General features: G+C 40.2%; 2 protein-coding genes across 2 annotated transcripts; one reads left to right on the forward strand and one right to left on the reverse strand.

Annotated features, from left to right (window-relative positions):
- Positions 1-12,104: 12,104 nt before the first annotated feature.
- Positions 12,105-20,532, reverse strand: cisd2 (CDGSH iron sulfur domain 2). The gene is made up of 3 exons (XM_017709464.2): positions 20,337-20,532; positions 17,315-17,529; positions 12,105-15,929 (listed from the first exon to the last, which is right to left on the reverse strand). Exons 1-3 carry the CDS (start codon positions 20,437-20,439, stop codon positions 15,840-15,842), a joined length of 408 nt encoding a protein of 135 aa, XP_017564953.1. The 5' UTR covers positions 20,440-20,532; the 3' UTR covers positions 12,105-15,839.
- Positions 20,533-21,347: 815 nt separating this feature from the next.
- suclg1 (succinate-CoA ligase GDP/ADP-forming subunit alph) lies at positions 21,348-51,353 on the forward strand. Its single transcript, XM_017709466.2, has 9 exons — positions 21,348-21,476; positions 24,101-24,201; positions 28,926-29,042; positions 30,155-30,367; positions 32,212-32,269; positions 34,337-34,420; positions 34,520-34,671; positions 44,009-44,197; positions 50,978-51,353. The coding sequence occupies exons 1-9, from the start codon at positions 21,443-21,445 to the stop codon at positions 51,002-51,004; spliced, it is 975 nt and encodes a 324-aa protein (XP_017564955.1). The 5' UTR covers positions 21,348-21,442; the 3' UTR covers positions 51,005-51,353.
- The last annotated feature ends 11,070 nt before the right edge of the window (positions 51,354-62,423 follow it).

Below are 62,423 nucleotides of genomic sequence, written 5' to 3' on the forward strand. Positions count from 1 at the left end.
GCAGAGGGCAGAGAAGCAGAGTCATGCAGAGTGTTTTAGTGTGAAATGGTGCACTAAAGTATAGAATGTATTGACACAGATTTCTTTACTATGGCGGTGATAGAAGGCAGAGATCTGTCTCACAAAGCAGGACCTCTTGGTTAGCCAACTAACATTAATCTTAGTTGGATTTTCTCTCTCACAGTCATGTATTACTTTTTTCTGGGCTACATCACCATGGCAAATGGAAACGTGCATCATGAGATAGACCCCTAGGGTCACGACGTCTGCTATTTTGCCTTATAACCATGAATGGATTTAAAAATTCGTTTTTGGCCAAAGTCGAATTGCAAAACTTTCATTAAATGTCTCAGGCATCAGGCAACATATTCATAACTATTTCATGTTCTAGTGTTTTGTGTGAGAGCTTTTAGAGCTCTGCAATTTCCCCCTGGGATCAATAAAGGAATCTGAATCTGAAGAGGCATCAAGCGCTGATGTCTGGTTTCTATCACCACCACTGCAAATCAGTGAGTTTCTCCAGAATGTCAAACCACTCTGAATGACTTGGTTTTATGTGTTAATGATTTAATTATGCAATAATTAAAAATGTGGAATTCCCTGTTAATAGATTAGCAGCCTGTCATTAGCCTTGTAATGAAATAACTGATAAATACAAGATTTACTGAGTGATTAGAGCCAAGCTTTTCCAATAGTATTTAGAGAGTAATATTGTTTACGAAGTATGTGTCTTTCTTATTTAATAGCTGCTGTGGTGTTGATTTTTATTACTATTTATTTGACTCATTGTGGGCAATCAGAGGCTCATTTGAAAGTGACAAATTGCTTTCATGTATACATGTTTGATTCCTGGAATGTTTAGGATGCTAAAAGTTGGATTCGTCTGTTGAGCTCAACATTCTGAGCGTGTTAAAATCACCAGGAAAACAGATTTTACATGTGAAAGTGACGGTTCACTCACCATCATTACAGTCATCACTATACTGAAAAATGACTGCATGTCATTAATATATCAATTCATATCCTTAAACTGATTGTTTCGGGAAGTATTTAAAGAGAGAAATAGAACACTTGGAGTAAAAGGTGCAAAATTAAGATGTTTAATGAAGCAAAACATCTGGATCCCTGAACAGACTCATAATAAAAGGGGCCTTTTTGTATTGAACAGCTTTTCTCAGGTCACTCGTGAGCAGTACATTATGAGTGTTATTTATTTGACCCATATTTATATGAACTATTGGGTCATTCCATGTTAAATCAGTGAGGCCTAACACTACATCATAGATCATGCAGCCAGTGCATAAGAGAGTCTAAACTGACATCAGTGCTGCTCTTTGCATCAGTCTTTGCACATTTTTGATTTCAGATGTTTCACGGTACTGGCTCATATTATTAGCAGTTTTTTTATTCAAGGTCCAGTTCCAGCTTTTTTCAACCAAGTCTAGATTATGGTTGATTACCCCAGACAGTGGTTGTATGTCTGCACTTAGAAATGAATTGAAAGTCTGTTCATTCGAAACGCATGTACAGTAGTCTGTGTCTGTTTACATACAGAAACTTGTAGAGACACGTTTTCTTTTACTGTTTTACCAATATACATAATATAATCATGTTAAAATGCTCATAAAGCATGATTGAAGAAAACATGATATAGTTTTAATCCTCTCCAAAACCGGTTTAACATGGAATGGGCAGCGTATGTTTTTTTCATTGTTGCTTTTTGTTTTTATGGACTGTGTTTTTGAATGTATGTGTTTTCTGTAGATCTGTAGTTGCATGGAAAGCCAGTGTACAGATATACAACCCTGTTCAAATGACATTTTGTTGCTTTTCTAAGTAAAAATTAGTAAAGACATCCTCAAATCAAACTGAAATGACGTTTCTATTTATTTGCTGAACTTAACATGTTGGTGGAATAAAGACCATAAAATAGAAGATGTGCCATAACTTAACTACCATAACTATTCGGTATAAACAGTAGTTATGCATTAAAATCTGCAGATGTGTGGAACAAAAATAACGATCAAAAAACGATCAAAATGTTGATGGTGATCATTTATTATTGTCCGATGGAAATTAGTCAAGTTCTGGTGTTTCTACAACAAAATGTCATGCATTTGAATCTACTGTGTGTGTATTTGTACTTTATTTATACAGAATGATCACATATGTATTAAAGAGAGCAGAGCCATCTGAACAGCTCTAATACAAAATGCTGCTAGGACCTCACCAATTTAGTGTTCTGCTGAAAAACTCAATATTAAGGTTAGTCAGGTTAATGGGTATCAGTGAAGGTGTTGCCAGTAAACAAGCATATATATATAAATGGCTTATTTTATATTGTATACATATTCTCCTCTGATAGGAGAATAATGAGAAGGCCTTGTTTCTGAGGATCTGGATGGTTTCAGTTTTAAAGTTACAGTGTTAAAGATCAGTTGTTTCCAACCTTTTGCAGTTCACAGCCCACAAAACCAACCACAAAAAGTTTCTGAGGCCCACAAGATTTATCTGACTTATCATTTAAAATGCAAACACGTCAATGTAGTCTATTGATTTCTGGTTGACAGTACAATCATATAACATAATGAACACCAAAAATAACTGAAACATTTTGGTTTGTTGCTATTTATCGATGATGGATGAATTCTGTATTTTGACATTGATTTTTGCACAGTACTGTATATAGTAAACATAAAGGAGGTGTTTCCAATAAAGTGGTGAATAAGTGTATAGTATAGTGTTAATGATGAGCCAACAAGTTTGTTTAGATTGTATTCAGTGAATAATGGTTTATGAAGGTTGGATTATAAAAGCACTGAACAGGTAAAACTATCTACACAGCATGAAGATACAGCCTAAAATTAGGGCTTTCCCAATTTTCCCAACTTTTGCCAGCAATGCAGAATTTTTTGCGAACGTCCAGACACACCCAGCGTTATAAAACACTGCTTAAGGCCGCCTCTGATACATTTGAGCCAGTAGCGCGGTCACCATGGCAAAGTTCTGTCGCTGCATTGCTCTTTTGGTGGCTATGAGACACGGAGCAGCATTTTTTAAAACTTAGAAGGACCTCCGATATCCATGGCTGTCAGGTGAAGCCTGTAAGATTCCCACATCACAATGCTGGTTGGAAAACTAGTCCCATCTCTGAAAGAATTAACTGTACAGATGTACAGCTTAACTTCAAACACATCTGATCAAGGAATTCATGAATGTTTGTTATAAAAGACCATACAATACAATATTCAGCTGCTGCCAATTGACCTTTGTCGTGAGTTTGTGAGTTTTCTGTTCTCCACTCAGTTTTCTCTTAAAGAAATTCCTTTTAGACCCAGAGGTCCTTATATGGGCATAGGAGCCTGGCCAAGTGACACGGCTTCTTCAGTGGTCTATAAAGTTGATTGCATTGATGGATAAATTATTTCTCTTTTGACACAATGTATTGATTATTAACAGTTTAGGGGCATGTATGCTGGGATGAAACTGTGTTTTCATTCATTTTAAACGTATTAAAAGTGGAGGCTTAGTAATACAGAAATCAGAAGACAAGAGGAAATGTAGCCTAAACCACTTCGAACCAATGCATGTTCTGAAGCCTCATGTAAAAGACCCCTCATATATGCTTAAACGTGCCGTTAGCTCATGGAACTTTAGCCCTTAGTGGATAAAAGGTTATATTTAGGAATGTGCTGCCTTTCTGCGGACCTATTCGTTATGCAGCCCTGATTTCGCCGTTCTCAGAATAAAAAAACTCATTCTTTATGGTCGCCATTCAGAATGCCAACAGTAAGTTAAACAACCCAAACAGCAAAATTTGCCAGGCCCGCATGTGGGCCATATCCTTGTGTTCATTCTGGCCCAGTACACTGCTTGGTCCTCGGCCCAGGTCTGGCTAACATCTGCCTGGTAGTCAACCAACAATATACAAAGCCAGAATCAGCGCAGAACTGTCTGCTATGTGGGAAGTTAATTTGAGTGGTCTTGTTACCTATATATATATATATATATATATATATATATATATATATATATATATATATATATATATATATATATATATATATATACTGTACATGTTATGAACCATTCATGATAGATTTATTACACACTGTAATGTGTTTTGGGTTTCATGTAATAAGTACTTGTTACTTTTCCTCAGCTATTTTCTTTTATCCTATCAGAACATGCCGTGCAGTCCAGCATGGGTGTGGGAAACAAACACAGCAGTACAAACAGAAGGCTTTGGCTCCGCTGATATAACCTGATAATACCCTTTCTGATAGCATCCTGTTGTAGGACTTAATCAACATGTGTACTGTACACTGTGTGGTCCTTATCTCCCCTGCTTTGTTCCCTGAAGAGCTGTTTCAGTTTAATGGCCGAGTTTGTTTTTTGTTGACATCTCGTATTGTTTCTGTGTAGCATCACCTCTCGGTCAACCAAACGCTCCAGGTGTTGGTCCGGAGGCCCGACAGCCCGAGCACCACCGTAACTGAGGAGACAGTGTTCATTCCGCGAGCGGTGCACTCAGTGGACGCCTGCACAAACACTGACCCGCCACACAAATGCTGTGGGTGGCTGCGCAGGCAGTGCCCCTGCCCGCCCCGGGGCCTCCTTGCCTACATCATCACCAAAGGTGAGCCTGGAGCACATTCATGGAAGCCTGGGGGTGGTTTAGCCCTAAGAAATCTAGTTATTGTTGGCATTAAACTGTATTTTAAATGCAATAATGTATAATACATGTGTGTGTGTGTGTGTGTGTGTGTGTGCGTGTGTTGATTCTGCCTGGCACAGGGATGAAGCATATCAGTGAGCAAAGCTTGATGCTGTTTTTTCAAATAACTGTTCTTCTTGCAGAGTCCAGACCAGGATTAAGTATAGATAAACAACATGGGAAGATCAGACTGTACAGTATGATAGGAGTTTAGGTTTCTGAACAATTACATTCATGCTGCTTAAGGGATTCCTGTCTTCATTTTTCAGTTTCTTCTGTTATTTCACTGCAGGCTGTTCTCATGTCTTACTTGCGAATTCTATGGTCCATATAAAGGTTTTGTAAAACCTCAGGCTGCTGCCAGAATTCTTGTTAAAGCTGCTGTTTGAGCCGTATTCCTCACATTCAGAAATAACATTTTTTAATGGGTGATATCAAAGTTTCATTTACATTGGATTTGCTTTTTGTACAATCATAACTGCCGTAATCTGTGGGAAAAGTGTAAGAAGTAGCCCAGAGTTTGTTTATGTTCTCACTGCTGTGTTTGTGTGTCCTCAGGCATGCTGCTGGCAGGGGTCCTCCTCAGAAACATCCCTGTGGTGACCGAGTCTACACTGACTTCAGATGGTCGGCCTCCCTGGAACTGCACATATTTTTATGTGATTCATTCTGCTACTCCACCTGTAAAGTGCCAGTGCACCAACCTTTATGATGCGTTTGGGTGGTCCACATCATTTCTGAGTTTACTACAAAGAAGCTGCCCTTATATAAAGTATGTGACCCATCACCAGCCAGTTCATTCTCACACCACATGGAGGACCAGCCTTCATCCCAGCAGGTACATGATTCATTTATCAAGGTACAAGCAATGTAAGTGTACCCTCGAAGGTAGAACAGTGGTTTGAAGGTCCAGTGGTGTACCTTACATGAGCTTTTCCTTGTGGAAAGTCCTGGAGACGAGACGGGGGGTGTGGAGTCAGCACAGCTTAGAAAACATGACTTCAATGGATTATAGCACAGTTATATTCCCTGACTAAAGCTACTGGCATGTACCCCTGAGGGTACCACCACAGTGACAAGAGGGGTACTGCCCCAGTGACGCTGTCGTACCTTTTTTTCTGTATACAAGCCTTAATTCCAGAACAGCCAGGGCAGTATAATAAATAAATACAAATACAAACATAGAGCAGTTATTTATATACCCCACTTAACACTCTGGGATCAACTGGAACCAGACTTTCTCATCCAGCATCAATGAAATAATGAAAAATAAGAGGTAATTAACAAAAACCCCGCCCCTAGAGCTGCAATGCCTGTATAAAGTATTATAGTAGTTTCTGCTTTTTAAATTTATGACCTGTGACAGTTCAGTCAGTCAGTATAGGCCTGCATAACCAAAACTGTTGGACCACACAGTTAAAAATCTAAAATCTAAATCTAAAATGATATCAACCACATTAACAGCCAGATAAATCAGTATTAATATTGCCCCATAAAATTGGCATTTTCACATTAGTCTATTGGCCCTGTTGTATTGACCTGGTAATGTGACCAGTTGTTTATGAGCTCCTGAGCTCAGATCATCGAGTTTATGCATTGATAAAGCTCTGAATGCATTTTCGTTCGGTGTGTTTGCCAAGCCAGTTTGTGATTGTCGCATGCAGTCCTTTTAGATGCAAATATCAGATGCAAATCTGGTTGCTACCTCAGTGACTGCGATGCTCATTTAAGCTAGTCTGTCTGCTGTTATGTTACAGCATGAAACATCCTGCTTTGCACAACTCTGCATGCTCTCAGTACTGTGCTCTGTTTTGTATATATTGTACTGTATTGTCTGCACTGTGTTTATTGTATTGTCTCACGCTGGTGTTCCTGTGTTGCAGTTATGATCCTGGAGGACTGTCGTCTCATTTCACTGTGTATTTGTAAACAGCGGAAATGACAAAACCTATATTTGCTTATGTGTTTCAAGAAGCTGAAAGCTGAGAGTGTGTGTGTGTGTGTGTGTGTGTGGGGCCCTGCTTTATAAAGGTGTCCACTGAGGCACTGGTCTCTTTATGGGCCTGCCCTGGATTTGGGGCTTCAAACTGGGGTTAATATTATTCTGACAGAACAAAAACCTTATTATTTGAGCTTATCTTATGTGGTTAGTATAGTGTAGTGGGTAATACCTCTGCCTCAATAAGAGACCTTGGGCAAGACTCCTAACAATACCTTCGCCTACCTGTATATACTGATAAAGTCGCTTTGGATAAGAGTGTCTGCCAAATGCCATAAATGTAAGTCTTATAATGCTACTTTTAGCCTCATTATTAGGACCTTAGATAACCAGATATGCAAGATTATCAGGTAGGAGCCACATTACCATTCAGGTGTTTCAGTTGTTGAACGTTTGCTTCATTATTTTGCACTTTTGCTTAATAAAGAAACAGTCACACTTTGCTATGGTTAATCAGACTCATTGTCTAATTTTTTTTCCCCTGGTTCTCTGTTCCAGGTTTGTTCTAGGAGCTGTGTCTCCTGCAGTGGTAGTTCCTTCCATGCTGCTGCTACAGAAGGACGGTTATGGTTTAGAGCTGAGGGTTCCCACACTGTTGATGGCAGCGGGCAGCTTTGATGATATCCTGGCCATTACGGGCTTTACCACCTGTCTGGGCTTAGCTTTTGCTACACGTACAGTGTTTTACTTCAAAAGGGTAAGGAGAAGAACAGTAATGAACAGTAATGAGTGAAACTGCTTTCTGTTTAAAAGAGAAATTCCACAGATTTTTCAACATTTCTCCAAAGCTCAGCTGTTGAGAAACAGTAATTCAGAGCAGTACGATATGAAATGGTGCACTGATGGGATCCAGGTGCTGGAATCACACATTTTTACTCAGAAAAAAACTAGCGGGGGGATCTCAAGACATATAAGAAATTCATAAGATTGTTGTCTTTTAAAGGGTTATTTATTTTAATAAGAAAATAAAATGGCTTAATTGTTTTTATAAGCTTTTATATGTAAGCTGTGGATTATCTAAAACACTGTTTACCCTGTAAGTTCTCACAAACTAAGATGAGTGTAAGAGATAAATCTTCTTAAAATGCTCTTATAAATGTTTTTTTAGACTTTTTTTGAAGAATAATAATTTATTTTGACTTTTTTTGACCTGAGTATGTACCAAACAAAAAGGAGCCATTTAAGAACATCTAATTCTTAAGAGACTTTTGTGAATTCAGCCTCTGGGGTCATGATGGCTACAGCAATCTAGCCATTTTAATTACTATTAAAACCTATGCATGTGTCTCTCCACCTTAAACAGATTTTTAGAAGTAGAGTTCTATGAAACAAGATCCATTAGAAAGTGATGTTTAAACAAGATTTTAAAGTTATTTACTAATATATATTGCACATAGTTTGGTTAAAAGGCCCTGCCTTCTGTCAAAATGTCCTTTTATTGCCCCCTGTAGGCTGCACCTGGTTTAACATCCTTCATGGAGGTTTGGAGGTCATAGGCGGGACGGCTGCTGGTTTGGATTTTGGTTAAGTTCCTTGTTGTTTTCCCAGTAAACATCAGGTGATGGCTTAAATTTTTTTGGGCTTCAGGAATCGATGTTTAAAAAAATGTTTAAAGAATGTTTAAAAAAAAAAAGAATTTATTTTTCAGTGTCCAGAATTTTGCTTCTGACCCCAGAATAATGCCTGTAGTACATCACCAGCTGATACTCTCTCTGCAGGCCGTGATTGGCTTGACCGCTCTGGACATGGCCGGCTCTAAGCAGGAAGAGCAGATTCAGCAATATGGAATAGACGTGCCGACTGTATCTGTCGTCTCCATCTTTATAACAGCCCCTATTGGAGCTCTGCTCATCGGCCTGTGAGGACTGCTTGCTGCAGTGACCAAAGAATCCTGAGTGGGGTGAGAGGCTTCCTCTTGGACACACTAACACATACATGGACATTTTTGATTGGTCGTCTACATTCCCATTCACTGAGGCACATTTGTGTAGTCTAGAAATCAAACTGAGACGGCCTGTCAGTCCTGCATGTTCAGTTAATAAGTCTAAATGGAGCCCTTGTTAAAGTGTGAAAGCTGAAGCTGTGGATCAACAGTGTATTCATGCTAATATTACCTCTGTACAGTCTTTTGAAGTTGACCATGGCTGATTGGATTTGCATGACTGGAGGACAGTGTTTGTTTATTGTACTGTCTCTCACTGAAACAATGAATGGCTCTTTTTTCGTTTTTCAGACTTTGAACTTGTAGACTTTTTGTAAATGATTGTTTGCAAAAAAAAAAAAAAAAGATTGATGTGCATCTTAGCCCGTCACAATCGATTCCTCCGTCATAAAAAGGAAAGACTCCAACAAAACTTACTGTAACAAACCTGCAGTGAGAATTCCCCTGGCAGTAAATTATACAAAATTACTAGTGCAAGAGAGGTGCAAAGGCCTTACTGTAGAATCTACTGGCTCTTCTCTGGGTTACTGATCTTAGAATGGCTTCTAACGGTAAGTTATATATTACTGCAGTCGTGAGGGGTGGGGACCCAGTTTTTAGATACTTCATGATTTTCTCTTGAACCGTTCTGAATTGATTCACAAAGCATCACAATCTGATTTAGATATAGGGCCATATGCCGCTTAATAAACGATTGAATGCTACAGATTCACAGCAAAGGTAAAAAAAAAAGAAGTGCTGAGCGTTTCCTCAGAGTGCGACATTCCATCTGAGAGAAATCCTCAGCGTTTTTCCTACAGCTTCAGTGTCCTGATGGTTCAGATGAACTAAAATGATCAAATGTGAAACTTCATGGTTTCCCAGGCATTAATAGCTAAAGGCTCTGCTATAACAATGGCAAACACCTCATATTGAGTGTCAGAGAGTGCAGTCTGAGGCTTCTGGAACCTTCTCCAATGGTGCTAACAGGCCATGGAAGTGACCAACCAAATCAACAGCCTCCAAAGCTCCTGTTGGTTCTGCAGGGGCTTTCCAGACGTTTCCCTGATGGACACTGTTTTGTAAGATGTCATCCACTTGGTGTGGGGAAATCACGGTGTATTTATAGATGCACTGTAATAGTTTACTCACTGTCCTTCAACCCTACACCTACACAGCAGGCTGGTTTTGAATACTCTATCAACAGAGGCTTTTGAGGAAATGTCATGAGTGCAGCTCAGGCAAATGTTTAGACACACCTGAGTGAATGAAGTTTGTCATCAATAGGATTTTGATCTAAAAGCATGACATTTTATATGGTAAATATAAAGTTATGTGTGAAGAGTAAATAAGATGCTACTTTGAAGAATTTAAAATATGCCTTTGATTGACAGTTTTTTGGTCACTGCATAAAAACGAGGAAATTATGTGTAAGTGTGTCCGAACCAGGCCCCCAGCTTTTGTCTTCCAGTGTGTGCTACCAGAGGACCATGTGAGAGAAGCTCTCTGTTCACTTCCATTCATTCCAGGCTGTTTTCAGTCCAAAAATAAAGGCACATCTGAGCCTTTACACCTGAACACTTTGCACAATTTCTGCTTATTTGCCAAGTGCAAAAAAACCCATAAAATATCAAATGTGCCATAACTTTTATACATAGCAGAAGAACAAAATACCTACAAAATATCTATTTTGTGTATCTTTGCGCTACCAATAAAGAATAATTACACACACGTTGCAGAAGGCGGTTCAAGGGTATTGGCCAAAGCACTGCCAATATATAGAAAAGGCTTTATTTTATGATGTAATGCCTTTACACCTCTCCTGTTAGGAGAATGAGAAAAATGCCTCATTTGTGAGGATCTGCATGATTTCATTTTTATAGTTACAATGTTTAGAGGGGTTCCCAACCAGCTCACAGTCCACAAAATCAACCACGAAAGCTTCTGCAGCCCACAAGATTGAACTAACCCGATCATTTAAAATGCAAATAAAACACAATAATGTAGCTTATCTAATTCTGATTGACAGGACGATAGTGAACACCAAAATATCTGAAACATTTCTGTTTATAGACAGTTTTTTTTTTGGAAACATATATGCCCATTTCGAATTTGATGGCAGCAACACATTGAAAAGAAAACTGGAACAGGGTCAACAAAAGGCTGGTAAAGTTTCGTAATGTTAATAAATAAATAAATAAATAAATAAATAAATAAAACCCTGGTGGTACTGGCAACAGGCCAGTAACTTGAACAAACAGTATTTGCTGGCTGTGATCTTTGGCCCTTCAGGCAGCACTGCATTAAAAGCATATGATTCTGTAGTGGAAATCACTGCAGGGGCTCAGAAACACTTCTGAAAGCCACCATCTGTGAACACAGTTGGTCGCTGCATCCACAAATACGAGTTAAAACTCTAAAGAAGAAACCCCATATAAACAGGATCTAAAAATGCAGCCTTCTCTGGGCCAGAGCTCATTTAAAATGAACTGAGAGGAAAAGTGGAAAAGTGTCCTGTGGTCCAACAAATCAACATCTGAACTTCTTTTTGGAAAATCATGCGCTAAAGACTGCTTGTTATCAGTGTACAGTTTAAAAGCCAGTATTCATGAGGGTATAGGAGTGCATTAGTACACATGACATGGGTGACATGTTTTGGGAACGTATGCTGCCATCCAGACGCCGTCTTTTTCAGGGAATTCAAAATGGGCATATTTAAAAAAAAAAAAATTTCTCAGCATCAACATTTGATATGTTGTCTTTGTACTATGATCCTTCATAAATATGGTTTTTATGATTTGCATAGCTTTGCATTCTATTGCATTCTGCTCTTTCGCATAAAATACACCCTCAAATTTCAGGTTAAAACGATGCCCATATCTGTCCAATGCTGGTTATATTTTAAACAATTATATCCTGCTACTGATAGGATTAAGACTGTCATTGTGCATCCTTAGAACTCCTTTAAGTCGATTTCAGTATCAGTGACAGTTTTAATATGGGTCGAGCCCTGAACACTACTAGGCAACTACAGATTCAGAACTGTACTGGAAGATTGAGCCCAGACGGAACTCTCTAGCACAGAGGATGAAATCTGTAGGATTGTAGTGGTGTAAATCTTTATAGAAGCACCACGTTCTTTATGCAGTAGAGAGAAAGAGCCGCATTTGGTTGAAGAGCGAGGGATAAAATCCCCCGTCTCATTTGAAAGCATATCTCAGTGCCGCAAAGCTTATATCATGCAATGCAAATTACAGTAAAATAAGAGAGCCCGACATAGAAGCCCACATTCCAAATAACACCAGTGAGCTTTCATACGGTCTTATTTAGTACACTTATTTATTTATTTTGTGGGGCCAGTCTGGTGCAGTTTAACTGTCTAGTTCTCAGTTCTCTCCATGGTTCCAGAGCACAGGCCTTTAATATGTGCATTTCTCTTTTTCTACAGACGTGAATTCGAAACAGAGTTTGTGTTTTTACAGTGCTTTATTTTACAAGTAAAAATATTAGGCACATTGCATGTACAGTTACACATGTGACTTCTCTGTCCATGTGAAAATAAAAAGAACCCAGGAACATTATATTATACATACAGTACTGCGCAGAGGTCAGAGTTAAAATGACCATTAAGTACAAATGATCATGTTTCTATAAGGAGCAAAATGATCCCATTATCATCAGATAAATAGCACTTAAAGTTTGCATCTTTGAGAGAGTGGAGAAAATCAAGCTGCTTCAGATCTAAAAAAAAAAAAACCTCCACAGGTGTTTCTGTCCATCCCTCCACTGTGAGAAGACGACTCAACACTGAGTCTGAAACAGTGTGCAGCTGTCAAGAAGCCCTTACTGAAGAAAGAAGAAAAAAAAAAGAATAACATTCAAAACGAAGCTGCTGTCATTCTCAGAACAATAGACTGACCACCCCAGGGTCCACACCGTAGCGTCATTTATGTGGTTGGGATCACTTGGAATGTAAAAAGCAACCAACGTCTAAGACTGAACTTTGGAGGTGTGGAAGAATATCCCAGAAGATTTCTATGAAAAACTGTCAAGCGAGTCTCCCAAACAGAAAAGAAGCTGTAATAAAGGCAAAGAGTGGACACAGAAAACTAAATACTAAAAAAATGAAAAGGTCACTGACTTTTGCACAGTACTGTACATAGAGGAAATATAAAGTTGGTGTTTCTAATAAAGTGGCCTGTTAGTAAAAGTACAAGGTAGGTATTTGGCTATTAAGCGTATAGTTATAGTTATTATGATCATAGCAAATCAATACTGAGCCGACCAGTTTGTTTGGATTGTATTCAGTGAGTAATAGTTTATTTTAAACCTACAAAATCCACACAGCTTTGAGATACGCTCTGGAAAACTAATCCAGATTTAGAGTCATTTGTACAGATTTCTTCAATAATGAACATTACATGTTTAAAACAGTTGTATGAGAATAAAACAAACTGAAGTATCGGCTGTTAGCCCTTCAACAGCAAAGGTATTCAAGGTAGAGGACAGTGACCCAGCATCCACCCGATTAATAATTTAACTCATGCTTCATTACCGCTCTGACAGCTGGATAAACACAGACAAGAAAGAAAAGATCATTAAGAAAAGATGATCCCAATGATGTACAACAGGAATAGTTTCTATAGATTGCGTAAGCAACAGCCTAGCCTAATCTTTCATAATCATCAGCTCTAACATGCAGCCAGCAGATACTGATAGATTAAATGAACACTTCAGCATTTTTCAAGCTAATCTCTATTTACCACATCTGTATCACACAGTTACTCAGCACTGACTGTAACTTTCGTGCATTTCACGGTTTTTAGAAAGAACAGAAAACTCGCTGACTTGAAATTCAGTTATAATAGAGGTCAATGGGCAGTTGCTGCATTCCGCGAAAAGTTGGGAAACATGACAACAACATAGATTTGAAGCTGTAACCAACAAAAAGCAGCTCCGGTCAGTATCCCTAATACTGTGCTTACATTGTGACAGTAGGCCACTGAGTTGGAAGCTCTATATGGTACAGAAAAACATCTACAGGCTTTATATTTCAATTTTAAATCTTTCTACAGTTTCTTGGAATTTTTAATCCTAATTCTTGTAAGTCGCTCGTCCACATGTGTTCCTCATTACTACTTATCATTTTTTGTTTTAGAAAACATAACTTTTTACTGTTGAACGGTGGCACAAGTGAAAAGAAAAGTGTCAGTGGCTGTCAATATGTTATGGTAAAGAGATAAAGTCGTAAAACACTGTATTTTGCTATATATCGCTGCTGTCGGAACAAAACCTCGTATCGCCATGTTTGTCGATTTTCAGTTTTTGACATAATTTGAAAATGCATGCTGGCTTTTATATTGTGTGTAAATTTCATGAAGGATGGACCAAAATAAACAAAGTCTTATTCTATAGACTTACATTGACTAATATTACCGACAGCAGCGATAAAGTGTTTTACATTATATGTATTTATTATATGTATTATTACTACATTTTATCTTTAAATAGTTCTGTTTTGGAAACAAAATTTGATCAATTATAAAATGTTATTTAAAATCAACGCTTACATGCAAAGATCAAAGATTTTTGCCAGTCCAAATTGATCACATTCCGATTACAGATTCAGACTGAGGTGTTTATATGCACTCTGTTCAACAATCTGATGAAAAATCTTCCTCTATATGCTCACTACAAGTAATCTGATCCAAACTGATGCGCATGCGTGGAGTAGCGTTTAAACGTTACCATGACAGCGAACATCGTGAGGTCCAGTCAGAGTGAGATGAGCAGCAGTGAGCAGTGCTTGTTTCTTTCATTACTTTAGAAATATGTCAGACTCAGAAAAATGTCCTTCACATGTCCTCATTAAAGAAGGCCGAGAGGAAGACGTCGTGTTCTGAGACACATAAGCTGGACGTCCGTCCCACCTCCGTCTTTTAAAACTTTAGCCAGAGCCGGATTATGAGTTCATACGCACAACATACTTCCACTTTCAGACTGGAATTCAGACGTTTACATGGCTATTATTCTACTATTTAACGTATTATTTACAGGATTACCCACCTCGTTCAATCGGGTACAAATTGTATTCTGAATGGCCTCAGTTGGAGTTGGTGTTTACATGGACGTTTTCTTTTCTGATTGAGCTATTAGATTATTAACTAATAATTAGGCTGGATGTAAACGTGGCTAATCATCACTGTATGTATATCCAAAAAAAAAAAAAAAAAAAAGGAGAAAACATCAGGTTTTAGTCATTTCAGGTTTTTGAAGTTTGGTCCAGTATTAGTCATATAAATGTAAAAGAAGTGAAATAAACTGGATTATTTGTATTAATAAAGATGTAAATAAAACTGAATTTTTTATTCACCTTAAAAGCCAGCACTGCTAAAGTCTCCACTGATAATGATCCTTATTCGCTGGTATTGCTGTCACCATGGCAATGTTTCCATGGCTGCATACCACCATCAGTCGTGTACTGCCGTGCAGCACGGAACGACATTTTTTCCAATACCAATATGCAATATGCTTTTCAAAGCGGCTTTAATTTTATCCCGCATGCTACTTGTATCATCCCCGGAACAGCATTAGTATCGAGCCTTGATGAACTATAAAGATTTACAGCTTAAAATACTTTGTATTGAAGGATTAATGAAAGTCTTCCACATAAACGATTGCTTATGGAATGCAAAAGGTCACTTTTATTGTGAGTTAGTTTCAGGTAATTGAGTTTTCTGTTCCTTTCTGCGTACAGGAAAAAGCCTCAAATTTATCATCTGTGGTAATCAAGGGTGCGTTACAGATGCATTAGATAAACATTACTTTTACAAAATGCTGGAGTATTTCTTTAGCTAAGAAGACTCATGGCACTGTCTTTAGTTTGTTACTGTAGTTTGTGGTCCAGTCAAATTGCACACTTAAGGCACACTGCATAAACCACTTTAGAGTATAAAAAAGTGAACGGATCAGTACGAGGCAAACCTACAAAGCCAAAATAACATCTCGTTTGGATTCTCTAGAAGATCAGGCCCATTCTTCACAGCATATGAATATACAGCAATGTGGTGTCAATCAACAGTACGACACATTAGGTTAAAGGTGTATTTTTTATAGGGAGTAAATGAAACTAGTGGCTTTTTTTCTGAAAGGAAGCCAGAGCACCTGTTCTGCTCTCCTCCCTGGCTGATGAAAAACATGGATTATAGAATCTTCTTCTTCAGTATGAGCGGCCCCACGTTGTCCCCGGTCAATTCGTTGTGCTTTATGTGTGATTTATCACAAACAGGAAACTGCAACAGGAAAAATGACGTTAGGGGTTGACAATGATACTGTGACATTATACACTTTATTCAGCAAACTACAAACCCCCCTCTGCGGCTCAGAGTCAGCCGTTTTTATGCTGTACTGAAAAGAGGAAGCCAAAGCCTCAGGGGGCATGCGAAGATATGCAAAACACATCACCGTTTCAAAAGGCTACTTCCATTCAAATCTAACTTCCTCCTTTAGAAGGACGCAAACTAACATTTTCCCGGGATGTCAACATAAAATGGGAAAGTTGTAAATCTTTCGTTAAATGAGTGTTAAATGAGTCGCTGATATTTGCCAGGCTCTGGGCGATTGAGTTTCACTTTTTGTATCCAGGTTGTCTGGAATTTGTCCAACATTTAAACTAGAGTAAAATAGCAGAGACTAGTATGAGCGCGTTTGCATGTACTGCTTATCATGTGCAAAACGTTATCGGTGACTGTGGGGGACTTAACAAAAATCATAGGAAGTCTCAGGCTAATTCCTGCAATTTCCTTCGTGACTAGTAAAGTTTCTGCAACACACCAAATACCGGGTGCAAAGGAAGCTATAAAGATGAATAGCATGCAACAATGCATTCATAAGGAATTATAAACACGGTTATAACTATGCAGTACACTATATAACCATGTTTCTTTAACGTGTCTTTGAAAGCTTTATATATATATATATATATATATATATATATATATATATATATATATATATATATATACACACACACACACACACACACACACACACACACACATACATATATACACCAACACCCACGACTATTAATAGAAAGTGCTGTCTAACCACCACTTTTACTTTGTTTCCTCACTAGTCCCAGCATTACCCACCAGAAATCTTTGCTTTGTAAGTAGACTTTGTTTATCCTACTATGAACATTACGATGATGCTCATTTCTGCAAGCCATAATAGTTTCTACAATTCAAATAGTGAGAGTTTATTATGGGTGAGAGAACTAATAACACTGCAAATCGTGTAAAGGAAATGATTCTTATTGTGGCCTCAGAAATACTCAACAGCAATGTAGTGCTCAGTGTAATCTGAGAAGGGGGTCTTCTGAAAGGGGCCTCTTATGTCTTATTCAGCATTATAAAAGTACAATATTTCAGACTTTATTTTGGCACAGTGGAGCTCTGCCTGATCTATTCAGACAGACCAACGTGCCAGAAGCCAATATCTCAGCCATGAGTTAACATGCTAGGCATAATAATATATGCTGTATTATTACACTCCTGGTATGTACTCTACCAATCAGCGTAATACAAAATGGGGCTATCATTTATCTATCCATCTACACAGGCTTAGACGAGACATATTTATGTCCCACATGCCATGTTTTTTTCCTGCTCCTCACCGTTTTAGAACGCCAACACCTGCAGTAGCAGACGTTTGTGCTTCGTAGGTCTTCTATGTCAATCTCATTGACCACTTTGGGGTTTTCTTTTTGGATCTTTAGGTTGATGAGACAGTCTCTCTGCTTCTTCTTCTTGGGCAGGAAGGGCCGGATGGTCAGGTAGCCCAGCAGGGCCAATATTCCCAACAAAGGCAGGAGACGGAGCCACTCTGAAACTGAACATACACAAAAAAGTTGTTTGCCTCCAAGGTTTCTCATGGGCTTCTGCGAATGATACGACACAAACAACAATGTAGCACAACTGCTTTACCCTGTCTTACCTGTGAGTACTGTCTTTGGCCTCCCCTCCAGAGTAGTTATAATAAGTGTCCATAATTGTCATAGTAAAACAGACCAGCATATTATTAGAGTTTAAAGCTACTGTTTCCTATCACTATAGGAATAAAGTTCCATGCTGCAAGTATGAAATGAAGTCAATGAACTTCAACACTGTAATATGACAATACTACTACCACATTTAACAGAGCTTGCATGTAGCAATATTCCTATTACAGCTCCTTAATGGCCAAAAGAAAAACATTTGTATGGCAAAACATATGAGGTTTAGAACATTTTTGTTCGACAAAGGACGTGATAGCAGCATTTTTGGAAAATGCCATTCATTTTTCCCATAGAGACAATCAGCTCGGGCCCAGAGTTCCCAATAAGGGCTGATTCCAGATGGACTTCAGAGACCTACAGTGGTAATTCCAACCAGGGACGCATGAAGACATCGGTATCGGCAGATATTTGCTTTAAAAATGATCATGTTTAAATGAGTTGGATATCTCAAACTGATAAGACGTATTTGTTGTACTCCAAAAGAGGAAAGCGTTTAGGCCACACTGGGCTATTTCACTGATTGCACTTCATTCATTTCACTGTGTTTGAAACCCAACATAAACACTCATGCTAAGCCAGATAAATGTAGTCCCAATTGCTACATTTTATGCCAATAACGTTCCACAAAGTGGCCGAACCAAATTCAGATGAGGTTCCCAGAAACACGGCCTGATTAAGACTGAAGTTATTACACAGCTTAAGAGAGCAGTTCAGTGCAGAATTACACACTTTCTCCTTAAACAGACTCGATCACGTCTGTGTACGTTAGCCAACAAGAACAAGCTAATAACCAGTTAGCACTGCAGAAACTGCATGCCTAAATAACCGCAACGTTGCTTAAACTGCATGAACGTGTTGAGGAACCTCAAATAAAGTCGCACTTGTGTTCACTGTGTGGTTTCTCACACTGTATGACATTCTAGATACTTAAAAGAAACGGACAAATGTACTTAGCGTAGCTATAAGCAGCTACAGCCATCTTTTATCTAGGTCACATTATGCCAATTACAGATCATTTTGCCAAAAGTACAGATAACAGGAGGTTCGTGAGGATAGAAATGATATGTTTTATTTTTTGTCAAACTATTCCTTCCAAAACCTGCAACAACTGGCCAAAGTAACTTGTATTAGTTAGCATCAACTCAGGGCCATGGAAAAGCTAATAGTGAAGTGTCCATTGGTACCAGACTGTACCAAGTGGTGCAGAAAGAGCAGCTTCAGGTTAATTCTCACGGCAATAATGTGATTTAATCGGCAAAAAGTAGGCCGTATGCTTAATTAAACAATCCCAGGCCAATTACATGCTAACTTGAAAGAGTTATGGCCACAGAGTTTGATCCCAGACGAATCCCATGAATGTAATGGAGTGTGAATCGTCTTTTAAGCCACATTAAATCTGCACTAAAGATTCCTGCGCTGGTGATTGATGATGTGACACGGCTGTGGGTTGAAACAGAGGTAAAGGAGCCTGAATGTGAGCCACTTCAAAGCAGTGAAAGGGCAGAATGCAGAAGAATGAATGCAGCTTTACATTCCCTGCTACAATTACACCTATACAGTAGCACTCTTCTGCTTCTCCTCCATAAAGCACATGCTGCATGGATGACCTGAGGGTGGGGTGCAACCTGCATTCTGTAACCTCTCCCTGCTCTGTATTGTGGGCTTTCTCACATGTATTAGGTATGCTAACCTCACAGCCAGCAGGACAGCAGCAGTCACGAGATGTGCTCTGCCAAGTCTTTAAGGGGAATTCCACCAAATTTTCAAAAACTCAGCAGCTTGCACATGAGAAGTAACTGAAGTCGGATTGTTTTGATGAGAAATACAGCATTTTTGAGAAACGTGCAAAGCTAGAATTGTGCATCATAGCATCCCTGACCCCTGGTTCCTTTCACTGAGATTATAAAGAAGTTGTTAAGTCTCTCTAGAATAAGCCACTTTTCTTCAAAACACTGTCTTACTTCTCAGTTAACTTTTTAAGCTGGAAAAAATACTTGGGGTAACTGCCCTTTACGTATTTAAATACACGGGCAGGTGTTAAACTAGAAGCTGTGTCTTGCTTTGTCTCCTCTTCTGCGGGTGCTGCAGGAAGCTCTAACCCAATAAGAGGTTAATACTAGTGCACAACCATGTAAGCAAGCATGAACTCCCAAAAATACAGAGCAGGGCAAAATGATACACACTGATTAAAAGTGCTTAATTGAGCAGATGAGCGTTACACCGTGTGGTTACACCGTGCTTCATAGAATAGATGGAGTGTAGAGATGTTTGAGGGTAACGTAGGTTTATAGTATTTGCTACTGCATAAGTGACTTATTTACTGGACCTGTGCAAATCTGATGGTCTGTACTGTTTACAGCATATCTGATTGGGTACAACAGAGCTGGAAATCTGACACTATTATTTCTTGTCCTTGTCTGAAAAAACTCCTTGTGGAGAGAGTGAGAGAGAGAGAGAGAGAGTGAAACACTCTTTCTTCTATTCCAACCTCCCTTATTTTCCACTATATTAGACACAGCCCTGAAACTTCTGCTCCACTCTCTGAAACAGAGAGATGGTAAAGCAGCAGAAGCAGCAGCAGCAGCAGCAGCAGCAGCAGAAGCGCAGAGCAGCCTGATGAACACACTTCCACACTTTTTACCTGTAAGTCTCGTAAATCCTCCGATCGTTTCTGGCAGCGGGAGCTTCTTGAGGTAGGCTGGCAGTTGCACTTTGATAATTCTCGAAATAGTTTCCAGCACCATCTTGAATGACTTTGCGGGCGCTTTTTCATTCGCACTAAGCGAGATGTTTCCTCATGCCGAACTACGTCAGGAGTGAAGTTTTCTACGTAGCTTCTGTTTGAGGTCTACGGCGGGACTGGCGTACAAAGCAATGGTGAATTCGCGCAAGAGAACAAGGCGGTTCGAAAACACCGTCAGCCAATCAGCTTCCGCACAGTTGGTGGATTCCGATTGGCTCATTTCGACGACAAGCCCCACCCACTATGGAGAGTGGTAGTGTGTCTTTAAAACAACGGTTTTAACGGATTAATAATTAATAATAATTGTACCTTTTTCCTAATGGCATAAATAAAATAACTAAGCAAATAAAACAATAAATAAAGTTGACATTGACAATTTTATCAGGACACAATAAATAGAATTTTTGAATTTTGTGGGAATACAAAGAGTTGCCGGCATTTTAGCCATGTCAGCCAGATACTAATATAAAGTGTTCATTCTACAGTTTCTATATGTCCCATAGCAGATCTACACAGCATCTTTTCAGATGTCTTTAGGATTCAGGGGGACTGATGCATCAACTGCACAGGGCTCAAATACACTTTATTTCTTTTTTATTAATTATTATTATTATTATTGCTATTATTATTATTGGTGTTGTTTTTATTATTGGTGTTGTTTTTATTATTATTATTGTTATTTTTGTTGTCACGAGACGGATTTTTTTTTCCAATGTAAATCGAACTGCGGGTTAATGAAACTACATTACCCAGCATTCCTTGCATTTTCATCCCCCATGAAAGATCGCCTGTTTGACGGCTTACTTTGTATTATTTACAGCTCATATTAACGCTTTAAAGCCCAGTTAACAAAATAAGTGATTTTATTGTGATATTTGTCCCAGATAAATTATTAAAAATCCGTTCCATGTACTTTAGCGCGGTAACGTGCCTCAGTAGCAGGCAGATATCAGAGCGCCGCGGCCGGTGACGTTTCTGCCCGTGTCATTGGTGAATGACCGAAGATGGCGAGCAGCAGACTTTTCGCCAAGCTGCTCTGTAAGTTGATTTTTTATTAAGCGCACGTTTTCTTGTCCTTGTTTAGGAGAGCTCTGCAGGGCTGTTAGGGCGAGGCCGTGCAGCAGAAGCTGAGTCTGGCTCTGACGGACAGCTGCTACGCTGTATCGCAGCACTGAGAGCAGGGAGGCCAGCGCGAGCTCCTGAACTCTGAGCTCAGCTGTCAGGGAGACTTTAGCCTTTACTCTGCTGAGGATCTCAGCTCTTTACTCTGCTGAGGGTCTCAGCTCTTTACTCTGCTGAGGATCTCAGCTCTTTACTCTGCTGAGGGTCTCAGCTGAGGGTCTCAGCTCTTTACTCTGCTGAGGATCTCAGCTCTTTACTCTGCTGAGGATCTCAGCTCTTTACTCTGCTGAGGGTCTCAGCTCTTTACTCTACTGAGGATCTCAGCTCTTTACTCTGCTCAGGATCTCAGCTCTTTACTCTGCTGAGGATCTCAGCTCTTTACTCTGCTGAGGATCTCAGCTCTTTACTCTGCTGAGGATCTCAGCTCTTTACTCTGCTGAGGGTCTCAGCTCTTTACTCTGCTGAGGATTTCAGCTCTTTACTCTGCTGAGGGTTTCAGCTCTTTACTCTGCTGAGGATCTCAGCTCTTTACTCTGCTGAGGATTTCAGCTCTTTACTCTGCTGAGGGTCTCAGCTCTTTACTCTGCTGAGGGTCTCAGCTCTTTACTCTGCTGAGGATCTCAGCTCTTTACTCTGCCCAGGACTTCACTCCGTTTTCTTCATAATTATGTCCATAACAGTGAAAAGCTTTTCCATGCTTATTTTAAGGGCAGTTAGCTGAGGTGGGCAGTTTCTACTCAGTTCTGTTTGCTTGATTAGATCCTTGTTCTTCAGCACATTTTTTTTCTGAAACTTAAATTTCTTGACTATTTCCAAATGCTGAAACATGTACTGAAGTGTATCCTCTAGCTTGTGTGGTTAGTATCCTCGTCTGCTGTTGGTGTTGCTCTTGAATTGCTTGGCTGTTGCTCACACCTCTCACTTTGGAGCTTCAGCCTTTTATTTTACTCCAACGTGAGCCTGAAAAAGAAGAGAAGAGTGGAGTCTAACTCAAAGGGCAGCTCAGTGGAGTTTCACCACATTCCAGGATAGTTCAGTGCTTGCAAAGTCAACAGTGTAGTTTGGAGTGGTTTGATGTGAAATGGCAGTAACATACATGTACCTTTCAACCCAGCATGCACTTTATATACATATATGTATATCCCTGATGTTGGAAGAAAACCTCAAATCTCCATTTGTGTCATTTTTCAGTTTTTGACATAATTTGAACACACCCGGTGTCCTTTACACTGTGTGTACATTTCATGAAGAATGGACCAAAAGAAATGTCCCAAAATGACTTGGAAAGACGTCTGGTTCCATTGACTTACATTAAAAGTGAAGTATGTCTTTTCCTTCTCCTGTAAAGTTACCATTTTGGAGATCCAAGGTTTTGTTCCGACAACAACGATATGTGTATGTGTGTGTACATGAATGAAAATATGCATATATTACATGAAAATGTGAAAATAGGCATATATATATATCTATTTTTAAATTATACATGACACTCTTAGTTCCTGATAACTACTCCAGTGTTGTGCAACATTGGACTATGCTTTGGTCAATGCTGGAAGGTCCACTAAACTGAACTCTGTCATATTGACTAACTTCCCTTTTGCCTTTTTCCCATGCCTGTGAAGGGGAATTGTGCTGCCTTTGATGGCCTAACTGTAGTTTTTACTGAGCTTTTATTTAAAGGTGCGTTCTGGCATAACACTATCATTTAATCTGATATTTGCCATATTGTGTAATATTTTGTAGTGTAGCATTGGATCCCTCAGCTTCGTCTCTTTGACAGAATTCCCAATTTTGTCCTTTTTGTGGTTTCATCCATTGTTTTCTTACTACAATACCCAGCATGCATTGCACAAAATACATCATACATCTAGTAGGAACCCCCACTACAATAAAGAAATTCTGACTACCAGTGAAGCCACTGTTGTAGAAGCTAATAAACACTATCCGAGCACTAGTGTGTTAGTTGTCTGCTCGTATCCTTTGCATTAGCCAGCTAGCAGTAAAAAACATTAATTATAGCCCGTCCTGAAGTCTGTGCCTCGTAGACGTTTTTCAGAAATTCCTTCTACCTTCAAGATGCATCATTAGGAAAGAGATTTTCCTGGTCTGGAAATCAGAAAATCTCCCTGTAGATAGGTCTTAAAGTCACAGTAACTCATGCAGCCTGTTTAATTCCGAGCGTGGAAAATGGTCACGGTTGATATGTTTTTGATTAATAAACCGCACGAATGCCGTTTTAGAATAGAAGAACGTGTAAGCGTGAGCTCATGTTCGCTGAAAACCCGTGTCATGTGTATTGAATGTGCTTTGTGAGAGTTGTGATGTGTGGTGTTCACTCTGTGAACACATGTTGGTGCTGTTACTCCATGCATGGCTTGGCCTTTTGGTTTCTCGCTCACATTCTGACTTCACTTCACTTCAGTGATATTCAAAAAGAGACCCCTTTTACAAAAGCCTCAACCCACATATGAAAAATGGTCTGATATGAGCTTTAAACTTGGGTTCTAATTCTAACCCCCCCCAATCTCATGTGTTTCCAGTGCAGCAGGCTGGGGTCCGACACTGTTATACCGGATCAAGGAAGAATCTCTACATCAGCAAGGACACTAAGGTTATTTGCCAAGGCTTCACAGGAAAACAGGTTGGTGGTCCACGCATCATTGTTTCCGTTTCCATTTCCATTTATGCCATTTAGCTGACGCTCTTATCCAGAGCGACTTACAGTTTTGATCATTGTTACACAGGTAGGCAGAGGTGGTGTTGGGAGTCTTGCCCAAGGTCTCTCATTGCTATAGTGTAGGGTGCTTGTCTAGGCAGGGGATTGAACCCCAGTCTACAGCATAGAAGGCAGAGGTGTTACCCACTACACCAACCAACCACAATTGTTCACATCGTCTACCTGCTTCTGCTGTGTTTGTCAGGCTGATTTTCAGTTGTGTTATGTTTGGTAGGCATGTGTTGTTAGTAGAGACCACTTATTCAGTTAAGTGCTTTGGCAAGTCAGAGGTCACAGACTTGGTCAGGGAATATGTTTTCCCTTTGCTGTAACTTGAAGCTTGTACGTTGAAGCTTAATCGCTGTGGGGTAATAGAACATAATGAAGCGCAGTAAAGGATGTGGTTGTAGTTTGGCCACAAAATGTTAATTTTGTAATGTAATCTTCAACTTGAAGCTGTGTTCTTTGATGTGCGACACCTGACACTACGGTCTGAGGGTGTTCTGAAACAGTGGCCTTGGTGGTGCTGCTGTGGGGAACAGCTGACCATGAGTTTTTACAAACATAAATTGTAAAAAATTGTGCAGCATTCAACCTGCCGTAAGTTAAAAAATGACAAATTATTATTTGCAGAAAATAAGTAAGCGCACTGATCTAAGATCAGGTTTCATCAGTTCATGTAAGTCTGTTCAGTGTAAACAAACTCCAGATCAGCATTCCTGCTGTGAGGAGTCTGATAAATATGGGCCATTGATTGTTCTAGCAAAATGCTAACTAGTTATGTTTTTCAGTGCAACTCATCCATCGTGATGGTTAAAGGGTCTTTCAGAAGGAAAGATTCTGAGGCCCTTCTGCAGCGAAGCAAAGTGGTACTGTATCTCATTCTGAGAAAACTCTTCTCAGTAGGAGCTTTGAAACTATTTCACACCATCAGTTGGAGACTAAGCATAGCAAACATGTATCTGAGCCTGTCGATCTGAGCCAGAACTCAGTTTGCAGCTTTCTTCTTTTTAGCCCAGTAACTGTCTGTCTGCAGAGCCGCGGAGCAGCAGGTTCAAGCCGGTGGCATTCAGCGCTTGAGCTTTGGGCTTATTAACATTTCAGTTGTTTTACTTGAGTTCCCAAAAAAATTGTGATACATTTTAATTGGATTGCCATTATATTTTAAGCTTCAGGCTAAAATAAACTTTGGTTTAAACGCGTATAGAGATTTACGGGGTAAATATTATATGAACTACAGCTGATGTGGCCTGGGTAAGCTAGTGGGTTATGTAAACATATATCTTATTTCCATCCATTTTCCAAGCTGCTTCTCCGTCAGGGTCGTGGGGGGGTGCTGGAGCTTATCCCAGCAGTCGTCGGGCGGAAGGCAGGGACACCCTGTACAGGTCGCCAGGGCAGACACAGACAGTCACTCACACCCAGGGGCAATTTAGCATATCCAATTGGCCTGACTGCATGTCTTTGGACTGTGGGAGGAAGAACCCAGAGGAAACCCACGCAGACACAGGGAGAACATGCAAACTCCACACAGAGAGGACCCTGGTCGCCCGACTGGGGCATCGAACCCAGGCCCCCCTTGCTGTGAGGCGACCGCGCTACCTACCACTATATAATATAGTGGGCTTTTTTAGACATAATACCTGCCTGCAGCACCAAGGGTGTTTGACCAGAGCAGCTCAACAGTCTCATCTACGTTAAATACAGTACGGTGCAATAATTGTACTCCTAAGTGACCATAGCCTTATTTCAAACGTGCCACTTGCTAGTGCAAGTTGTCCGTTCTAACTTGATCCCAACCCTTAATGAGATGAATAAATAAATATTATTGTACATGTTGGATGTCATGTGTGATGATGTGTCTTAAAATGGTCCTTTATTGTCCTTTACTTTTTATTTATTTATTGTGTGTGTTCTTTGTCATTTGTCTGTCTTTTCCATGTGACTTGCAGTGCATAGCTTGTTGAACATTACCGCACTGTTCCACATGACGTCCAAAACAAACTAACAACTTTAGCTTCTCTCTCTGTTTTGTTTGGGTGTAAATGAGATGATATCTTGTTAGTTCAGGCATGTGTGTTTGTGAGATTTGTGGCTGTGGTTCAAATTAGGGTTCCAGATAAAAGTGGAAGAGTGCTGTAATTTATGGCCGTCACTAAACTAGGGGCCATATGGCAAAAATATATCTAAATCCTTTTTTTTAATTCCCAATATTCACAATAAGCCATGATATTTATATTCTGACATCTAAAACCAGGCAAAAAAACCACCAGCAGTCCCAAACTTAAAAAATACTACTATATTCAACTTTTCACATCCTTCGCTGCCCTGAATCCAATTAAAGAAAACGAATGATCTTTCTGTGTAATCAAACATGCAGGTGGTCAGTATTCAAGTAGTACCTTTAGTACCAAAATGCTAGAAATGCACACTGTGATATTATAAGATATTTTACAATATGTAAAATACATTCAGTAAATGTCAACACTAAACTAATTCCATTACTGATCAGTCTTTATCTTTCTTTTAGGCACTTTTAGACACATTTAGACACTGCAATTGCTATTATTATTAGTCTTTTTGACAGTAAAACTCTAGATAACATTGGAGACTATATTCAAACAAACACACATGCAGTAAAAAGTAACAATAATTTCTTGTTTTTAGAAAAGTAGCTGATATATTGTAAGCTAGGTTGAAGAACAAAGTCCCCAGCCATCGCATAGATTTGTTAAATTCCATTAGCAGCACTCCTGACTTAATCTTCCATACCATTTATTGGAGGATAAGTACGAATAATGCCGGTCTTACTTGAGGAGAGGTTTGGAAATGGCTAAAACCACATTGGTATGCATGAAATGGTAAATTTTTGCATTAACCCAAATTTGTATTTATCGTAATGTTAGTAATTTTCTGACCAAATTCACACTCAGATAAACTGTCTTTTTCTGATGCATATATGTCTCACAGTAGTTGAAGAGAATGGGGGTAGAATGGTGCACATTGTGCTTGCAAGCAGAATAGAGGGAGGAACGTCCTCCCACCAAACGTAGCACAGCAGTGGGTTATTTGTTTTTGACTTTTTATCTTTTTATACCTTTTTTTTTAAAGTCTGTTTCTACTGTTTGGCCTTCTTTGAAACCTCTGTTTACTCAGAAAATCGTCAAAATGTTGTTTAGATACTAAATTCCTAATATGATCCACAGTGACTGCCCTAGAGATGATCTTATTGTGTGCAGTGCTTGTGTTTGGATGTCAGCTTATCTCCATTGCAGTCCTATTGGGTCCAGATAAAAATGAAGGCGCACGGTAATTGAGTTCTGGCCACGGTGTCCAAACCGGCTCTCGTCTCTCACCCCTTTCTGATGCATGTCCTCTCTTTCTCTCCAGCCCTTCGCTGGCTCGTCCAAACGACTCCTTAACATAATAAAGGGTTATTAGATGAAGTTCTAATGAGCACTCATAATAATTAGAAGGAAGATGAGAAACGACTGGAATGTCATTGACTTTGCTCGGCGCCTTGATAAGCAAGCCATACTTCAAATTCACGGCGGCATCATTAACGGGGGGCAGCGTGCGGGAAAAACGGCCGAGTTAGCAGCTCGCCTCGCGCTAAATGAGGGAGGAAGAGAAAGTGATGATAGAAAAGTTGGCACGGTTGCGAAGGTAGGAAGTGGATGAGTGGAAAATGTCTAGGTTTTTTTTTTTTTTTTTGCCCTTGTGAAGATGTAATTGCAGCTGTAATTTTAAAAGCAATGGACATCAATTCAGGCAGTGTAGACAACCCACTGTAGGCTTATCCATAATGTTTCTACACTTTCTGTAATGATTAACACAGACATAGCGGAGAAGCCTAGTTAAAGATAACACCTGCTTATATCTCCATATAGCTACATAGTCCGCTCAAAGCCCTAATCTTGTCCACCCACATTTATGAGAAGTTCAGATTTGGTTTTGGATGTGTCTGATGTGGTGTCACGTAGTAGATGGAGCGTTAGTGATCATGTGAAGCAGTAGTGTTTTCTCTGCAGAAGATTTGATAGGGGATCAGGTTGAATCAGGTAGTCTTTGAGAGAATTTGTTTGGTAACGTGAGGAAACAAGCCCTCCAGGCTACAGTGCCCCCCTTATTTTCTCTCCTCATCAAATGATGGGCCCTAGTCTCAGCATATTGTCCTGATAGAAGAATTTCAGCTGACTGCTGTTCCAGTTTGTGTCTCTAAATTCATGCATTGAAATGGCTTTACAGTAAATGAGCATTATTACATTGTTCTTAAGAGGGGGGGGGGGCATTTCCCCCCAGTTTTCCCATTAGATCGCCGGCCCTCAAGGATCATCTTTTGAGGCTCAAAGAATTCAGAGTTTCTCAAAGTAAAACTGAATCGTACCAAATGAAACTAATCAAACAGAATCACGATGAAAACTTGAGATTTCATGAGTCGTTTCTGAAAGCTTAGAGCTCCGAGATTTCTGAGTACTGGGTCTTGAGGCCTCTTTAACATGGCTGTAGTAATGTGATTGAAAGCTGGCGGGTGGTGGTCTTGCTGTGTAAAACGATCTGTCAGGGTCACTCTGCTGACCTTTTGTGTGCATGTTCCCCTCCTTCTGTTAGCACCGACTTGAATGTCTCTCGCTCCCTTTCTTCCACAGGGCACCTTCCACAGTCAGCAGGCTCTGGATTATGGCTCTAGGTTAGTTGGAGGAGTTTCACCCGGCAAAGGGGGGAAAACCCACCTGGGCTTGCCAGTCTTCAACACAGTGAAGGAGGTAATGAGAATGAAAGAGCTGTGACAGCACACTGGTTGCTACATTTCGGGCGGAGTGTACACCACCTGTCAAACGTTTTGGGACATGCATGTCTTCTTTGCGATGACTTGTTAGAGGCTTAGCAGTAAAACAGCAGAACACTATCACACCTGTAAATATTTGTCTTTAAAGAAGTGGCACTGCTGTCTTGGGATCAGTGTCAGATATCGCCTGCTTTATCCACTTGATTTGATGTCGGTACTCATCAGCACTTTGAGCTGGTTAAAAGTTTGAACATGTCAGATTATCATTAAGACAGAACCTGCTTTTCATACCAAGGGAGACGCTTTGATGAACTAGCTGAGAGCTAAGAAAAATAGACTCAAAAGATTTAGCACACGGCTCTTTTATGCAAAAAAGTTTGCTCAAGAGTTCCCGCAGCTTGAGATGCACTCAAGCTTTAACCTAAATACATACTCCTCTCCTCCAGCACCAAAACAGCTTGAGATGCACTCAAGCTTTAACCTAAATACATACTCCTCTCCTCCAGCACCAAAACTGAAGCAGTTTTAAACTGCATTTTTTTACTCTTATTGTGCTGATAAGAGGAAGTCTTCTGTGTAACTGTGTTGCCTCTCTTTAATGACTAAATAAAGTTTACATAGATGACATTTCAGCATAACTATTATCTGTTTGAATAATGGCACAGAAACTAAGTTGCTCTGTCTGTCGTTATAAACTAGTTTAGCAATTGGGCCACATTTAACAAAAGTATTTAGCCATATGAGGGAGCTTTTGGCATTAGGAACCAAAGTTAAATAAAGCAGTCAGGAGCTTTATTTGAGCTGTGTCTTAGCACGCAGGCAGTACAGTAGATTAGGCTGTTAAGTTGAGCTTCGGCTCCACCCTCTGTTAAGTGATGGGAGTCAAGGCCCTCTCTTCTCCGTAAGCATGACCAGTGAAGGGCCAACATAAAGTGGAAGCGTTCAAAAGAAGTGAAGTCGTCTCCAAACCTTTCGCAGGAGATGTTACTAATCATTAGTAACAGCGTGGCTCACATTAATCCATGAATCGTCTCTAAACGTCTGAAGTTTTTCTCATGTTTAACTTCACTCTTCATTGCTGGGTTTCAGGCTAAAGAGGGCACAGGAGCGGACGCCAGTGTGATCTATGTGCCTCCTCCGTTTGCAGCAGCGGCCATCATAGAAGCCATCGATGCGGAGATTCCGCTGGCGGTGTGTATCACAGAAGGAATTCCCCAGCAGGACATGGTGCGTGTCAAACACAGGCTGCTCCGCCAGAACGTCACTCGCCTCATCGGACCCAACTGCCCTGGCGTCATTAATGTAAGATCTGCAGCTCTACTTGCTGGACAGATGACTGTAAAATGTTTAATTATTTAAAGAATTAAATGAAATAATATAATTAATTAATTGATTGATTGATTATTTGGATTATTTTTCCCTTTAAATTTAAAATATTCATTCACGTCTGCTGGTAACGGTTCTATCTATACAGTGTCCAGTTTTATGAATAAGTATCAAACAGTGTCAGGAACCATATGAGCAAGTCTGTTTGGGATTGATGCACAATTTAGTGAGTTTATCACATTTGCTACCAGCTAATTAACTATGGCTGAAAGATGAATTGTTTTTATGTCAAAATCCCAATTTAACATGCTGCATGTTTTTAACTTGTGGCCTACATGAGTAAAAAACATCTCCAGTTTTATGTGGGGAAATTTAACCTAATAGCTCAGAGTTTGTGAAATGCCTGTAGATTGGAAGTTGGAGCAATCAGATCCAACCAAACCTCCATGTGTTGCGACATCACAACCTTGTCTCTCACTGCATTCAGGGATCAAAACTCAAGCCAGAAAAGTTGGATATTCTGATCCCAAAAAAATATCAGGCCCGAACCTTAATTTATTTCTCACAGTTTAAATCACAGTAGCTCAGAAAAATCACTGTTGGATATTTTCTATGAAATTTCATTGGCCTGTTTATCTTAAAGACTTCAGATTGACTGCCATTCCTAGCGTAAAATTGAAGCTAAGGTTCATCTTTTGTAGCTTTTTGTGGTCTGTTTGGCATTTTTGTTTTTACATTTTTTGCATATCTTGCACATTTTGCATATTTTACATTTTTCTTGTTTTTTGCTTTTTCTTGTTTTTGGTTGAAGTTGTTTGGTTTAATGTACCAAAAGTGGTCAACATTCATTTTCACATGACCATTTTCCAAACTCTCTTTGTCCCTTATACTGACTATATTATACTGACTGTTTTGCTGCTGTGTCTTTAAAGACTGGTATATGCTGAATGATGTCTTTTCTGTGGCACATTCAAAAAGCTGAAACACTCCTTATAACTTCATTTTGAATGGGCAGGGCTAAAGTGTTGTAGGCTGAATAGGTGGGTACATCTAAATGAGTTGATTAGTGTTACATCAAAGAAAGGATGAATTCAAAACAGGCTGATTTGCAGCATAGTTAGCAAATATGGACCATATGTACTGAACACTGAACAGTACATTTTAACACTCGGGACTCGCCGATCATGCTAGCGTGATCACAGCATAAAAACGGTCGCGTTGAGCATTTCCGTCAATGGTGCTGGTTTGATTCTCTATGCTGGCATTTGTTTGGTATCAAAGGACCAAGGAAAAATGGATAGAATAGTACAAATTAGATATAAAAATCATATACGCATGTGTAAAAGCATGCAAAATGGGATGAGGCATTCATCTTAATGGCTTTGTTTTTTTTTTTTTGTTTTTTTTTTTGTCATATAAGGAATTGTTGTCATGTATTTATTTATTTTTTGTGTCCAATATGATACCAGGACTCACAAGGTTTAAAACTTTAACTATATTCACATATTAGTAGATTCCGGTGATATGAGCTCTTTAATTCAGTAATAACAGAAGGCCATGTGGTGCTTAGAGAAAGTGAGCAGTACTGGAAATCATGTTTAAAAACAATGCTGTACCCTCCAAAAGCAGAACTGGAGAAACTTCAGACACCAAACTTGTTTAGGTTGATCAGCTCAATTTGAGATAAGAGCTTAGTTGCGTTAATTCAGCATTTCACTGAACAATTCCTTTAACCGTTTGATCATTTATTAAGTTTTTCTTCTTCTAGTTTGACACTTTTACTGTGAGCTGTGATTAATCTTCTGTCATTTCATTTCCAGCCTGGCGAGTGCAAAATCGGGATCATGCCGGGACACATTCACAAGAAAGGGAGAATTGGTAAGGATTATATTCTGACCTTGCTCTCTATCTTATGCAAAGTGTTCCTTTAGTCCTAGCTGTAGGTGTTTGGCTTACACGACCCAAGGTGAGACATCACATATTTCTATAATAAGATTTTCTGAGGGTGTCTGGTATGAGCTTTGGTGTCTGTGGTGTTAAAGATAGAGAGGGAGAGTGGGTGACATCTGCTTCTGAGACATCAGAGCTCTTTTCCTGTCTCTTGTTGGAGTCTGCCCCACTGGTGGGGTTGATAAGTCACTGGACCTTGAACCCAGAGCGAGGCTGTGCAAAGTGTTCTGATGTCCCCGCATATTCCTGTTGCCTAGACAGAGCAGAGCAGATAACTCCACATCAGTGTGCAGCCGCGACGTCTACCAACGCCACCTCTCCATTTTAAACAGCACGGCTGGGCAGACTTTGAGCCCGAGCGGCTTTATATCTGTAAAGACTGTTCTAGGCGAGAGCGGATCAGAATGTTGGAACAGCTTTCAGTGTCTGCTGTGAGGACAGCAGTATTGAATCATTGTCCTATAAGGTCTCCGGGGGTCTCACTTGTTTTGATTTATGTTTGCTGTTCCATTTGATAAATTCTACTTGTAGTATTAATACTAACAGTATAATATTAATGTTGCTGTATTAGGGCCCTATGCTTCGGTTGGCTGATAGCCAGGTGATATTAAGGCTTATCTAAGGCCTTTTACAAACACTGCTGATAAAATGAAGTATTGATTGGCTATGTGGATTTATTGTGGATTACTGATGAAACTTTTTTTTTGATAAATGATTTGTTTTTATATAGTAAATTTGACTTGGTTTTCTATGGTAATATTAATTTATTGGACCCAGCTGATATTAAGGCTATGTGCATTTATAAATATTGGTGATAAATCACTGCTGATGAAACACCAATATTTATAAATTACTTGTTTTCATATAATACATCACACAGGGTTTATACAGTCGTATGCAAAAAATGTAGCATCCCCAGTCTAATGACATGTTTATAGTTACAAGAAACACATGTTCCGTGGCTATATGCATACATTGCTGCAAATATGCACTAATATTTGTTGGTGTAAATGTATATTTTTATAGAATAGTTATTTATATATTATAGGCCAATCATATATTGATTCACCAAAAAAATTAGTCAGTATTAATATACTATGACTTTAACAGTACCACCAAAAACTTTGAAGAACACCCGTGTTTATAGGTGATTTTAGTGCTGAACAATAAGCTCTGATATGAGGAGAACAAGGGTGTTTGTGAGGATTTTATGGCCTCATGCTTTCACAAATACAATAATGCAGGCTGAACTGGTAAACAAGAAAACTGAACACCATCACTGTTAAAATAAGACGTAAAACGCACCCAAACCTACATGTCTATGGTTATGAAAGTGCTCAAATGAAACCTGAATCTATGACTTATCCCAACCAAGCTGAACTGGTACTGCCTAATTTGAAAGCCATCCCAAACCTGCTCGCATGCACTGACAGAGATGGATAACAACCAAGGAGAAAGAGCTGTTGTGAGATTTCCACCAACTCAACACGTCCCTCTCATCATCCGTGGTGTGACTGTGACTGATGCACTCTGGACTTTCAGGTCCTTCTTATTCAGAGACACGTTCACCCACTTATCAAACTCTACAATTGTTCCAAACACTGCTAAAGACTACAGCTTTACTAAGGAGGGAGAAAATATGAGAGTGTGCACAAAGTTACTCAAAAGAAAATGAGCCCAATGTTGTGTACAACAAAAACAGCCCAAAAGCCTCTCCTAAAACTAAGCCTAAAACTCAATATTTTGTCTTTTGTCAGCACTGAGTCCTGTCAGACTTGGGTCCCGTAAGAGAGATATTGAAACCTACCTAGCCTGAGAATGTGATGTTACAAAAGAATAACTTTTGTTAAATAAAAAAAATAAAAGCAAATAATAGCAAAAGGAAACCTATAAATGACTGAGCCATGCCTCACAATACCCCTAATTGATTTGTAATTCACATTAATGTTATTATTTGATGGTTGTAATCTGCTTCTTCATATTTCTTTAATCCAGGCATCGTCTCAAGATCAGGAACCCTAACATATGAAGCTGTGCACCAAACTACACAAGTGGGCCTGGGCCAGTCACTCTGCATCGGTATTCAAGTCTTGCTCCTCCACTGGGACCTGTACTGTCACTTGGCATGCTGCACACACTTTCTTTTGTTCTTTTGAAGTCAGTTCCCTTTGCTTTCAGGCATCGGCGGAGATCCGTTCAATGGCACCAACTTCATCGACTGCCTGGAGGTGTTCCTGCAGGACCCTAAAACAGAGGGCATCATTCTGATAGGAGAGATTGGAGGCAACGCAGAGGAGAATGCAGCGGACTACCTTAAGGAGCACAATTCTGTAAGTCAATTTATTATTAATGAGTGATCACTAAATAACCAAGCAGCCAATATCTGAGCATGGAAATTTGGAAACGTACAGTCTAAGGCTGTTCTGATGGGCAGTTTGACTTCAAAACATGTGACACACTCAAGTATGTTGCAAGTGTCTATTTACTCACTTTACCTTTGGACAGCACTTTCATGTGTTGAAGCAAAGTTCAGTCACATCTAAAACCACAAGTCCCATGTGGGCATGCACGCTATGGGTACAGATATGAGTAAAGTATCATGTAAAAAACATATTAGTGGGTTAGTAGTGATGCAGATTAGACTGCATTATTTTCACCAAAATAATTTACTTTTGTTGGATAACTTGAATACATGGATCTGAGAAGAACACAGAAACTCGTATGGAACTGTGACTGGTCACAGAACGCATTAAAAAAACTGATTGGTTTGCATCTCGCAGCCTCCTGGAACATCTGTAATGCCAATATCCAAAAGGCCAGTATCACAACAAAGATATTGTGCAGTCCTTAAATTGTACTTTCATTTAATAAGTGTTATAAATCTTTCAGTGCTGTGAGTTATTCAGTAATTTCTGTGTAGCAAGGCCTTTACAGTGACTATTCATGTGCTTGAGACCTAAATTTCATCCATACAGTAATGTTGTATTAATAATAATAAAGGTTGTTATCGAAATAACAGCACAACCGCGGACTACATGCAAACATGTAACTTAAAAGCCACTCAATAAACCAACCTGAAAGTGTTTATCTGGATTTGCACACTAGTATGTGAACCGCTGCCCCTTCTTTTGATGTCTGAAAACACCTATTTGATTTTCTGAATCTCAGTTGCATCTTTCTGATGCAGTTTTTATTCTCCACTCATGCTGCTCCATCTTCCTAGAGGCTGAAGCTCTTAGCTGAGCTGTTGCTGAGGGGAAAGAGGGTCCAGGTAGTCAGGCTGGTATTGCAGTTGGGTTTTAGGAGTTTTAGGGGGAAAACTGCAAATTTGTCTGTGTCTGTGAGCAGATCAGAGCACTGCCTCAGGCGGCAGGCTCTATTTTTGATCTTGGGTTCCGGTGGAGGAAACCTGTGGGATTTGATCTTTGCATGAGGGTTGCTCTTTGTCCGGTTTCTTTCACGGCTCCACGGCCCCCAAAGCCTCACTTCTGTATCATCGGCAATCTCACGTGATCAACTGTTCTGAAAAGAAGTTGTGAAAAATGATTTGTTGTTAAAAGCTCAATGTTAAAATTCTCTTGCTCTGAATGTTGCATTATTTAAACATGCTCAGAGTTCTGCTTCCTGCAGACTGTTGTTGCCACCCAGTCATCTCTAGTCAGTGAACAGGGGAGTGATCAAGGTTTTAAGGTGCTAAAAACACTTTAACGTCCAGGCAGTGGGTTTTACTGCTGCTGACTACACAGCACACACTCGTTTACTTTCAGAAATGAGTTCAACAGAGAGCAGCTAGCTAGGAGTGTGGAGCAGTAGGAGACGTATTTGGAATCTATCTGCAGTTACAACCAAAACAATCCCCTCCAAACTAATGGTGGCTAATTAAATGCTTGCTGGTCTGTGTTCTGTAACAACATATGCAATAACAGTGTAACTACTGGTGACGTCTTTGTTACAGAAGGATTACAGTGGAATAGCTTGTGCGCATGAACATGTATCAGTGTCAATTTTGTACTCAGGTAATTACGCAACTGTGTGTAATATAAACATGTTACAGTAATTTGCATTGAAACTCCAGAAGAAATCATTACTTTTTTTAATTACTGCCCGTTTAGTAGAGACATTTAATATAAAGGGGGAACCGTCCGGGTCCTTGGGGAAATGCATGCTTTCATAAAAGTGATGTTGAGCTAAGTGTCTAACCTTCGACTGCTACTATATCATTGTTTAGCTCAAGGATGCATATGTGATGTATCTCAATAGGCTGATGCATTGAAACTGCGTTATACAGGAAGCAAGTATGTGTTAAACAAACTGACACCCATGAATGCTCATTTTCTCACCAGGCGCCAGGCAGTCAGTGATGATTTAGCCTGAGATAACTGCTCATAATGGAAAGTGAGGAGGAGTTTTCAGCAAAATAGAGAGATCAGTGCTTGTAGATAAAGAATACGTTATTCCAGGCTCTGCTTTTTTCAGTGATGGGTGGATCAAGTCCAGCTTGGCTGTGGAACTGAGCAGCTACAAGCACTATTAAATGCTGCCTCACCAGGTGTCTGAGGCTATTTGGTTTGCTAGAAGAGTTTTGGCTCATATTTGTAATGCCCTCGCCCATTCCTGGAAATGAAACATGTTTAAAGCTATGGTTTTGCCAGGAAATCAAAGGTAAAGATTTATTAAAGCATGTAAAGTGCCTTTTTCTGCTATATCAAGTGGCCTGCTTCCACAAGAGTTATGCAAAACAGGTGCTCTTACAAAAGGGTGTATTTGCAGGTGCTTGAGGGGCTCGTGTCAAAAGATTCTGCCATTTACATCTTTTTGGTCCAATTTCTATTGAGAAAAGGCTTTTGTGGGTGTAGGAAAGTGCCTTGTTTCATTCTCCATGTCCTTAAGAACAACTCTGAGCCTATCACTCAAAAGCCAAGAGGGAATTGATTCAGCCGGTAATATTCTTCACAATTTTCAGATGCAATTACTGAACCCTTTCTGCCAGAGACACCTTAATTGTCCTTATTACAAGAAAAAAAAAGTGTGTGTGTGTGTGTGTGTGTGTGTGTGTGTGTGTGTGTGTGTGTGTGCACGTCTCCATTCTCCATTTTTGTTGTTTTTCACTTTTTGACATAAATTGAAAATGTTTGTTTCTCTTTACATTGTGTTTTAGTTTCATGATGAATGGACCAAAAGCATGACTTTCAAAAAAGTTTGGTTTCATTCACCTACATTAAAATTAAACTTTTTCTCCTTCTCCTGTAAAGTTCTCGTTTTGGAGACACCAGGTTTTGTTTCAACACTGCATATATATATATATATATATAATGCGCTGCGGTGACTCACTCTACCCTTTTGTACTGACATCTCATTACCTCATTAACTTAATGAGGCTGTTCTTGGTGGCCACTTCATAGATGGCCTCGGCTAGAAATAATGTGGAGGATTTGAAGAGCAATTGCTGGTAACATTACACGTATTGGATTGAGCTCAGGAAGATATTTCTGCCAGCTGTGACGTATCCTTGTTAATGTTAAGCACAATTGATTGTGCCCTGTGAACATAGCAGCTGCAGAAGTTGTTCTCGAAATGGAGCGATGAGATTAAAGAGGTTGTCCAATGAAATATGGGGAAGGCACGTAGTTCTGTGTCTCCTTTTTAAGTCTCACTAAGACGGTCCAATCAGAAATCATTAATAATAATAATGGTATGAATACATTTAAATATAAATAATGGCAGCTATTGCAACTGATCTGCACTTGAAGGTTATATTTGGGACCTTTATTTTAGAAAAGACAGCTGAATAGGAAAATGCTGTCATGAAGGCTATTTTAAAGAGGAATTCTACTAATTTGTTTTTCATTTCTGCATAATTAAATAAGTTTGAAAAGCTCTGTTCTATAGAAACTTACTGGATCAGAATTTTTCACAGGGCTGGTGAAACCAGACGTCTGAAGAGTTTAAAGGCTCTAAAAGCTGCATCACAGTAAGCTGATTACTGTTTGATGTTTTTTTTTCCCTAGTATCTGTGTGTTTCTATTTGAAATTTGTAGGTTCACTGGTGGTTTTGATAGTACATAAAATATCTTTTTGTGTTATGGCTGTATTCGACACTTTGACCCCTGGTTGCTGTAACCACCTCTCTTAAGAAAAGCTGCCAGTAAGTTTCAATACAATGCATTATTTCACATCACATCCCTCTGGATGACCATTTGCATCTCAAAAGTGATTTAATTGTTTTGAAAAATCAGTCAAATTTCTCTTTGAGGAGCTTACATTTTCAGTAAGTGATAGTCAAAAGTATGATTTTTACCCTGATATATAGAAGAAAGAGTCTTGACATAAATGATAAAGCAGTCAATGTTAAACTATTAAAGCTGAAAACTAATTTTCTAGTCAGAATTATTCCTAGACCCCCACCCAGTGTACCATGCATAGTCAATACATTTTTAGACCATTTTCCAGCCTCTCTTTACCCCTTACAGTTAGTTTTGTTTGTTACTGTTCATTCAACACTAAGACACATGACTTCTGTTCTGATTGGCTGATCTGTATTGTACCTCATTCACAAAGCAGGCGGTGCCTGAAACACTGCTTATAACTTCAGTGAAAAATGGGTGGAGCTAAGCTGCTATGTACTGAATAGGTAGATACATGTCCATGTTAGAGCCTATAGTGCAATAATATTGTATTTTATTGTGTTTTTTATTGGTGTAAATGGAAAGCAGGTAGTTAATAGAAACATAAACTTTCTGCATAGCCCCACCTCCAGTGCTGTGCTGTATATTATTTAAGACTGAATTCTGCTGATTTGTAGTTACTGATCCTGTGATTTTTACCATTTGAGAACATTTTTTGCAATTCAGCATTGACAGTCATATCAGTCTAAACCAATCAGTCGTTGCTGAAATAGAACTCACTTGGAGTTAAATCTGTCAAAATGTATTCAATTTCAAAAAAGGTGCTTTTTTTAAAAATGGTAGATGTTCAAATTTATAGCCAACAAGCAGCCACTTAATGAGTTATCTGTACCAACATGTGAGGTCAGTAGTCAGCTATTGCGAGGTTCTGGTAAAACATGGGTCAAAACAAGGCGGGAGGTTGAGGAGGAGAGTAAAGAGGGCCACAATGGCACTTACTGTGTACAAAGTGGGCCCTAACTGCTGGTCTAAATCATATCTACTAAAAACTATATCAGCCGGTATTATTAGTTATCAGAACTTTCAGCCCCTTACATTTTTTTTTGGCCTTAGTAAATCTGCTGTTTTTTGTGACCTCACAGAAAATGAATACTTCAGAAGGTGCTATTTTTTTGATGATAAATTTTAAGACTTTAACATTGATCATTAGCTGTGTCAAACTCTCATGTCAAAACAGTGACACATTAATTTTTCTGTGATATGGACCCTTTACGTTTTAGACGGATGTGGCTGGATTGTTGTGCCTTCCTCTCTCTGTGTCCTCTCAGTTTGTTGTGCGGTTTGGATATGTAATTTTCCTTCTCATTGGGAGGTTTTGATAGATCTCATCTCATAACTGTGTGGATCTATGCTGTCTGTGCTTTGAGGGACTCAGTGGGCGCCGTTCACCCTGCAGTATTATTATTGACGGCTCTCTCGCTGCGGGCCTTCTTTAATCCTCCACCTTCATGCCCCCAGGTGAGCACAACTCCCAGCACCCCCAGCACGCCGTACGTGTTAAACCTCTTGTAATTCATTTTCCAAACAGGTTGCTCAAGATTCACTTGAGTGGAATGACTTAAAGAAAGCTTGTTGCTTAAAAAGGAGGAAGAAAAAGTATTTTGTTCAGTCGCTCCCTCAACACTTAACGCATGGGCCCCCGTAATTGCTTCTAAAGTAGCTATCTTAATCTTCCCCAGATAAAAGCTACAGCTGACTGACTGTGTGCGAGTGGTTCGAACAGGCAGGGACCATCCTCTGGGCAAAGAGAAGGAGGAGAACACCTCTACTCCGTGTTTCATAATTAAAGTAATTCAGCTGTGCCGCTAACAATAAGAACAAAGGCTGGAATTATAATGCTAATTTAGCTCCCTTTTATGCGCCAAGAAGCCACAGGAGGAGGTGGGGTTGGGAATTAATTGGCTAATTAAGCTCCGACCTGTTTAGGTTGAGTTGTCAGGCAGTTGGAAGCGTGTTTCTCAGGGCAGAAGTTAGCACGTGTTCAAGCGTCAAATTTAACAGTACTGTGTCCTGCAGTACGTGAAATGTATCTTTTGTGAGGGCTTTTGTTTTGTTTTTTTTATTTTATTTTTATTATCAGTTTATTGAGAGGAGCTAGATGAGGGGGTTCAGGCATTTGATAAAGGATGCCCCATGGCCGCCTCCCGGTGGGGGTTTACCAGGCATGGATGAGCTGGAGGAAGTTGCGGGGGAAAGGGTCACCCTGTCTGGCTTAAGCAGTTAAAGATGAATGAATATTATTGGGTTTTTTTTTTTTTTTTTTTTTTTTTTATTTACTTAAAAAGATTAACGCAAGTGCATTTTCAGAGTTTTTAAGTCAGTTGTCTCCCATGGTGAGTCTTAGTAAGAGTAAGCAACATGGCAAAAATATAGCAGCAATATTCATAGCGCCTAACAAGTATCACAGCATTTCCGTCTTTCTGACTTACAGACTTTCTCCATTTGATCTAAATGTTTTGATACGATCAGTTTAGTACTGAAGGTAACCCTGCCGTGCAAAAGTCAGAGACCACCTTTCATTTCTTTAACCAGTTAAAACGTCCGTCGTGTACATAGGTATTCATTTTTCAGCGTCATGGACAAAGATATTTAACTAATTATTATATCAGATGTTTGTGTTTTTGTGTTTCCTCTCTTTGACATTTTATTTATTTATTTATTTATTTTTTTTTATTTATTATGTTTATTTGCCTTATCACAGCTTTTCAAAGAATTCTGCGGGGATATTTTTCTTTTAATATTTAATATTTTCTTTTTTCTTTTTTAATCAGGTTTATAACTCTTGACTCTCCTCTTCCTTATGCAAGTGTATATCTGATCTTCTTAGAAACAAATGTTTCTTAAAAAAAACTTAACCATTTTGATTGGAAGTGAAATGAGGGTTGGTCTCTGACTTGACTTTTCACAATGCTTTATAATGATAATCACATTAACGATAATCATGTTGTCATAGTCAGTTTCGTCATGAGAGGTATGAGGGCCAGATTTGCCTCTGTTGTGTGTAAATTTCACGATAAACTTCCCAAAACGACATGAAAAGATCTGTTCCATTGACATCAAGGTCTGGTTCCATTGACTTACATTAAAAGTGCAGTATGTTTTTCTTTCTCATGTAAAGTTAGTATCTTGGAGATGAGCTTTTGATCCCATAGCAGCGATTTTGCTTCTTTCACAACATTTGAGACACAGTAAGTGCATGTAATCCCAAATGTGATACTTTCTTTGATTTTATTTTCACGCTCACATTCTCGTTTTTCCACTAGGAAGCCTTTAACAAGATTCCTTAAGCAAATTTGAAAAGCCGTAGCAGAAATGTAAACAGATGAATCCATCGCCATCTGTTTCTCGCTGTAAGATGGAGTAGTAGGAGAATTTAAAACTGGCATCAAGCGAAATTACTGTGCCAAAGGCTGACTTATGTAAATGATCTGTATTCTGATTGGCTGTCTTGGGTTCTGCCGCATTCAAAAGCAGTCCGTACTTAAACGCTCCTTATAACTTCAGCGCCAGTGGGCGGAGCTTATCTATAGGCTCGTTTTTTGTAGTTTTTTGCGACATCACAAAAACTGTTCTCTTCATCGTCCATGCAGTTACTGAATCACTCTTATTTCAACAGAAAGGAAGTTCTCCATGATAAAGACATTCCAGGTCAGTTTAAAGAGCATAATTCTAGTCATGGACTAATTTACTTAGTCTGTTAATTAGTAAAGTGGATTCGTCTTTGTAGTTTTCATTCCATGCCTAGATTTAAATCTGCCCTGGAATCCAGCCATTAGGCTATTAAGCACCCAAAGCAGCCTTTACCACACATTAGAGGTTATCTAGAGCCAGTCTGTCTCTAAACATTTGTTCTGTCATTATCGCAGAAGCCTAGAATCTGCATGCAGCGTTAGCGTCTCATCTGGCAGCTGAGACGTTCTTATCCAGCGGTGCCTCAGCCAGAGCAGCGATAAGGCCTGAACGCATGTCTGGCTCCGCCGTCTTCACGCTGTTATTTTTGAGAGTAAAATATTGGCTGTTACAGGCGAGAGGTAGAGGAGGAAAAAATGGATGTTCTCAACTGCCAAACATGATGATCCATCAGCAGCGCAAGGACAAGCCAGCAGCTAATCATCTCGTACATGACTAATTACCTCGCAGCCCAAATGGGATCGTACTGGGTGACGGGCCTGAGCTGCTAACAGCTAGCGCTCACCCACGCCCGCTGTTAAACAGTCCACCTTGCCCTACTTTATTTTTACACTGCTGCAGGCGTCGAGCAGAGCCAGGGTTCTTTTTCCACACGGACCTGTGAATGGGATGTGATGAGGTTTAGAAGAGCGGAGTGGTGATTTTTTTCCTCTTTTAATAATCTGTCAGGGTTTCGCTAACAATGCGGTTAGATGCGTGAAACTCTTGTTTTCTCTGTATTTTAATCATTAATACTTTCTGCTTCAAGGGCCTCCTGCAGTATTCAGAGAATAATTCACTCGACAGTCCTTCCAGTTGTTTCCAGTGAATGAAAGCTATTAGCGTTTGCTAAACCCGGTGCTTCCGTTCATCGTTAGCCACTGAATATTGAAATTTTAAAATATTCTTTTGATGCTAATCTTTTGCTCAGGTTGCTTACGATGAATGAAAGCTGCTGGCAGTTATGCTAACTCTGAGCCATTAGCTTTCATTCATCGTCAGCCACTGAATATTGAAATACCGAGATGCTTTAACATTAATGCTGCTTTTCTCAAGAATGGAAAGTAGTAGTGATCATACGATTATGCTAACTCAGTTCCTTTAGCCATCATTAATGGTTAGACACTGAATATTGAAAAGCTCAAATGTTCTTTTATTTCTGATCGTTTGCTCAATTGGTTAAAGATATATTTAATTAGTCGGCGGTCTTATGGCAGTCTCAGCCTTATGCTGATTCTGTGCCTATAGCCTTCACTCATCACTAGACACTGAATATTAAAATACTTCATTTGCTAATTTGCTTTAATGCAAATTTTCTAATGCTAAGTTTCACAGAATGAAAGCTGCCAGCGATCCTTAGCATTGTGCTAACTCGTTTCCTTTAGCTTGCATTCATTGTCAGCCACTGAATACCGAGATGCTTATTTCGCACTCATCTATTGCTGAACCTTATAACAAGTGAATGCTACTAACGATCATTAGCATTACGCTAACTTTTTTTACTTTAGCCTACATTTATTGTTAGCTTGTTTAGATCGTTTAAGTGCTGAAATGTGTTGTTTTTTTTTTAATGCTGAGCCTTTGCTCAGTTTGCCTTAAATGAATGAAGGCTTCTAGCAGCCGTCAGCATGAAACTATCTTTGTGCATTAAGCTTTTATTCAGCGGTAGCTGCCAAAGTATTAAAACTACTGAAATGATTTCACGTTCTTCAATTTTGTAAACCATGAACGGGCCTTTGTTCCTAGTTAAAGCCATTATGCCTTCTTATGTTTTACTGAAGAAACTGTCATTTTCTGACTCTTCTGTGTTCAGGGTACCAAGGCAAAGCCCGTGGTTTCGTTCATTGCTGGACTCACAGCGCCCCCTGGCAGGAGGATGGGTCATGCAGGTGCCATCATCGCTGGGGGTAAGGGCGGAGCCAAAGAGAAGATCGCTGCCCTACAGTCCGCTGGAGTGGTTGTCAGCATGTCCCCCGCGCAGCTGGGAAGCACCATGTTCAAGGTAAGATTATTTGGATGTGACCGTGGGGGAGTTTGGGCCAGTCTAATCGACCTAAACCTCTTCCTTGTTTGGGATTGGGTTTTCTGGATGTTTCTTCAAGCTCAGGAATCCTTGAGAGGAAGAAATACTAACAGTTGTCTTTCTGCCCAAACTTTCAACTTCAAAGAAAGCATCACGTACTTCATCACAACATCACATCACAAACCAAAATGCCTCAACCCACACTGATCTATTTAGGGGCATGTAGACAGACACACCATTAGCATATTGGATTGACAAATTCGTAAACACGAGGCAACGATCTGAGACAGTTGAACAACATTTCCAAACTGACATTTATCATAATAAATATAATTGTGGTAATCTTTGCCGAGTGTTATTCAGCTCCAGGTGTTCGAAAACAGCAAATCCTGCACATTGCTTGAGTGATGAGAGAGGGGTTATCCTCAATATTGACTGATCAGATATTTTGTCATGGCTCAGCACAAAAGGTGACATTTATCAACTTGAATGCCCAGTTTAAAAATGCGAAACACATTTGGCAGGTTAGAGGAACACATTTCAGCCATACTGTTCGTAGATAACAATGAAAAGCAGCATGCTTGAGAGAGTCTAGAAAGGAGAACGCCTCCTTAAGTAATCTTAAATAGACTTCAGGGCTTACATTTACATTTACAGCATTTAGCAGATGCTCTTATCCAGAGCGACTTACAAGAAGTGCTTTGTCTGTCTAGAGAAAGTATCTTTGCTAATTACCAATAGCTTAGAGAAAAGACAGTCCTGAGCTCAGATACTGCTAGAAACAAGAAGTCACTGTAGATACAGAGAGAAAAAGGAGCAGAGTTTAACACAGAACTCTGCCAGTCAGTGCAATTCAAGGGCTTCAGGGTGTCGCTGGTCAAAGTGTTTCATGATTTGGCCACTAAAAATGCAGAGCCTGTGGCCTGAGTGACCATTTGTCTTGGAGACCTGGAGACCCCCTCCCTTTAAACAAGCCTGAGCATCAGAACTAACCAGAGAGAACTGTGACGACCGCAGTAGATAATGAGTTCGTTTACGTGTACTTAATGATCTGATAACAGCAGGAAACCTGATGTTGTCCGTAATCCAATCAACGCATTTACATGCACTGGAGTAATCAGATAATGGGGAAACTCCAGGTCTACATGAGTCAGGCAGTAATAAGATTTCTGCTTTGCAACCGGCCAATAAACTCAGACCTTATTAGATTAATTAATTAGATTAAGTGACCCTTATTAGTCCCACAACGGGGAAATTTCACCTCCGCAATCTAACCCACCCATGCAGTGAACACGCACACTAGGGGGCAGTGAACACACTTGCCCGGAGCAGTTGGGGGTTAGGTGCCTTGCTCAAGGACACCTCAGTCACATCCTGTCGGCTCAGGGAATCGAACTGGCGACCTTTCGGGCGCAAGGCTGGTTCCCTAACCTCCAGCCCACAACTGCCCCTGTATGCTATGTTTTTTGTTTGTTTGTTTGTTTTTATAACCATCCAGCCACTTTAAATGAAAAAAAACATGCATGATCTAGAAGATGAAGAATGTTTAAATCCTTAATTTAGTCAAGTTTGAAGTTTGAATCAGTGTCGCTCTAAAAGTCTTTTGCAGCCATCTGATAGCAGCGCTGCCTGCTTATTTCCGGTACCATGGCCTGTTTTCGCACATGTCCAGGCTGAGAAATCCGAATGGAAGCTGAGTAAGAGTTCACATGCACTCAGTGTGGCAGTGTGGTGACTGTGGTGGTCCCTACTGCTGAGCTGCTCCACGTGTTGTCACAGATGCTCTTCTGTTGGCTTATGTCAGGCCATGAAGTACAGCGTTAAATAAGCCGTGGTTAAATTGACAGGTTGTCACTGCACTAGCTAAACACTAACTAATAAGCTGAACTAGACTGGATGATGTCAGAGCGGACCATATCAAGGGGCTCCACCACAACGGCAACGTTCTGATTATCGTGAAGTTTTCAATAAATCTTATTCGTTTCAGAGCAAAACCTGAAAACAGCCGTGTATTTACCATAAACATGTTTCAGCTGGTATTTTGGCCACAAGATTTATTGGCTAGGTCTAGTGCAGTTTATAATTGTCTACCCCTGGATTCTGACACTGTTTGACTTACTTAATGAATAACCTTTCTAAAGCCTGATCTCTGGCTGCCCATTTTTATGCAGAAGTGTCATACAGAAATTCTGTTTGAGATCACTTGACAGCTGAACTAGGCAAATATGCAATGCTAATTAGTGCGGTATCAACTTCCTCTACTTGGTAGCTACGTTAGACTTGAAGCTCCAGAGTAAAACCAAGGAAGCAAACCTTGAAGAAAGGAGAAAAGAGAAGAATATGTAGATTTTTCACTCAATGATTTCTTTAATTGCACCAGGTTACATATGAAACCTGAAGTCAACCATTATTACTGAACTTTACTTTTTAAATTACCTGTGTGAGTCTCACAAAGCGGAAACTCTAACGACACGACCGAATTGTACAAAGCCTGCAATTTCACATACCCAGCCAAGGCCCGAGATGAAGTGCTTTTTAAGCAGGCGGAAGCAGGCAGTTTTTACCTCTATGATATGCGATTGAGCCTGCTGAGAAAATGAATAAAGCTCCGTTTATATTGGCGAGTTAGCAGCTCGGCCTCTTTATTTCAATTTATCACAGCCAGCCACTTTTAACAAGATGTATAAAAAGTGAAAGCGCATATTACACCCATTCATCATTTTATTCTTTCATTACGAGCGTCTGTAAATGCTTCTTCCTCTGTACCGATAGTTTCTTTTCTCTCTCTCTCTCTCCCTCTCTCTCTCGGTGGCATCTAATTTGTAATCATTGCAAGTAATGATGAAAAACACTCTTGCTGGTTGTTAATTTAGCAGCCCTTTGTGTTCATACATCTCTTTTAATCTCATTGGCCGGTTTAATCTCGGTAGCCCACACAGCGGCACAAACACACAGGAGCAACAGAAAATGTTCAGAATCGCGTTTCCTTCGTTTCATCTCTGTTATCTTTGCTTTACTCTTATTTCCTACAGTGTGTTCTTCCAGTATATTGGCCCACACGTTTCTTTTTTATCCTCTCCTTCTCTCTTTTCCCCCCTTTCATCCCCTAGCAACCGAGCTCACTGTACTGGCGCGTTGACGAGATGAGTGTTTCTAACTGGAGGGCGAAAACCCACTGAGAGAAACACTTCAGACACGCAGCACTTGAAGGAACCTGACCTGATACGATTGTCTCTCTTATGCGTCCGATATATCGTCGCAGTTCAGAGAAAAACATGATTTCTACATTTTTGTCGATATTTTGTTTTGCACATCATTTCAACACAACGGTTGTGTAAAAAATTTCATGATGCGTGGCCCAATAGAAATGCTCTAAAATCACTTGGAACAAAGTCTTTTACATTGACTTGCATTGAAAGGTAAGAGGGTTTTTGCCTTTTCCTGTAAAGTTAATATTTTGGGGATGTTTGTTTTTCAGTGGACAGTGATATACAGAAGTGTGCAAATCAGAAATCGCCCTTCATTTATTTAATTTCCATTCAAAGCAGCTATAAAGTACAAATTATTCATTTTTCTAGGGATGAATTTCGAGATAAAGTATCTGATAATCCACTTGCATAAGCAAGAAGACGGTCAAATAAGTTACAGTAAATAAAAAGAAAGATAAAGAAAACAGACTTTCCAAAATTGGAGTTCAGAAAATGATTAAAATATAGAGGAGGAGGGAGGAGAAAATCAGACTCCCTCTTGCTTCAGATCCGAGAACATCCACAGGTGTTTCTGTCCATCCTTCCACTGTGAGAAGACACTCAGCACGACTCTGAAAGGGTGTGTAGCTGTCGAGACTGAGAAAAAAAATAAATAAAAAAGAAAACGACAACAATGGACTGACCACACCAGCGTCCAGACCTCAGAAAATCTAATCAGATTCTAAGACTGAACACTGGGTATGTGGAAAAACATCCCTGCAGATTTGACTGGAAAATCTCCTAAAATAACAAGCTGTAATAAAAGTAAAAAGTGGATACTAAAAAAAATTAATATATATATATTTTGTTGTTGAAACTCCTACGTAGTATTCCGTTCACTGTGTTCTGACAAACAGTCACTTTCTACTTCAACTCGAAATGAAACAAAGAGTGGTCTCTGACTTCTGCACATGCTTATGTCTGACGAGTAGCTGCCATACTTCCACTGCAAACCACAGCAAAGGCGAGCAACACAAACGTCCCTCTGCACCAAAGCCTCATAGTCCTGGCTGTTCTTCTATTAGCCACTAGGTGGCAGTAGAACCCCTAATATGATTTCAGAACCTGTACATCTTCTCCGCACACTCCATTCCTGATAAATGGCATTTGCATAAGGGAATTCTCTCTGAAATGCACAATTCTGCCGTACCCAGTTGGGGAAAATGTGTTTTCAGAATGCGCCTCGGATCGCCCCGCAGCTGTTACTCTTAGTAAATTGACTATGTAAATAACTGCACTGCAGCGTAATGGTCTGGAGCCATCTTTGTGTGACTTCACTCGTGCTTGGGAATATATTTTATAAATGACTGGTGTTTCCTGCACTTTTCCACGTCTCGCTCACCAGTGCGAGTTGCACACTGGAAGTGCCGGCTCTTTGTGAGCGAGCAGTGTCAATGTATGTCGCACTGTGTTTAATGAATATTTGCTCATATAGCAAAGCTGCTCGGCAGCGTCTTACGCTCTTTGATGCCGCGCTGCCTTTGGAAACACTTTCATCGTGTCCCACATCACTTCTTACTCCGCAAAGGCTGTAATAATCCTCCACTTGTGGGCTCTGGAAATCTTTAAGCAGTACTTGTGAAAAATCAATCTTGCATAGTCGTCTTCTTACCCTGAATGCAGTCGATAAGCCACTTCCCATGAAGTTTTGCTCTGTAGCTAGGTGGCTAACATACCTTTACCATTCTTACACCATTCAACATTGTACGCTTGCCTCAAACCACATGGAATAGTCAAGTAATATCATAATAGACTTGTTTATGTGGTCTCTGACAGTGTATGATGTACTGTTACCTGAAGAAAGGGACTTAAGATCAGTCAATAATGGGCAATGGCTGATCTCGCTTCTCATTGCTTTAGCTTTACAGTGTTATGACTTGGCTAATAGAAATAGTTCTAAAACCAGTGCCTCAGAATAAAACTTTATGAATACAGTGTAAAACTTGGAGAGCTGCCTCTAATTGGAAATCCAGTCTGTCCTGCTTGGGCGAGGCTAAAGCGCTCTCTTCTTCAGCACATGGATCGTTATTCGTCGGTTTCGTATCGGAGTGATTAGCATTGGCAGATTGTTCGTGTTCGAGTTTATTGTGCTCCCCGCACTGTATTCCGCATTTGCACAGCCAGCCGGTGCGATAAACCCTCGTACAAATTAATTACAAGGACAGACACAGATAATCTGTATTGGGAGTTTGTGTTCCAGTTTAACTGGGTCGAGTTTCGTCTTCAGTTTTAGCTAATGAGCTAAAGCTACAGCAGCTAGCCGTTACTGGACGCTACCGAGAGCTCATTGTGGTCTGTCAGGTGAACGACATGCCAGTTCGTTAGTTTATCAGAGAAATATGTTTTCACGGATTCTGGACTTCAGCTAACATCAGCTAGAGTAAGACCGATAATGGTAAAGGCTAAAGTTAACATAGAGTTAACGTTGGCGCTAACGACGTGTCCGTGGCCCCGGGCTCCTATCGAGGCACTTGTATTTGGCAGTATGGCCAAGTGTAGTATTATACCCCGACCCATACGTGCGAGTGACTTCGCCCTGCTTTACTGTGCTGATCAAACGTTAAATTGCCGTTTGACTGAGTTGGTATTTTCCTCCATCGTCCCAGGATCATGACAAGTGCCCGAAAAGTGATCTCCGTGTTTGAATACTGGCTCCTTGAGTGGTTAACAGAGTAGCCAAGCACCTGAGCACATTCCTAATCTGTTTAGAGGAAATTTGTTTTAAATGCATTGCGTGTAATTCCAGTCCCATGCAAAAGTTTGGGTACTCTTAAATGAATAACATATCTTGTTGTTTTGTAAGTGAAAACAAATTTAAATATGACCCTTTTCTGCCCGTTTTAGTGCAGTTTTTATTTATTTGAAGTTGAACATATAAAAAAAATGAAATGTATATTTGCACTGGCCATCATTTGTTTTCATTTTTCCACGATGTGGTAAAGTCATCAAATAAACGGTAGTTGTGCATTAAGACGTGCAGAAATGTCTTCTCTGTAGAGGATGTGTGCTTATTTTCACTTTAACAAAACGTGAGAAGCTTCATTTAAACTTGCTTACCGCCGTTGTTGGAAGGAAACCTTGTAACCAAAATGGTAGCTTTACAGGAGAAGGGTCAGTGGAACCAGACTTTTTCCATGTCATTTTGTGCCGTTTCTTTTAGTCCATTCATCCTGAAATTTATGTACAATGTACAACAAGCATTTTCAAATGATGTCAAACACTGAAAAACGACGAAAATGGAGATACAAGGTGTATGTCCTTTGAAACCACTTGAGCAAGTCTGTTTTTAGATTACTTAACAACTTGAAGCAGCTGTAATGATTTAGATGTGCAGTTACCACAATACCAGCTTTTAGAGGCTATAAGCTTCCATTACTTAGCTGCACTATCCTAGCAGCTCCAGTGCAAAACAAACTTGGTACACCGGACATGTATTGGATGATTGACTACATTTGCTTTAATGTGTTTCTAGATCTGAAAGTAGCTGACGGCTTTCTTTTATCTTCTACAGGAGTTCGAGAAGAGGAGGATGCTGTAAGGCAAACAAGGGCGCCCCATCTTAAGGGCGGCCCACTCCCCCTTCCTGCCGGCTCTGCCACAACGCACAGTGTATTTTCAGACGTGCTTTCAAGTCCGTTTCTGTTCCGCGCCCTCACCAGAAGAAATCAATAGATCTCTCTATTGTCACTCGTAACCTTCTTTTTACACGTGTACAGCTCAGTCAGATATCCGGTGAGTCTTATTATCCTGCTGCAGATAAAATAATGGTAATCTCACGGGTGAGTCTAGAGTCAACACAGTGTACCAGTGACACACCAGCGCTGTTAACATCTCTTGTGTTCCATCCAGTGTGGAAATATGTCTGAAATATAATTCTCTTGCCTCTCTCCTGTTGTGTGTCTCGTTCCTTTGCTTGTGTGTCAGCTCGTCAAATGCCTTATTCCGTCCAAGTTGTCTCTTATTATGCCTTTGTCACTTCTGATGAAGATATTTTCCCTGCTAGGCGGAATTACAAGTTTGAACCGAACTGCTTTGCGGTGACTCACTGTCAGGTTTGATAAATCTTCCCTGCTGTTGTATGAAGAATTCATTTTCACAATTTAAAGTCGTTTTTTTTCTCTTTGAAGTGTATGGCGTCTCTCAGCTCAGAGTGACCTTTAAAAAACTACTCTCAAAGTTCTCATCATTTTAAAGGCACTGTTATCTTTGCCCTTCGACTTTCAGAACGCGTGAGACGGTACAGTGCTTACTTCCAGCTAGGATGATGACTACTTGAAGGTGGTTATTTCTTTTTTTTATTTAATTTTTTTTTTATGTATTCAGTTCTAAATTTGACTCTGAAGATTTGTATGTTTTCAAGGTTGCCTTGGAGTTTCATTCACAGTTCTAGTCAATGCTTTGAGCACAAATTGAGGCTTTTTTGTTCAAGCCAAAACAAGTTTAATGAGAATTATTGCAGCCCTGTGCACTCTGGAGTGCATACCCTCCATATATGGAAACTAAGGTGCACAAAAAAAACAGACCGTCTTGAATTAAATGGGCTTCCTTCATCATTTCTTCTTAAAACCCACTTAGGCAGTAAGTGGCATTTGTTCTTTGGTAAGAACAGAATCTGTGCGCACTCAAGAGCACAAAGGTGTGAACCTTTAATTCAAGAACACATGAATCTAAATCTTTTTTTTTTTTTTTTTAGGGCCTTTCATTAATTAGACCCATTTACATATCCACTTCGACACCCGACAGTAGTTTAACGCCACCCACTCACTGAAGTTGTAAGGGCTGTTTCATTATAGACTGATTTCTAAATGAGGCAGCCAATCAGAACTGGGCTTATTGGCACGGCAACAAAAACAGCCTGTTCTGAAGTCATTCATGTTGGACTTCAAAACATTTATTCTACAATTTATTCTTTACATTGTTTGACATACATAAACATCAGCTACTCTGTACAAATTTAGCTGACGTACAAAGTGCAAAACAATTTGATTCTTTTGAAGCAGTTTTCCTTTTTTAAAACGAAACCGTGTTACAGGCGGCGATAGAAAAATAAAGATGCCAAAAATGGATGGTATGGCTTGTCCTTGACACATGGACAAATCTGACCAACTCAGCCAAGAAAAGTCCACTTCCCCCTTGAAAACAATTTCCAAATAGCTGATCTTATTGAACGCAATGGTACAAACAGTCTTGAGGCCACCCACACGTTGTATTGATCAGGAAAGAGGCCCAAATTAACTCCCAGGACTGAACGAACTTTGATCTCTGTGTGTAGGGCAGTGGACACCAACCCAGTTCCTGCAGATCTACCTTCCCAAAGGGTTCTTTTTAAACCTGATTAAACATGTCTTATCCAGCCCATTAGTCCACTTCATTAGTTGGATCAGGTGTGTTAGATTTGGCCTGGGAGGTAGATCTTCAGGAGCAGGGTCGGCGGCCGCTCGTGGAGGTGGTTAGCGCATTAACTCCGTGACACGAAACCAGCTCTATACAGCCAAAAGTTTCATGAAAAGTTGATATGACGAGAGACGACTTCTCTCAGTACAACAGCTCCACGGGCAGCAGGTTCAGGTATGCCTTCATCAACTCTGCCTCATCTCATTAAGGCAGAGACTATGTGGGAGGATTTCTGTCTCTCCCTCCATGCCCTGTAATTGTGTCTTTCCTATCCAAATGACATGCACTTTTTTTTTCTTTTTTTTGTGGACTGAATGAAAATGCTAATTTGATCATTTTGCCTGAGCAGATTTAAGCTTCTCTAGGGCCATGTATGATTGCCCGGGGAAAAGGGAAAAAAAAAAAAAAACGGAAAAATTGCTCAGGCTTTGCAAAGCTAATATCAGGTTGCTGTTGTGAAACGGGCGGAAGGCCATCATCAAAATGTCAACCAAAAAAAAAAGTCAAAACGGAGGAGGAAAAAGGATCAAATTGACTAAAATTAGATAGCAATTGAGCTGTAGCCTACACCACATCCAGTGTGTTTTTATTGTTGCCTCTTCACGCTAAAAAAAGAGAAGCTTTGATTATAGAGGAGAAACAATAATGGCCTTTTGTGCTGTGGCATTTTCATTTGAGCATATGGGAAAGGTCTGAAGGAAGACATTAACCTAAATGGCTTTAGGGAGCTTGCTGAATGAGTTTTGCACTGCAGATTTATACACGGCTTAAAATTTCTTCTTCAGATACGGCTTTAATAAGTCAAACAGCAAACCCTAAGGGTTTAAACAGTGAGGTGATGGGCTGTTCTTCAAAAGTAGATGGCAGGATGGGCTCTAAATCTCACTTTGATTTTAAATATTCATTGATTCTTTATGGTTTGTGCTGGATGTTATCTGGCTGTTCTACCTTCCTTGTGCTGCCACTAACTGGCCACTTCATGAGTGCCACTGTATGGCCATACCCTACCGCCAAGGTTGCCAAACCTGGTCCTGGAGATCTACTTTATGGCAGAGTCAAGTTTCAACAACCTCTTTTAACAACTAAAAACATTTTTTAGCTGTAGCACAGGGGTCCTCGATCCTGTTCCTGTCACCCTACAGAGTTCAGCTCCAATCTTGATCTAACACACCTCATACCAGGTGACAAAGGCCTGCAGGGAGGGTTCTGAAAACTAGAACTAGGTGTATGGTAGATTTCCCCAGGACCAGGATTGGGCACCCTTGCTGTAGCACATCTGTTGTCCCGCCCAGTCTGTCAGCCACACTCTACCATAGTGGCGACCAAAGCTATGCACTGCCCTCTGCTTTGACATCTTGAATATGACTAATTAAGTTGAGCTAATTTGCATATTCAAAATTCTTGACTTTTTTTCAACATTTGTGACCTTCAAATATTCAAAAAACCTGACTCCTTCCTAATGGTATATTAATGCAATTCAGACAGGCAATCACTGGTTAATATTTTGGAACAACACCCCACCTATTTTTTGAGTTGAGGACCATTTATGACATGCTAGTGTGATGCTGGTATGCATGTATCAGACCCGACCGTGTCACTGCTAGATATAGAGTGGTCCACCACCTAAAGATAAAAATATCCAGCCTTTCTGTGGTCAAAATCTAACCATTGATGCAGAACAAAGGATGTCTAGCATCAACTGTTGTGCTATAGTCTTTAACTACACCAGCAAGGGGGAGCTACAAGAGAAGAGTTTCTATTAAAGTGGCCAGTGATTGTACTGCTTCGGTCAAGAGATGTTAAAGCTTCTTTCCAGTACATGCTCCCCTTCTTCTCATCGTGGCAGCTACATGTTCAACGCATTTGAGTCCTTTTAGATCCATTGTCTTACATGGTGCTGAATAAAGTGTTGCGTTTGAGTCGGTCTGACAGAAACAGGTTTAGGATCCAAGGCCTTTACAGGTCTTATAAGGATTACAGCACGTAATGGAGCATTAAAAAAGTCCTCCTACTCCTCTGGACATCTCCACTCTCTTATCTTCCCTTTCCGCCCACAATTTCTGTGTACACACTGTTGCCAATTACTTTCTAATCTGCATTAGAGGGAATTACCATAATAAAGATTGCCAGGCGAGTTTGAGGCTTTATTTGTTTGGAAGGCTTAGGGGTTGCCATTCTGGCGGAACGTTGCAGTGGCCGAGCGTCGCTGCTACAGCTGCTTATCTTTGCGTTGCTACTAAGACAGCAGGGTGGAGCGAGCTGCACACACTCATCATTCCCTGTCTGAGGTCAAAGGGTGCGTGATGAGCTCGGCTGAAATGGCATGGAAACATACATGGACAACCGACCTGTGCTATTTCTCATAAACTATGAAAACAGTGGTATAAAAGTGCATTAATAGTCATGATGCGTCAATCTGAAGGCTTTGATTCAGCTGCACTGATTTTAAATGTTACAACTGGTTTTCTAAAACATAGTTTCGGTGGTAAAATCTGATTGGCTAAGCTACATGCTAGGCAGTTGTAAAATACTCATTCAATATCAGTTGAATTCTGTATTTGTTCAGTATAAAGTGAGTAATTTTATGCCACCTTTGTCAAACCCCAGGACCCTGTGACAGTAACAAAATGCACAATCAACGATAAACAAAACAATCCTCAACATACACAGTTCACCACGTCCCTCTCAGCCTGTGAAGCCTCGTAGCCATAGTGTAGAGTCGCTCAACTGGCTGGCCTTTGAAACCTCATCTCTGTGCTGTAACTGTGCTCAAGCTACTCAAGTCGCCAGCCTAGAAAGCCTCTTAGCTGTTGTATAGAGTCACTGAAGTGACCTAGGACGCCTCATAGCTACAGCGTAGCATCACTCAAGTGGCCAGCCTGGGAAGCCTCATAGTTGCAGTGTGGTTGGTCATGCAGCCTTGAGGCCATGTTACTGCGATGTAGTCCCTTAAGCAGCCAGCCAGAGAAGCCTCTTAACTGCAGTGTAGAATCGCTCGAGTTGCTGGCCAGTGAAGCCTTGTTGCTGCTGTACAGAGTCACTGAGGAGACTGGCCTAGAGATCCTCAAAGCTGTGGTGTAACAGCGCTCAAGTGGCAGCCCAGGAGTCCTTGTAGCTGTGGTATAGAGTTGCTCGAGCGCCCAGCCTGGAAGGCTTCATATTTGCAATGAAGCAGCCGGTACTGGAAGCCTTAGCTTAGCTTAGCTTAGACTTGGTCAGGCAGAAACCCTTGGAAGCCTCATAGCTGCAGTGTAGAGTCGGTCAAGCGGCCAGCATGGGAAGCCTTGTAGCTGTGATGAAGAGTTGCACAAGTGACTGGACCGGGAAGCATCATAGCTGCAATGTAGCATCGCTCAAGTAGCCGATGATGCCTCGTAGCTGCAGTGTAGCACTATTTAAGTGGTCTGAAAAGTCTCGTAGCTGCAGTGTAGCACTATTTAAGTGGTCTGAAAAGTCATCCAAAGAGAGTCTAATGAACAAAATGTAACTGAAGCATGTCCTGGTTTATACTTCACTAGGTAAACTCCCCTGAAGTCTACAGGAACTCTTAAGTAGCCATTTATAACTTCCTGATTTACTGTACAAATATTGTGTGCCTTAAATAATTTCCACATATTTTCAGGTGCCTCTGTCCCTTTTGTTTTTCCCACAGGTGCACTTTTCTCCATCATCTGGGAGAGGAGAATGCATTGAGGATGCAGTGTGTATGAGGCAATTAGTCATATTTTTCTCTGTCCCTCAGTGTTGACTGACGGCATGGTGCACAGATGAGGCCGACCAGGAAATCTCCTGGTAGTGCCGATGGCCAGTCTATTTCTGACGGTGCTGACCATTCTGTTTTTGGACTAGTGTGGTTCCCAGCACTCAAGACATTGGCAGTCTCTTGACTAGGCACGTCTTTGTCAAAGTAGACTAAAGTTCCAGCCTTTGCCAACTCCTCATTCAGTGCTTTGAATGCTTTTCATTGCTCAGGGCCAGTTTTACCTGACCAGTGTTGCTTTTGCAATTTTGGAATTAATCTTCAGCTGTTGCTTACAACCTCTGAGGTTTTTCTCGGCTCCCTAGCTTCTACTACTACCTTGTCTCTGTCAGCAGATGACCATGAAATACGTCTGCTCCATGCTGAATTGGCGTTTTTCAAGATTCAGTGTCCGCCGACATTCATCTGCTTGTTTCCTGACAGCTTGTAGGCATTTGATGTGTTTGGCCCAGGGTTTAATAATGAGAATTGTTGTCTGATTGCTTGGGGCGAGTAAAAGCTGGAAAACAGTGCTGTAAATAATTTGCCCTGTCAGCTAAGTTAACTTTAGTAGACTAATAGGCTAGTTTTGATATTAGGGAGATTACGGAATATTCTACTTGATATTCATTTGAATATGGCAACATGACCTCACTGCACAAACAATGGTCTCATTCAGTTGTGTGCTTTGTTAGGCATTTTCAATTGGTGCCTAACTCTGTGCTGAGAGTGGTCCACCACCCAACTAGCATCTGTTCAATTGTAGTCTTACGGTGATCCAATCCAACAGATAGATGGGTCAACACCACCCTTTTGTTTATTTAATCCCACATCAGCTTGCACAGCTTGGCATTCCATAATCCTTTTCTCTCCCACTTGAACATGATGCTTACAACTCCGCTCAAGGAATGCAAGAAAATACCCGTCTCCTTAGCAACAGAACCTTGCCACCCTCGCCCATTAACCTAGCTCTAGCATGTCAAGGTCAGCCTTTGTGAATAGTTTTGAGTGGCTCTTTGACTGAAACCCACCCACTCATGGGTACCTAGCAAAGGAGCCTCAGGAAAAGCTAAGGCCGGACCCCCCTTGGGCTAGTACAATAAGCTCTGCACTCGGAACACAGTGCATGAACAAGAAGCGGTAATGTAATCAAAACCAGTCGGAAGGTTGCTGCAGCAACACGCATACAAATTGATACAAGGCATTCATTAAAGCTTCACTATCGAATCAAATCTTGAATTTTCCCCCACTGCACGTGTCCCAGGGGGCTGTGAGCGCCTGCATTCAGCCGTGTGTGTGTTTTAGCATTAGCGTGCGAGTGAGCATGCGTGCCCGCATCCGATAAAATAGTCCTGCTAGATGTAAAGGGTTGTTAAGTCTGTCACTCAAAGTGCTGCTGCAAATGAGCAATGGGACTCGATTGTTGCAATGCATAAAAATGTGTCAGCTGCGCTCCATATCTCATAAAACTTAACAAGTTCATATACTACGCCAAATCAACAGAAGCCAAATAAACGGGCGGATGGAAATGGCTTTGATACAGAGGTGGCTGTAAAGCTTAGATAGTGAAGGCCTCCCCCCAACATAATTATCCTCTTAGATGTATCAAACGTGTACTGTAATTGCCCACTAAAGTGGTGCAGTTAGAAACACCATGCAGTTAGCATCTATGAGGGCTTAATGTGTTTCTATCTAGGCAGCCTAATTGGTCAGTGCCTTCGGCGTTGGAGATAAATGCGAATTGATTTATCGGCAACATAATTCATGTTGACACCGTGATGCATGGTCATCTGGGATTCACAAGGGAATTGGAGGGAGAGAAAATCAGTGCTCGATGCTGCAATTTGAAAGGTGTTGTTTATAAGAGTCATTGCTTGATTATTGTACTTTTAAAGGCGGAGAGAGTCAGAGTTCATCAGTGGTGTCTGTTGTGAAGCTAATTTAGGCAGGATATTGGCCTGCAACAAGGCTGAAGGTTTCTTTTTTTCACATTTTCAAGGCCACCCTGTTATGAAAGCGAGAGCCTTTTCAGTGTAAGCTATTGCTTGTCCTCTCTGACACGTTTGCAAAGAAATGTGCTAAAAATGACTTGACAGTAAGACTTTCCTCCTTACTGTGTATTTGCAAGGGTAGAGAATTGCACTCTAAACAATAGCAGCAGTCTGCTTATTCATGCTCACTGAAATTTCCGCTGCAAACAGAATAGCAGCAAACGGCGGCTACCCTTATGTATCGATTACCACAAATTACATCAGATCAGCTTTTGATAGCAGGCCTTTCTTTCTCTTGACAGTGTTGCTGTGGAACGTGCGCGACCAAGTGTTGAATTTGGAAGGTTGAATTTTCTCTTGTGGCAGATCAGTTTGTCTGTGGGCTGTTTAGTGTTGTCTTACTTTCAACTTGTGTGCCTTTGCTATGACATGGCTGTCGCTAGAGCGAGGGGATTGTCTGAGTATGCTGTAGATCAGTGTTTCGCCAAGGGAACATCTTACACAACGGTTGCTAGTATGTAGGCTGGGACTGCTTGATGTATTCAGTACATACTGATAACAGCCACTAAACGATTTTCTTTCCATTTATATGTGATTGGTGTAGTGGGTAACACACCTGCCTTCTATGCTATAGCCTGTGGTTCAATCCCCTGCTTGGGCAAGCACTCTACACTACACCAGAGTCCTTTGGCAAGACTCCTAACACTACCTTCGCCTACCTGTGTAAAATTGTAAGTCACTCTGGATAAGAGCATTTACAAATGCTGTAAGTAGAATGAGTGAGCCCCACCAATTTTTGATGAGGACGTTTGCACTTGTGCCTGAACTGCATGGACCCCCTGACCTAAACAAGCAGACAGAGTCAAAGGCAAAAGCAATGGAAGAGCCAATCATATTCTCAGTTTCGGCTGGTGGGTCCCAGACATTTCATGATTTCATGTTTAGTTTGCTATCTGAGCTAAACCAGAGATTTTATAAAGTAGGGCCACCATTTCCACTCATTTAAGACCAGGCTCATTTTTCGTAGTATGGGGCAAGACTTAAAAACTCTAAACTGTAAGCTACATTAACTGTTTAAAGGCTTGTTTAAAATCGTTGTCAGAACCACATAAACAGTTTGCAACATTTGCCAAAGTAATGCTCGAAAACATGTTTTTGAGTTGTTTTGGGGGGTGGGGGGGGCTGGGGGGGTGACTTTGGTGGAATCCACTGAACTCATAGGTTCAAAACATATACTGGCACTGTTTATGAATAGGTTTATTGGGACTTTTTACCATATTATAGCCATGATATATGCTATGTAGTGCTGAAAGTTGGCTTTAATTAGTCAGTCATTTGTATTGTTGTCTTTAACCTGGACGTTTGGTCGTTACCCCTGATCAAGCCTTTATTTTATTTTCAATCAACTCCTTGATTTAAACAATGACAATATTACTACTACTAGTGTGTTAATGACTAATGAAAGCAAGTAGGGGGCGGTTGTTATAGTGCCTTTTGTAAAACACTAACTGTAGCCACAACTACTGATCTTAGCAACCTTGGATGTTTGAATAGTCTGGCTTTGGTTGGGATCTTTTCAAAACATGCACAGATTTGGTTTGTTATATGCACCAATATGCATGCTCAGGTCATTGCGTCGTAATGTGGAGCTATGCACATAGGGGTGGTTTCACATTTTAGCTCTAGAGCATTGAGTATCTACAGACGAGTATCTACAGATACGCTTGTACTGACACACATACTGATATATCCCACATATCAATCCTACATAATCTCTAACACAAATGCACTGACAGTGTGCACTCTTACATTAACCGACTCACTCCTTACAAGAAGGGTCCACTCAAAACAGCCAGTCAAACACAGCGATTGCACCGTCATGCGTAGGCCCTCAGAGATCAAACAATTAAACAGTACAAAGCAATAGGCTATAATACAAGATTGCCCTACAACCGCAATACATTTCTTATGACCTGGAATTCAAAGGCAAGAACCAAAGTTTAATATGACTGACCGTTGAGCAATTAAAGTATAAAATGCCAACTAACACACCCATACAAGCATAAGAAGAGCTAAAATCTCCCTATCTTTACTTTATAAAACTACAGTGCAGAAATAAATGAACTGTTCCAATGAATTTCCATTGGCGTAAGCCTTTGTTTAATGTTCAAATGGGAAGAGTTACACTTGTGCCTTGTTCGCGAAGAGCCATTATATTAATGCTGTAAACAAAAGTGGTTTATAATTTAAATTTGTTTTCAAGGGAGTTGAACGACTTTTTCAGGGTTCCACCTGTAAATCTGAATACTAGGTGTAGTATTCGTTTGCATCTGAGGGACAATCCCACCCAAATATTCTTAGTATGTCTAAAGATTAAAGGGAGAAAGTAAAATCCCACCGTCGCTACAGCTGTTGTAAACATGCTGTAAACAGTGCTCCTTCTGTATCTTGAAGGCGGCGGAAACAGTTGAACAACTGTTTTGGGGTAAAATCTTGGGCTGGGCTGTTTGAAAAGGTGAAGGCAGAGAGCCAACACTACTGCTAGGAGGATAAATATGTTCTGCATCCGTGTAACTGTCTTCAAATCATCATTACAATGGACGCAATTGCTTACTCATCAGACTCATCAGATGAGTAGAGCAACAAGCTGAAAGCTAAAGTCAGCCAGGTAGCTGGTTATCTAGACTCATTACCTCAGTTTGGCTTTTTCTCTGGGTGAAAGGATACAAACGTATCTCTGTTGTTCATCTTGTGCCGAATAAAGACAGAATCACAGTTTTGTTTTGCGATAGAACATTTGGTGACATGAAAATGATAGAAAACAGTCCATTTCACTGAGAGATGTAATGCTGCACTGAAACAAACGACATTCAATTCATCAAATTCGATTCAACAGTTTTTACGCAGAACTTTTAATGAAAACAAGAAGGCTCACTGGTCCCCACTACCATTCTGCAGAAAAATACCGCTTTATATTGTAACTGGCAAATGAAGACGGAGGTATGTGTGCAGTCTGTTAATTAGGACGTCTCTGAACATCACAGATGTGATTCAGTGTAGGTGGCAATGAACATGTAGCCAGGGTCAACACAGGCATCCATTATTAACCATGAGTAACCAGGGTCCCATTGAAATTGGGGGTAATGAAAGCTTAAAAAAAGAATATTAACAGTAATAAGCCTGTTTACATAAGGCGATCTTCCAGATTTTCAGACTTATGAACTGGTTTTTACATTTGGAGTTGCCTTTTATTTAATGTAGTAGTGAAATAAACTAATACAATATAAAACGACAGATGACAATATAAATAAGACAGATGCTGTGCTGGAATGTTGCTCACAAGCTTCAAACCACTTTTTTTCTTTTTCTTTTTTGTTTGGGCTGCATCTTGGCTCATTTTTTAAGCAGTGATCTGTTAACTTCATTAAAACAAATTAGGACTAGTCCTACAGAACTCCCGAACTATTGGTATTATGATACAGAACAAGCTCATAACAATGAAACTAATCTAATATATTCAAGTAAAACGGATTCCTGGGCCACTGGAACCAAATTAGCGTAAAGTCGTGAGGAAAAGGTTTGTGATGCATTTGTGAAGAATAAACGGCTCCAAAAAGCGTTATCTACCCTGTTTATCCTCCTGGGTCATGGGGGGATCTGGAGCACTCATTAGGCAGAAAGCAGGAGACACCTTGGACGGGTCACCAGACATCATCGTAGTCATAATATTACATAGTCTTATTTTTATGGTGTTGAATTACGTACAATGGTCCAAAAAGATTTCAGAAGACCTGGCTGGAGGACAAGATGTTAAAGCTGGAGAAGGGTACAAG

This window comes from Pygocentrus nattereri, chromosome 22 (genome assembly GCF_015220715.1).
Source record: "Pygocentrus nattereri isolate fPygNat1 chromosome 22, fPygNat1.pri, whole genome shotgun sequence".
In the NCBI taxonomy this organism is placed as follows: domain Eukaryota; kingdom Metazoa; phylum Chordata; class Actinopteri; order Characiformes; family Serrasalmidae; genus Pygocentrus; species Pygocentrus nattereri.

Bases quoted from the DNA above. Each gene is read 5' to 3' on its own strand.
- cisd2 (XM_017709464.2), bottom strand. From the start codon at position 20,439: ATGGTGCTGGAAACTATTTCGAGAATTATCAAAGTGCAACTGCCAGCC. The intron at 17,530-20,336 runs GTAAAAAGTGTG...GTGTATGTTCAG, and splicing joins AGGATTTACGAGACTTACAG to TTTCAGAGTGGCTCCGTCTC. The intron at 15,930-17,314 runs GTGAGGAGCAGG...TTCCTGTTGCAG, and splicing joins GGTGTTGGCGTTCTAAAACG to TTTCCTGTTTGTGATAAATC.
- suclg1 (XM_017709466.2), top strand. From the start codon at position 21,443: ATGGCGAGCAGCAGACTTTTCGCCAAGCTGCTCT. The intron at 21,477-24,100 runs GTAAGTTGATTT...ATGTGTTTCCAG, and splicing joins ACTTTTCGCCAAGCTGCTCT to TGCAGCAGGCTGGGGTCCGA. The intron at 34,421-34,519 runs GTATTCAAGTCT...CTTTGCTTTCAG, and splicing joins GGGCCAGTCACTCTGCATCG to GCATCGGCGGAGATCCGTTC.